The sequence below is a fragment of the Pyrgilauda ruficollis genome, unplaced genomic scaffold (genome assembly GCF_017590135.1).
Source record: "Pyrgilauda ruficollis isolate IOZ18807 unplaced genomic scaffold, ASM1759013v1 scaffold105, whole genome shotgun sequence".
In the NCBI taxonomy this organism is placed as follows: domain Eukaryota; kingdom Metazoa; phylum Chordata; class Aves; order Passeriformes; family Passeridae; genus Pyrgilauda; species Pyrgilauda ruficollis.
In genome coordinates this window covers 1491225-1560140 of record NW_024508656.1, presented here as the reverse complement: position 1 = coordinate 1560140, position 68916 = coordinate 1491225, and the positions used below count along the sequence as shown (strand labels likewise).

Genomic DNA, 68916 nt, shown 5'->3' with positions numbered 1-68916 from the left:
GTTTGGGTCAGGATGGAGGGGTTGGCAGCGAGGAGAACTGTGAGCAAAGCTCAGGGCCAGCAGGACCCAGTTTTAGAGGGGTTTAGGCTCTGCCAAACTCCTCAAACCCACCCTGAGAGCTGCAGGTCACCAGCTCAGGGAGACTGCAGTGCCAGGAAGATGCTGCCAGAGGTTGTTGTTTGCTCCCAGTGGGTCTTTTCCTCCTTCAGGGCATTTTTTGCACCTCCCCATATCCAGACACCTATTTGGCCTCAAATTGAAGTGAGTCCCCGGAAGTGTTCAAAGCCAGGCTGCATGGGGCTTGGAGCAACGAAGTCTAAGAGAGGATGTCAGCCAAGAGGGTTGGAATAAGGTGGTGTTTAATTCACAGAATTCACAGAATCACTGACTTGGAAGAGACCTTAAAGATCATCGAGTCCAACCCAGCCCCAACACCTCAACTAAACCCTGCACCCAGTGCCACATCCAGGCTTTGTTAAACACACCCAGGGATGGTGACTCCACCACCTCCCTGCACAGGCCATTCCTTTTTAAGATCCCTTCCAACCCAAATAATTCTGTTATTAGAATTTTGAGAACCCATGGTTCTAAAAAATGTGCAGATGTGGCGCCTGGGGACATGATTTCATGGTGAACACGGTGGTGCTGGGTTAACTGTTGGACTTGATGACCTTGGAGGTTTTTCCAACCTAAACAATTCTCTGATTCTGGGATCTAAATCCTGCAGAGCTCCCTCACATCGGTGACATCAGCCAGGAGCTAAAATCACCTCATTGCTTCAGAAAACCTGACTGAAAGAGAAGGAAATGAAGCCCAGCCCTGCAGTGCCCAAGGCCCTGGCACTCCGCTGAGGCACCAGGGTGTCCCTGCAGAGCTGGGGCTGCTGCCTCCCACTGCTGCTGCTCTGGGATTTATTTTTGTCCTGCTAACAATAGGATTGCAAACCAAAACTCAATTATGGGATCCTCTGTATCGCTTCCTCCCCTCCCACTTTCCTAAAGAGGTGGAGTGGCACAGAAAGGTCCACAGGGTTTTAAATACCTGACTCAGGCTGGAAAAAAACACCCAGAATAAAAAAAAAAAAAAATAAAAAAAAAGGAAAAAGAGAAAGACAAAGACAGAAGGAGCCAGGTGAGAAAGACATTTCTGTAATAATTTTGGTGACAAAGCTCCCTGAAAAGCACCTTTGGGATCATCCTGATGCTCGGGGTGCCCCTCTTTGTGTGCCTGTGGAGCTCCCCGTTGTTTGGAGCGGGGGCCGGGCAGGCAGCGGGCACAGGGGAGCGTGTCTGCCCCAGGCTGTTCTCGGCAGAAAGGAGGGCAAGCGCCTCCCTCCAGGGCTTCCTCTGCCTGCCTGGTGCCCCGGGGCGTTCGTGCACCTTCCTCCGGAGCTTTGGCACCTCCGGGACTGCGGGCTGGGAGTCCCCACTGCAGCTCCCTCAGCACCAGCCCAGGGGCCTGGGAAGGGAAATCAGGAGGGACCCCCACCCTGGCTCTTCACTGTTGGAAAAGTAGGACAGGTCTCCCAGGCTCTGCCGTGCTCCTTCCATCAGTCCCAGCATGTCTCCAGTTGATTCCTGCTAACCCTGCCCTCTCCTGCTCCACCAATGTGATCCTCAAATCCAAGGGAGCCGCGATTTCACCACCCTCGCTTTGAGCTGGGCCTGTCTGGTGCCTCCCAGGGCAGCTGTGGGGTCACACAGAGCCAAAGTAGGGCAGGGAAGAGGGACAGGATATTCCCAGCTTGGGGACAGCTCCTTCACCCACCTGAAAAACCACTCAGGAGCCTCTTGGTGCTCGGTGAGGCACCTGCACCCCCTGGCACCCCCAGGAGGGACCAGGAGGTGATGGATGCCCAGCATCACCATGGATGTGGTGCTGGTGTCCCTGACAGGGGTGGTGGCACAGCAGTGGAGGTGGCACAGCAGCAGTGGGGGCACAACTGCAGTGTCCTCCCTGTCCCTCCTTGGCTTTCCACAGCTGCCCCATCCCACATCTCTGTGAGGTGATGCCATGGGTGTCGTACATGGGCCAAGAGCTGTCACCCAGAGCAGCCCAGCGTCGGCTGTGGGGCAGCCCCTGTATGGGGCAGGGAAGAAGGAGGGGGGCCCAGATCTCCTTCTGCCCCAGATTTCTGCAGTCTGGTGCTGGCTGTGCCCCCACCTCCTGTCACGGATCTCGCTGGTGATACTAGCACTGCTCCTTCACGTTCCTTACACTCCAGAGGGGCTGAACAGCTCCCTACCCACTCCACAGCACCCTTGGATGTGCCCTCAGCCCTCTCCAGTGTGAGTGGTGCTGCTGCAATCAGGCCAAGAGGTTTCATTTTGCGAGCAAAATTGTGACTAGATTCACTCCAAATGTCTCACTGTGAGCCAGGCCAACACTCTCCAGGGATTTTCCTTCCTCTGCTCCTCTGCCCCTGCCTTGGTGTGCCTGGCACAGCCTTCCCTAACCCTGGTGGCACGTCCCACCTTGGCTCCACGTCGGCCACAGTTCAGTGGGATTTGCTGGATGGGGACACCATGGGCTCAGTTTCCTGCAGCTCCTCCCAAAGGATGCAGCTCCCTGTGACCCCCCTGTGCCATCTCCACACTCAATCCTGAATTCCTGAGGGCTTCTGGGTCAGCTCATGGTGGTTTTGCCTGGGACCTCAAGCTGAGGTGGCTCAGGAATCTTGTTATCCCATGACAATGAGATGTCATCATCCAAATCTCCCCTCCAAATTGTCTCATTTGTTCTACTCCTTGCTGTGGTGAAGACCCAGACACCAAAAAGGCTTCTGCTTCTTGGCCTCCACATCCTGCAGCTCAGTCTCTTTTGTGTTTGAGGCCTTGATGACTGAGCCAGGATGGGGCTGGAGGGTCAGGGCCAGACTCTGGCTGCAGGAGGAGTGACAGGAAGAACATCCCCCCCCATGGTGAGACTGTTCCCTTCATTCCAGACTGTCCCCGTCATTCCCAGACTGTCCCAAGAGCCTGCTCCATACCCTCTCCAGCCCCTGCATGGCTCTCAGACCCAGAATTCCCTGCTCCCAATCCATCCCTCTGGTGCTTCGTCATTTCACTGCTCCACATCCAGCCACATTCCACCTGTTTCCAGCCAAGCCCTTGGGCAGCAGAGCCCAGAGCTGGGAGCAGCTCCCGGGCCACCAACCCATTGTCCCTGCAAGAGGCCGTGCCAGCAATGCTGGAGGGAGGCACCTCCCTGTCCCGAGTGCCTGGAGGTGCCCAGCCCATCCCCAGGTCTCAGAGGCTTCTCTCCAGGTCACCCCACGCCATCTCGAGCCTGGCAGAGGGCAGGGCCCAGTCGTGTGGCAGCAGGGCCAGCTTCTGTCCTGTGCCAGGCCACCAGGGATGCTGCTGGTGGCCATGGGCTCGTTTGCCTGCTCAGCTCTCCGCCCTGGCTGCCAGGCTCCCAGGCATGTGGGCTGCAGTCCCTCCTGGGGGCCCTTGCACCGTGCCAAGGGAGCTTTTCTTATCTTCACAGGAATGAAAACCTTTCTGAAATCAAAGTGCTTGGGTGGCTTTGAAGAGTTTCCTCTGGAGATGAAACAAGGCTGTTTGTGAGCGCCAGCAATCGCTGCTGAGCTGCAGCTCCTGGGGACACCGGGCTGCTGGACAGCACTGGCCAGTGGTCTGGGGGTGCCCTGGCCTGGCCACTTTGGCCACAGGAGCCGCCCTCCAGGCTGGAAGGTACCCCTCGTGCTGAGCCCACCAACAATGAGCTGTTCTGGCTCATTCCCACGCTGGGAATTGTGTGCCATGAAAGGCAACCAACAAAGGGATGGGAGAGAGGATTATGTGGAGATGCTGGAGATGTTCAAAGCACACTCTGCACTGTGACGGGCTGCTCAAATCCTCCAGGCCCCAGGGCCCACAGGGCCCCTTTGCAAGGAAAAAAGGAATTCAAGGGCCAGTGCAGCAAATGAGCCTGGAGAAAAACTGCCCCTCTGGAGGAACCCACCCAGGCTGGCCTGATTGGAGCTGCTGGACAAGGGGTGGATGTGGAGGGGCCAGCCCTGCAGTGGGCCTGGGGACAGGCAGATGTGGGCACATGATGTGGCACTCAGCAGCACAGGCTGTAGCTGCCAGCCTGCCCTGAGGAGCAGAGAACGCCTGGCAGGCCGGTGTGCATGGAGATTATTTGTTGTTTGATATTTTCCCTTCAATGCTTCTGTCCTAAAATAAATACACAAAAGTTCAGGGCCCTGCAGGTTGTGTCTGTTAGGGACAGTGGAGTCAGGGATTGTTTTGGAGAGATCCATGCTGTTTGTTTACCAGGATGGGCAAAGTCTGCTCTCCCTGCTTGCTCCCAGTTCCTCAGGATCCTTCCCCAAAGCTGCCTCACCCCATCCCTGCTCAGCCCTGCCACCCTTCCCTGCTTCCTCGGCCTTCCTGCTCTGGGCAGGGCACGCTGGCCTGAGTGGCACCCAGCAATGCTGCTGTCTCTGGGGACAGATGGACTTTGTCCCCCTGCAGGACTGAAGGTCCCCACTGGGTGCCAGCCTGGGGTGGTGATGCTCAGGCACAGGGGGAAGCAGGATGTGCTGTGAGCTCTGTGCCATCACCCTGGCACCTGGAGACAACCGGGAGTGATGTCCCATCCCCAATATTCCACCACTACATCCCAGGGTCAGCACTGCCATTGTGCCCCAACCCCAAGAGAAGATCCCCCACTCCAGCCATCTCTCTGAGGCTCCTTCTCTCCCTCAGGAGGGCTGGATCTGATCTTGGCTGGCCTTTCCTGCGGATCCCAGCTTGTCTGCCACTTGTTTAGCCCTGCATTCCCCTTCGATCCTCACCCCAGGGCCTCTGGATTTTGACCTGAGAAGTGTTGGCTGCAGGATATTGCAGAGCAAACAAAGAGTGGAGATAAAGGGGCAGCATCACCCCCTCGGAGCAAACACAGCCCCAGCCCTGCAGAGGTCACTCAGGTCCATCCTGCTGCCACATTCCCCACCCCAGCCCCTGGCTGGCCCCGTGCTCCTGCCACGTGCCAACTCCAGAGGGACAATGACCTGCCCCCAGAGCCTACCCTCAGCACATTCCCATTCCCCATTCCCCATTCCCAGCCCGTGCTGCCCTGCTCTCCCCCATCCCAGTGCCAGGGCTGCCTGTTCCTGCCCTCCATGCCCACAGGGATCTGTTCCTGCCCTGCTGGTGCTCGTGGCACCTTGACTCCCTGTCCCCCTTGTCTCCTCTGCTGTACCCATGCCCTAACCCTGCCCTCAGTCTGTCCCTGCCATCTGCTGCCAAATCCACACCCACCCTGAGCTCCTGAGCTCTCCCTCTCTGATGCCCTCACCACAGTCCCTGAGCTGCTGTTGTCACCCAGCACCCCCCATGGTCCCATCTGTCCCCAAACCCTACAGAACTCTGCTGGCCATGGGTCCCTCCTTGCCAGGGATGGGGGATGAGCCTCTCCCTTTCTCCATGCCCAGAGCTGCTCCTCTCCTGCCCAGCCCAGACTCCACGGGCAAGTCTCAGCCTGAGCAGAGGTTTCTGTGTGTCCCATCCCCGTGCCAGTCACGGGCAGGGCAGGTCTCCTCTCCTCTCCTCTCCTCTCCTCTCCTCTCCTCTCCCTCAGTCTCCTCCTGCTCCCTTGGGCCGCAGGATCCTGTGGAGGGAGGTCAGGGCTCCCCGACAGCTCCTGTTGAGAGGATGTGGAAACCTCCCTTCCCCGGTGCCTGCTTGCTTGTCTCCAGGGCTGGACCACCTCCCAGCAGCAGCTGGAGGTGGTGTTTCAGGCAGGAGACCGTTGGACCCTAACAAAAGCAGGAAATGGGTGTAATTCTCCTTCGGAGGAGGAATGAATAGAAGATCCCCCGAGGAGGCGAGGCCAGCTCAGGGAGCAGCAGGACGTGAGAAACTCGGCTCATTCCTCCTAAGGCTGCACTTCCTGAGAGCTTCCCCTTCCTGCTGCTCTCCAGCCTCTCCCCAGCTGTGCCAGAGCCTCAGCAGCCCCAGCAGCAGGACAGAAACCACCAGAGTCCTGGCCAGGGTGCCTTTGCAGTTCCCAAACCTGCTCCTGCCAGGCTACGGGGAGCCTGGGACGGGGACAGCCTAAGGGGCCAGGGGACCTGAACAATGTGATTTAGTGGGTGACATCCCCATTTTGGATTGAGATGAGCTTTAAGGCCACTTCCGACCCAAACCATGCTGTGATTCCATGACTCTGTGACCCCACACCTTGTGTACAGCTCTACTCACTCCTTCCTTATATCCAGGAGCAGGGATTTGAGTATTTTGGGACTGAGAGTGCCAGGGGATAGGAGGGAGGCCACCACAGCCCAGACCACTGGCATGGGCACAGTGCTGGGAACAGCAGGAGCCGCCCCTTGGGGGTGGCTCCCGACCTGGGGAAGCTGTTGGAGCATCCCATGGGTTTCCAACAGCCTGGGAGTGCCAGGGAAGCTCCTCTCCAGTCTGAATCCCAGGATCAGCTCAAACACTGAGCACCAAAGCTCCATCAGCCCCCAGAGTTTCATTTTGGGGCTCTGCTGCTTCTTCTTAAGGAGATCTCTGATGCTGCAGAGGATGGGTGGGGACTGGAGAAACCTTCCTGAGCCCTGGAGCAGGGGATTGATTAATCAGTGCTTGAATAATTGCAGGGCACTGCAGACATTCTGCTCCCTGTGGAGGGAAGGGATGAGGTGGAGGATCAGGCCAGGCAGGTCACTCACCCCAGCCTCTCCTCGCCTCAGCCTCAGAGCTGCTCCCAGGATTAAATGGTTTCTTTTTAAAAGTGAGATCTAATCTGGTGACAAAAGCTGCAGCAGTGCTGTGAGCCCATCATCTCCCCAAGAAAAGCTCCTCCAGCCTTCAAATGCTCTCACCACTTGGATGCTGGATTTCAATCCAAGGCTGAATTTGCCTCTCTTCAGCTCCAGCTCTGCTCTTGTTACTCCTTGCTGTGGGATTTAAGGTTCCCTGTTCAGTTTTCCACGTGGGAGGACACAGGCCAGGTGCTCAGATCACCTGATGACAGAGTTTTAACAGCATCACACCCCTAGGCCTGGCTTTTCCAGCCTGTGGTCGGGTCTGTGGTGCTCCTTCCAGCTCTCTGGTGTTCCCCTGACGTTCCCGAGTGTGGGTGCCAGACAAAGAGCTCCAGCAGGGCGCTGTTCACTGATTTGCAGCCCCCACACACCAGTACACAATGATCCCTAATTACTCTTTCACAGACAAATTTGCATCGCTGGACCAGGCAGATATTCCTGGGAGGACTTAAAGCTGGCTTGGTTGCTGGTTAAAAGCCAGGGTTCATCTCCCCAGCCTGTATGGGCATGTCCAGAGTCACTGCTTTCCAAGATCCAGCCTGAGGGCTTCAAATGCAAGCTTCAGTCCCAGATATATTCCGGATATCTGCAGTCAAACACCCCCTGACCATTTAACTAGCTGAAAACATCCTCTTCCCTTTCTGTCTCATCACTCTGGGTGTCATTTTCTAGCTTTCCCAGCAAAGATTTCATCTCTTCATCTCCATCATTGATAAAAATGTTTCATAGCAGAGGACGAAGCACGGGGCCCCGGGGGAGGGAGGTGGGAATAATGCTCCTTTCTGCTCTCTCCCCATTAGCAGCCCCCTCGGAGATCTGCCAGGGAAGCAGTTTGAATCCATCTCATCTGTGCCCTGTTAATTCCTTCTAATGCAAGTTTTAATCAAAATGTCAGGTGGAAGGAAGTCAAATGCCTCGGAGAGATCCGAGTGTGCTCTATCAACACAAGTGCCTCTCTCCCCCAGCCCGGTGATCCTGTCACACGCAGACAACAGGTCTGGGTGACAGCCCTGCTGGCCCTGCCACCAACGCTGCCTGCAGCTCCCGAGTCTGGGGACATCACATCACCAGGTGGGACGTGTCCCAGGGATCCACGTGTGGATGGAAACCCATGGGACACCAGCATCCCCCCCTAAGCAATGCCCTCACCATCTTCTCCAAGCCTAGACCCACATTTTCCCCTCATTATGGAGGGAATGCTGCTCCCTGGGGAAGGGGAGGAGCTTTCTGTGATGCTCAGCCCCAATGTCCATCCCAGGAGGAGCTTCCAGCATGACAATGGTGGAAACCATGTGGCCCTGAGGGACAGGGGACAGTGATCCCTGAGGAAAGGTCCCTGAGGAAGGGGATGAGCTTTCAAGCCTGGATGAGGAGATTGGAGATGCTCAGCCCCCAGTGTCCATCCCAGAAGGAGCTCCGAGTGTGGCAATGGTGGAGCTCATGTGGCCTTGAGGGACAAGGGACAGTGGCCTTGAGGATGGAGAAGAGCTTTCAAGGCCGGATGAGTAGGTTGGAGATGCTCAGCCCCAATGTCCATCCCAGGAGAAGCTCCCAAATCCTGTGCCCTGGGATGTGGGGTGGGCCAAGCACTGTGGGAGACTGGGGCTCAGGGGCTTCCCCAGCTTGCAGGATCTTTCATCCTCCGTCACCACAAAGCCAGGCCAGATCTGCATTTGCAGCGGCCCACAGAAGCTGCCTCTGTTGTCTTATTTTTGTTATTTTTGAGAGGATATTTTAGCGCTGAGCACATTCCCTCCTGTTGCCATGGCAGCCGTGACAGGGGTTATATACCGTGAGAAAAATACCAAAATTAATGAGTGAGTGAAAGAGCAGCCAAGAGAAAAACAAGGTTAAAAAAAGAGTTAAAACAGTAATAAAAACAATCTCCCAATAATTTGGCAGCGAGCATCCCACAGGCAAGACAGGCAGTTAACATGGGAGCCCTGTGGCTCCTCGGTGGATCCCAGCTGGGGCTGGCTGCCCACAGCCCGTGGCCAGAGCATCACCACAGTCCAAGGGACGTGCTGGATCCCAGCCCCTGGTGGGAGCATCACAACAGTCCCAGGGACACTCTGGATCCCAGCCCCTGGCCGGAGCATCGCCGCGGTCCCAGGGACACTCTGGATCCCAGCCCCTGGCCGGAGCATCGCCGCGGTCCCAGGGACACTCTGGATCCCAGCCCCTGGCCGGAGCATCGCAATGGTCCCAGGGACACTCTGGATCCCAGCCCCTGGCCGGAGCATCGCCGCGGTCCCAGGGACACTCTGGATCCCAGCCCCTGGCCGGAGCATCGCCGCGGTCCCAGGGACGCGCTGCTCCCACACCATCCCACTGACGCTCCGGATGGGGCTGCGCCCACCCAGCTCCTTCCCCCACAAACCTGCAGCCCTCGGTGACGCAGGAGGCGAGCGGAGGAGAAGTTCTTTAATGTGCTCATTTCCTCGCATTTGGGTTTTGAGGATCTTTTTGTTTTTAATTGTAGAAACAAGCGGATTGTCAGAACATCTGTGTTATTAGCATTTGCTGCCCAAATCCGAGCTGCTGCTTCTCCTGCGGAGCCCAGAGCTGATGAGAGAGAGAACAGAGGAGCCTTTGAACTCCTTGCAGCAGACGGCAGCCAGGTTGCTGCGTGTGTGTGTTGGGGAGGGGGTATTTATTCTCTTGTAAGGTTCATTTGCTCTCCGTGTTTCCCTTTCTTCTCGCTTTCCCAGAGATTTAGCTGGATGCTCTTCCCTCTCAGGCTTTGTTCTTCTGACAAGGCCCCACTGGCACCACGAAGCAGCTGCCTCTGTGTGATGCCAGGGCAGCCCAGCATGGGGAACCGGGAGCAGCCCCGCACGGGGGACCTGGAGCTCGGGGCAAGTCAGAGCCTCCAGCAGCAGCTTGGGGGACGGTGGTACTGCCAGCCCTGCAGGGGCTCATGGAATAACTCTGCAGACAGAGCTGCAGCCTGAGGGCTTCTTGTTGCTCAGACTGGCTCTGCTTTCTGGGAACGGTGAAGAAAAGGTGAGGATGGGTGACTCATCTGGAGCTGGTACGTATACAGGATGGAATTCTTCCCTCTTAGTGTGGTGAGACACAGGTTGCTCAGAGAAGCTGTGGATGCTCCATCCCTGGAAGTGTTTACGGCAAGGTTGGATGGGGCTTGGAGCACCCTGGGATAGTGCAAGGTGTCCCTGCCAGACATGGGTGGAATAAGATGGTCTTTGAGGTCCTTTCCAACCCAAACCATTCTGGGATTCTACAATAATGCCCAGGAGAAGGAAGTACAGGGAAAGGCAAGCTTCCTGTGTTGTCAGAGGGCAAGGAGCACTCTGGGAGGGGCTTTCAAAGGCAGTGGCGTGGAGGAGGAAGGCAGAGATGGATAAGGCAGCCCTGGGATGCCAGGCCAACAGGGACTTGGACATTGTGTCTCCCCAGCTCACCAGGCCACGGGCGCTGCTGGCACTGCGGAGGGCTCTGCCAGGCTGCTCCCCTGGGCTGCACAGAGGTGGTTCCTGATGCCAGGACACTTTTCCCCTGCATTCCTAGAGTCTGGACCTGTCCCTCAGAAACATGTGTGAGCAGAGGCTGAGGTGACAGTCACGGGTGCCCCACAAATCAGTGGCATCCAGTGATCCATGTACATGCCCAGCTCCTCGGCACTCCCTGTGCCACTGTCGATCGACTCGCTGACTGCCCCGTGACTCTTGTGAAATGCAAACCTTTGGTCCCCAGCAATCTCTAAAGTTTGCTGTCCCTGCTCCACAGGCAGCCTCAGATCCACGAGGTCACTCCCTCTGTTTCTCCCTTCGCTCCAGCTCTCCGTCCCTCCAAGGAGGGCTGCCAGTTACTGATCCATCAAATCTGCCCTTGTCTCTGGAGAATTTTGTTCCCTCTCCCTGCCCAGCTCATGCTGGATCAGCAGGGCACAGCCTGACAAACCCCACAGCTCCTCTCCCTGCCCCAAAGGTGGGCTGTGACCTTCCCTGGCTTCTCAATTCACATCTTCTGCTAAATTGGCTTCATGTGAATTGACACTCGGAAAAAAAGCCTCGCACACAGACGCGGAGGAGCCGACATCTCTGGAGGAGCAGAAAGTCTGGGAGGAGAGCTGTGCTTCTCCTGAGGGATGACTCGCCAGCCCCCTTTTCCTGCCTAGCGGGATGCAGCCCTGCCACGGCCTGCACTCGCTTGTTGCCGGGGAAAAGTGAGGAGATTTGGGAGAAAAGCACGGCAATTTTGGGGGGAAAACGGGGCGATTTGAGGGGTGAAATAGAGCCGGGCTGCTCCGAGCAGGCAGGCGCAGCCTCTAGATGGTGCAGTCATGCAGCCGAGCTGAGCATGTGTGCAGCGAAGGGCGCTGCGCAACAGGTTGGCGTAGCTCAGCGGGGAGACGCGCTCCCATCCTCGCTGCGGCGGAGCGGAAAGGACTTTCCAGCATCCTGGCGAGAAATCCGCGCCGCAACCGGCCCGGAAGGCGGGTGAGGGGCAGCGCGACCCTCGGAGGGTGCTGAGGGTTTTGGCAGGGTCGGGCTGCAGCTCCAGCCCCTGGCACGGAGCGCGGCCGCTCCTTGCAGGAGCACGGAGGCGGCGGTGGCAGCAAGGGAAGGGGCAGCCCTAGAACACGCTGTCCCCAGGCCCCCGGGGACTTCGCTTGGCCAGCCGAGGTGCCGGGGTGAGAAGCCAGCTGAGGGAGAACAGCTTGTGAAAGCTTCACAAGGGCGCTGGGAGCTCGCGGGTGCTTTTGGGAGTCGCAGGTGCTCCGTGCCTGCTGCGCCCCGACACCCCGCAATAAATAAAGCCGTGATTCACCGAGGTGTGACGGCAGGGCACGGCGGCTACTCCAGCCCCACCGCTGCAGCCAGCAGGGCAGCTCTGCAGCCTGCCCGCAGCCCTGCTGGGCTGGGGGGCCGGGGAGGGGCGGGCACAGCCCCCGCTCAGCTCGGTCGCACGGAGGGACCCTCCCGGCTGCGCTGGCCCGGGTCCCTGGCCCTGTGCAGCGGGGTTGTGGGGCTGTGAAGCGCCGGCTGGAAGAATAAATGAGCGAATTAATTACTAAGAGCACCGAGAGGGGAGTGAGAAGGGAGACCCCAGCCGCACGTGTGCGGGCGCGGAGCGGAGGGGTCCCCGGGGTGAGGGGCTCCGGGGGGCCGCGGGGAGCCCCGTTCTCCACGGGCACGGCGCTGGGCGCGGTGCCGGCAGCCCGGAGCCGGGCGGCTCTGCCCGGCAGCCGCTGCCCGCTCGTCCCGGCAGCCCGGCCGCGCTCGGGATCTGATAAGGAGCCGGAGCTCCACCTCCCCATGGTGGTGTCGGCGAGAGGCGGAGGCAGCGGCGGGCGGGGGGGGGAAGGGGCCGTGCCTGCGCTGCGCTTCCCCTGCACATCCTCACACACACCGAGGGACGGAGGCGGGCACGGACCGAGCTGCCCACCGGGGCTGCCTCCAGCCTGAGCCGCCGCTTCGCCGGAGGAGCCGCAGCCCCGGCACGGGGAGGGGGGCGGTTCCCACGGGACATTTATATTTTTTTTGCCCCCCCTCCCCTTTTTTTTTCTTTTTTCTTTTTTTTTTTTTTTTTTTTTTTTTTTTTTTTTTTTTTCCCCCATATTTTTTTTCCATTTGTTTTTCATCCGTGGATAACGCTCGAGAGGAGGCGGGGGGGTGGGGGGAGCGCGGTCCCGGCGGGAAGGAGGCGATGGAGCCGCCGCGGGACCAGCGCGCAGGGACTCGGCACGGAGCGCAGCGCCGACACCATCCAAGTAAGAGCTGCGGCGGGGCCGGGACCCCCGCCCGCTGCCAGGCAGAGCCGCGGGGGGGTGCGGGATGCCCCGCGCCGGAGCTCGGCGCTGTGCGGGAGCGCGGGGCCGGGCGGCGGCGGGAGCGGCGCTGGCGAGCATTCCGCTCAGAGCATCCCGCATCCCTCCGCTCCGGTCCGCGCCGGGCTGCGCGGGGCTCCGCGGCCGGCGGGGCGGCTCCCGCTTGTCCCCGGTCCCGCCCGGCGCTGCCACTTGTTGTGCGGCGCGGAACGGAGCGGAGCGCGGCCAGCCCCGCACAGCGCGGCGCAGCGCAGGGCGGGCGGTGGTTGCGGGAGGGAGGCTGTGGCGGGGGGTGCGCGTGTTTCGGGGTGTTTATTTTTCCGCGTGGGGGTGGCTCTGGGTGTGTGTCCCTCGTCCAGCACTGGGTGTGTGCGCCCACGGGTTGCGCGGCTGCGTGGGAACCGCAGAAGTTGCGGGTGAACCGGGAGCCGGCTGGGAGCGGGGCTGTGGGTGAGCGGCGGGGAGCGAGGGACTGGCAGGGGCGCACGCCGGGGCCGTGGAAGGGTGTCCGCGTGGGGTGCGAGTGACACCGGGGTGCGGGGACGCGAGTGGGCTTCGCGTGTCGGTGTGCGGAGCTGTGTGTGTGACGGGTGTGCGTGCGGTGAGTGTGTCAGCGGGCTCTGAGTGTGTCAGCCAGCTCCGAGTGTGTCAGCGGGCTCCGAGTGTGTCAGCGGGCTCTGAGTGTGTCAGCCAGCTCCGAGTGTGTCAGCGGGCTCCGAGTGTGTCAGCGGGCTCTGAGTGTGTCAGCCAGCTCCGAGTGTGTCAGCGGGCTCCGAGTGTGTCAGCGGGCTCTGAGTGTGTCAGCCAGCTCCGAGTGTGTCAGCGGGCTCCGAGTGTGTCAGCGGGCTCTGAGTGGGTCAGCGGGCTGTGCGTGCCCCGCCGCGGAGGATCCCTGTTTCCCGGTACGCGAGGCTGAGCGCGAAGCCGGTGCCGGCAAAGCGGCTCCCGTGGTTTTGTCACGGGTGTCTGAGTGCGTGTGTCCGTGTGTCCGTGTGTCTCTGTGCGTGTCTCTGTGCGTGTGCGCGGGGCTGGCGGAGGCGCCTGGAGCTCCGCTCCCCTCCGTGCCCACAGCCGGAGCCGGCGGCTGCCGGAGCCTCAGCCCGGGCAGCGCCGCGGGGACCGGGGAGCCTCGGCCGCGGCGGCCGGCAGCGGAGCCCGGCCTCCATCCTCCCTCCCAGCCGCCGCAGCCGGCAGCAGCGGCTCCCGCGGCGCGCTGCGAGGCCGGGGGGGACCCTTTCCCCCTTCCCCAAGGTCCCCAAATCCTCCCGGCTGCATCCCCGGAGCAGAGCCGCTCCCGCTGTGCCCGGCTCCCAGCGGCCCTGCCGGGGTGTTTCAGGCCCGCGACATTTTTGTCTTCTCCCAGGGCCCCTCTCCAGCCGGGGTGGAGGGTGGGATGGTTGCGGCAGGGGACAGGAGCCCGGAGTGGCTGTGGGGCACCCACGGCTGGAAGGATGGGGGTGCCACTCCAGGGAGGCTCTGACAGGTCTCTGCCTCGCTGGCTGCCGGACTTGGAAGGGATGTGGAGAAGGCAGCAAGAGGAGGGAGGGCCCTGGGCTTTGCCGGCTTTTCATCACTGCCCAGCTCCTCAGGGATGATTTTGGGGTGATCATCTTGCCAGGCCAGTGGGGTTCCTCCTCGCGGGGTGCTCTGGCTCCCTGCTCTCGGGCCCAGCCTGCAGAAACGCCGAGCAGCCGCAGTGGCAGCCGGAGCTGGAGCAAATCCTGGGACGTGCAACGGAATACCCAGGATTCAGCCCATCCGTGCCTTCGGCGCAGGACTGACCATCAGCGGCCGTTTTCCCGGCTAGCACGATCCCTGATCTCCGCGTGGAGCTGGGATGAGCCGTTTGCTGCTTACTGGGATGTCGCTCCAGCTCCGGGTGTCGGAGCAGGGCTGGGGGAGCGTGGAGAGGGGATTAGCACTTGTGTGCTCAGTGCAGGGTTTGGACAGACTTGTGAGCCGTGGCTCCGAGCCACGCAATCAGCCGCTGGAAGTGAGGAGAGGCCGGACTTTGGTGCCCATTCCCGAAGCGGTGCTGCCTCCCGTGGAACAGGGCCAGCGGACTGTGGGAATCACAGGGAGCACAGGCTTGTTCAAGCAGTTGCTTAAATTCGCGGTGCTTTATAACCTCTCTCTCATTAAGGCTTGTTTTTTTTTTTTTGGTGGGGATGGCTGAATTCTGTCGGATTTTGCATGCCACTGTCCTCTGAGAGCTTCCCAGTCATGCATTAAGCAGCGTGACTAACGCCTCTCTCATGTGGTTCAGTCTTTCTCACACACTCCCCGTAGGGAGAATTGTGTGTGCGGAGGAATAGTTGTTTTGGGAGGGGCTTTTATTTTTAAGTGCTCTGTGCTTTGCCAGCAGGTTGGAAAAAGGTGCCTGGCACTAGAGAAGAAAGTGTGGGATGGTCCTTAGATCCCATGGGAAAATAGCCTGGTGCCTTGGACTGGCCCCTGGGAAGCCTGTGTCTCCTGCACAGACGTGCTTGTGAAGGCTTCCTCCTCCTCCTCCTCCTCCTCCTCCTCCTCCTCACGCCCAGCTCTGGGCTCTCGTGTCTTCACCGTGTCATTCACAGCCCTGGGTGCCGAGCAGGATTCCTGACCCTACTGATTCCTTATCCTGCCAAGCCCAGGGCCCCTCGTGCCTTCCAGCACTGTCCCTCAGGTTCTCAGGCCCTCTCCTCCTTGCACCTCCCTGCTCTGCAGGGTGCCTTCCTTCACCTGCAGGAATGGGGCTTGGGCTCAGATTCCAGCCCTGGTTTTGGGGCAATCCTGGGTAATCCTGGGTGCTGGGCACCTTTGGGTAACACCCTTCCTCCTCCTGGCTGGCACAGAGCTCCTGGTGTTTCCAGCTTCTGGGCCCTCCCTCCCAGATCCCTCAGCCATGTGAGGCATCAGCACTGCCTTGAGACTTTCCCTGCGATCTTTCACCTCGCACCAGGACTTAGTCAGGACGTGGCTACGTCACCAGCAGGCAGGCCCAGCCCCGTGCAAACAGCCCAGCGGCGGGCATGGTGCCTCTCCCAGCCCGGGCATCCTCCAGGAGCCCTTTCCCAACAGCTGGAGCTGCCCATCTTCCCTGTCCTCACTCATGGCCATCCCCAACGGGAGCGCAGGGCTGGCAGACCTCGGGGCAGGCTCACCCTGTGGAGGCAGCTGGGTGAGGCGGGTCTGGTGTGAGCGCACCGGGGGGGTGGCAGACACGAGCATGACCCAGGTGCCGGTGCCCCCGCATGGGTGACATCACACACATCCACAGGCAGCGGTGCCAGGGGCATGCGCACACGCGGGCACACGCGTTGTGTGCGGCGCACACACGTGCAGGAGCGCGAGCTCACACCTGGGGCACGGGCCCAGAGCGGGCAGGGATGTGCTCCTTGCCCCGAGTGACACAGCTGCACACCCTGCCAGGGCACAGGTGTGATTGTTTGCCTTTATCTATGCACACACAGCTGTGCTCCAGGCAGGTGGACACCTCTGGAATGCTCACAGTGCACACCCAGCACAGACACACACACGTGTTTGCACACACTGCCTGTGCTGATGCAAAAATCTGTGTTTCTACTTGGCTCCTGACCTCCTCCATCCTCAGCCCAGTCCAGGGATGGAAGATGTCCTGCTCTCTCTCCTCATTCCTTCCTCCTGGAGTCACACATCGTAGTGCTGGTGGGGGCAGCTCTGCACGGCCTCAGCCAGCTGGGGATAGCTCTGCTCTGTACAAAGGAAGGGGCAGGACAAGGGAGCAGAGGCAAGCTTGGCTTCAGGGCCACCATCTCCTCTCCAGGCATGGAGGTGTATTTTCACTGCAGAGGCAGGGCTCATCTCGTCCATGTCCCCATGTCCATGGGGAAGCAGAGGGGTGGAGGGGTGGAGGAGCTGTTGGCTTGTGGGAAGTACCAAGGAGGACAGTGCAGGATGTTCCACTTGCTAACAATCCGTGCCATGACAGGCTAACCAGGAACTGGGCACTTGCAGCGTGGCACCACAGAGCGGGATGGTGATGGAGCGCTTGCCCATTGAGCGTTTGTTTGTCCTTGGTCGCAGAGTGTGGAGAGAGGGAGTGATGGGAGCAGTGAGAGCAGGGTAATGTTGTGGGGCTTTGGCAGATGTTTGTGGCTGTTAATTTTAGGGCACCAGGTCCCTGTGTTTTTGGATGCCAGTGAGCTGCATTGAACCACTTTATGCTCACAGCTCAGTAGAAGCTCCTGGACCCTGGAGGAGGAAAATGTGTTCCCAGAATGGAACAGGAAAGCTGGTGGTCAAGCACAGCACCAGACAGGGGGGGCTTGGTGGCAGGGCATGTGGCTTGTCACAGGAGGGGACAGTCTGTGGGGCTGGCATGGCCTAGGCAGTGTGTGAGCACAGGGACGAGCTGGCAGTGGCGGGGGCAGCGGTGCAGGGGTGCAACAGTGCAGGGGTGTCTCTGCAATGCAGGGGAGCAGTGCTCCCGGCACTGCCACTGCAGCAGAGGAGTGGGCACCGGCACGGAGTGGGCACCCAGTGCGTGCCATGTCCCAGACTGGAGTGGGAGGGAATGGGAAGGAACAGTGTGTCTGCAGCGAGGAAGGGAACAGGAGCTGCTGGCGCAGGGTGTGGGGTTGCCTAGTGACTGTGCAGCGAGGGGGATGCTGTGCTGCCATTGCAGTGCGCTGGGGCTGGGCACTGCTGGGGCTGCCTGGGGTTTCCTGCACTGCAGCACAGCCTGGGCAGGGACCCGGTGTCCTCTGACTGCGGGGGCGCCGGGGGTGGCAGTGCTCCACAGGCAGGGCAGGAGGGATGATGCTCAGGGCCCCTGCATCCCTGCAGTGCCGGGTGGGTGGTGCCTCTGTACCTGGCAGTGCAAGGCTGGCAGTGCCATTGTGCTGGCAGTGCAGCAAGGGCAGTGCTGCTCTGTTCCTGCCACAGCAGTGCCCTGTGTCCCTGAAGTGCTGGAGGGGTGGCAGCCCTGCGTCTCCAAAGCGCCCCATGGCCCTGCAGTGCCTTGCAGCCCTGCAGTGCTGGACAGGCGGCATCCCTGAAGCACCTCGTGTTCCTGCAGTGCTGGATGGGTGGCAGTCCTGCATTCCTGCAGTGTCTGGTGTCCCCAAAGTGATGGCTGCTGCTGTTCCTGCAGTACAGGCAGTGATGGATGGGAGGGAGCTGTATGCTGGCAGTGCACCGTGTCCCTGCAGTGCTGGGTGCATGGCAGCCCTGCATCCCTGCAGCGATCCATGGCCCTCCATCTCTGCATGGGTGGCAGCCCTGCATCCCTGCAGTGCCCTGTGTCCCTGGGTGGGTGTCAGTCCTCTATCCTTTCAATGTCCCATGTCCCTGCAGTGACGGATGGGCATCAGCCCCACATCCCCGCAGTGCTGGAGGGGTGTCAGCCCCACATCCTTGCAGGACCGGATGGGTGTCCGTCCCATATTCCCGCAAAGCAGGCAGAACTCCCCATTTGGTGCTCCCATTTCTGCAGTGCTGGCAGCTGCATGCAGTGCCCGTGTGTCCCTGCCGTGCGTGGCAGGCAGTGCCCCTGCACTGGTGGCACACAATGCTCCTGTGTTTGGGTGGTGAGAAGCTGTCTCAGAGTCTGGCCGGCTCCCATCGGGTTGTTGGCAGCAGGCTGCCTGCAGTCCACCCTGTTAGTGTGCCTCGTTGGGTCTAATTACAGTTGGTGTGGTGACGAAGAGGGTGGACAGTGGCAGGAGTGGCTTCCTGCAAGTGGCAGGGCTGAGGTTTCAATGACAGGGTTACTCACTTCAGCAGGGCGTTGCAGGAACTTTGCAAGCTGGGACGGGTCTTTCAGGGCACTGGAGGCTGCCAGGAGCTGGCCCCAGCAGCCCCTTCCCTTTGGGAGCCGTGCCAGGACCATGTGCAGTCCCACATGGCGCAGTGGGGTAAGCCAGGGAAGTGGGCTGGTGGCTAACCTCCGGTGTCTGTGTCTCCTCCAGCTCCCCTGCAGCGCAGGATGAACCCGCTGGCGTCCTGCCTGGGCTTGTGGCTCCTCTGCCAGCTCCCCGCCCTGGCCTTGGGGACACGTGCGGTCTACAAAGTGCAGGAGGAACAACCCCCCAACAGCCTCATAGGGAGCCTGGCCTCCGACTACGGCTTACCGGACATGGGGCACCTCTACAAGCTGGAAGTGGGGGCCCCATACCTCCGTGTGGATGGCAAGACTGGGGACATCTACACCACAGAGACCTCCATTGACCGGGAGAGCCTGCGGGAGTGCCAGCACCTCCTGCCTGGAGAGCCCTGCTTCCTGGAGTTTGAGGTGTCCATCACTAACCTGAACGCCAACAGCAGCCCTCGCCTGCTCGAGGGGCAGATTGAGGTGCTCGATATCAATGACAACACCCCCAACTTCGCCTCGCCCGTCCTCACCCTCTCCATCCCTGAAAACACCAATGTTGGGACGCTCTTCCCCATTCCCCTGGCCATGGACCGGGACTCGGGCCCCAATGGCGTTGCCTCCTACGAGCTGATGGCTGGTCCGGAGGCGCAGGAGCTCTTTGGGCTGCAGGTGGCCGAGGACCAGGATGAGAAGCAGCCTCAGCTGATTGTCATGGGGAACCTGGACCGGGAGCAGTGGGACTCCTACGATCTGACCATCAAGGTTCAGGATGGGGGGAACCCACCTCGGGCAAGCAGTGCCCTGCTCCGCATCACCATCCTGGACATGAACGACAACGCACCCAAGTTCGAGAAGGCCCTGTATGAGGCAGAGCTCTCTGAAAACAGCCCTGTGGGGCACTCCGTCCTCCAGGTGAGTGCACATTTCCTCTCCTGCCTGGCTGCAGGGACAGCCACAGGAGCATCAACATGGCCATGGTTCCTCCAAGGAGGAGGGAGGGTTGGATGGAGGAGCTCGGAGTGTCACCCAGGGCCAGCAGGCAGGCAGGTCCCTGGGATAGCACACCTGCTCAAGCGAGGTTGGAGAGGATGTGCAGGAAGGCACAGCTGGAGTGGGGCTGCAGGACTGGGCTGAGGGGCAGCAGCAGAGCTCCAGGGAGCAGGATTCCGGGTTACTGGGAGGGTTGGGACCTGAGGGCCACTGGGAGCCTGGCCTGGGGCCAGCGCGGTCTCAGTGCTGCCCGCAGACAAGACATAGACCCTTTCATAAGTTGCATTCCCTTGGCGCCTCCATGGAAACTCAGGAGGTGGGGACAGGGAGCATCCCTGCTGCCTGTGCACAGGGCTGGCCACAGCTCTGGAGGTGCCCTGCTGTCTGCAGGGAGCGGGGGCTCTGCCTCATCTCAGGCAGCACTGCAAACTGGCCCGGAGAGCCCAGGGGGCTGGATCTTGGTGGATTTGGCTTGGAGGGGGCATTGAGATGATAGTAGTCGACATCTGTTTATCTGCAGCTGCCATCTTAATAAGCGGAGCGCGGCCAGCTCTCATCTGCCTGCTAATTCTGATGTGAATTTTTTAAGAATTCATTTTTCACTGTTAAGAGAATGGGAGTTGGAAGCAGATAAGGGAGCTGCATGGCCGGGAGGAGAATGGGCTGAGATGCCGCTGCTGCCATTGCTCAGCTTTTATCTTTCAGGGGGAAAATGACTTCCGCCTGTTTTGTGAGTGGAGGTAAAAGGTGGAATTTACATTTAACAACTTTCGTTCTCCATCCAAATCTGCTGAGCAAGATAACGGTGGAGCAGCAAATGGTGCAGAGAAGAGGCTGCTCAGAGAGCCGATTAGGGAGGCAAATGTTAGACAAACCTCATCTTCTTTAGAAAGCAAATAATAGGCGTAGAGGCAGGTTTATGGGGATGCAGGGCTCCTGGCGGGCGGACAGGGATGGACGGTGCTGTGCAGGGCTCAGGCAGCCCCAATCCCTGTGTGGCTGCATCCCCAGATGCTGCGATGGAGCTGCTGCAGCTCCACACATGGTTGCCTCCCTCCTTGCCCTCACCTGAGCCAGGCAGCTGCTCCAGCCCCTCCTTGGAGGCACAGCTGGAGCTGTCCCTCCCTGCTGCTGGCTGGGTCTCAGCGGCACGGTTCCATGGTTCCAGAGGATTCCCTGCGTGCCGGAGCCGGCTGGGAGGGGAGTGCAGCCAACCGGCCCAGCCGGTTTCTCCGGAAGAGCGAGGCAAAGCCTCCGTGCCTGAGGGTGGCTCCCAGCTGCTCTGCCGGTCCCAGGCTCTTTGCCCCACAGTCCTTGGCCCCAGAAGAGGAAATCCTGGTTTTTCCCCCTGGCTGTCCTCAGGGAAGGCCACGGCGGTTTGCGGAGAGGCTCACTCTGCCGTGCCCTTGTCCTGCTCACTGCTTGTCCCTGTGTCCCCTAGGTGAAAGCCAACGATTCGGACCAGGGCGCCAATGCTGAGATCGACTACTCCTTCCACCAGGCCTCGGACATGGTGCGGCGGTTGCTGCGCCTGGACCGCGCCACGGGGCTCATCACCGTGCAGGGCCCCATCGACCGCGAGGACATCGGCACCCTCAAGTTCTCCGTCATGGCCAAGGACAAGGGCGCCAACCCCAAGAGCGCCCGCACGCAGGTGGTGGTCACCATCAAGGACATGAATGATAACGCACCCTCCATAGAGATCCGGGGCATAGGCTTGGTCACCCACCAGGATGGCATGGCCAACATCTCGGAGGACGTGCCAGTAGAGACAGCAGTGGCTCTGGTGCAGGTGTCTGACCGAGATGAGGGTGAAAACGCTGTGGTGACCTGTGTGGTGGCCGGTGACGTCCCATTCCAGCTGCGCCAGGCCAGTGAGACAGGGAGTGACAGCAAGAAGAAATACTTCCTGCAGACCACCACGCCATTGGACTATGAGTCAGTGAAGGAGTACACGATTGAGATTGTGGCTGTGGACTCGGGGAACCCGCCCCTCTCCAGCACCAACTCCTTGAAGGTGCAGGTGATGGACGTCAATGACAACGCCCCTGTCTTCAGCCAGAGCTTCACTGAGGTGGCCTTCCCTGAGAACAATGAGCCCGATGAGCTGGTCATGGAGGTGAGTGCCACTGACGCTGACAGCGGCTCCAACGCCAAGCTGGTTTATTCCCTGGTGACAGACCCCTCCTCCAAGGGCTCTTTCACCATTGACCCTGACTCCGGGGAGATCCGGGTGAAGGCGGTGCTGGACCGAGAGCAGAGGGAACGCTACGAGTTCTTGGTGGTGGCGGAAGATAAGGGCAGCCCCAGCAAGCAGGGTACAGCATCTGTGGCCATCAACGTCATGGACAGGAATGACAACGACCCCAAGTTCATGCTGAGTGGCTACAACTTCTCAGTGATGGAGAACATGCCACCCCTCAGCCCTGTGGGCATGGTGACGGTCATTGATGCTGACAAAGGAGAAAATGCCCGGATCCAGCTGTCGGTGGAGCAAGACAACGGGGATTTTGTCATACAAAATGGCACTGGCACCATCCTCTCCAGCATCTCTTTTGACCGGGAACAGCAGAGCACCTACACCTTCCGACTCAAGGCGGTGGATGGTGGGGATCCCCCCAGGTCTGCCTATGTGGGGGTGACTATCAATGTCTTGGATGAGAATGACAATGCCCCCTTCATCACTTCCCCCTCCAACGCCACCTACAAGCACATCCTGCCCCACACCAGTCCCGGCCAGCAGGTGAGCAAGGTCAAGGCAGAGGACATCGACTCGGGCATCAATGCTGAGCTGATCTACAGCATCACAGGAGGAAACCCCTTCGAGCTCTTCCAGATCTCCCCGCAGAGCGGAGACATCACTCTGGAGAAGGAGATCCTGCGCAAGCACCACGGCCTGCACCGCCTGGTCGTGCGCGTCAATGACAAGGGCAAGCCCTCGCGGCATGGCACGGCTCTGGTGCACTTCTATGTCAACGAGACACTGGCCAACCGCACGCTGCTGGACACGCTGGTGGGGCACAGCCTGGACACCCCGCTGGACATTGACATCGCCGGCGACCCTGAGTACGAGCGCAGCAAGCAGCGGAGCAACATCCTCTTCGGGGTCATCGCCGGCATCGTGGCTGTCACCCTGGTCATCGTGCTGGTGGTCCTGGTGCGTTACTGCCGGCAGCGCGAGGCCAAGAGCGGCTACCAGGCAGGCAAGAAGGAGACCAAGGACCTGTATGCACCCAAGCAAGCCAGCAAGAGCGGGAAGAGCAAGAACAAGGTGAAGAAGAGCAAGTCTCCCAAGCCACCCAAGCCCACAGAGGATGAGGAGGAGACGGGGCTGCAGAAATCACTCAAGTTCAACCTCATGAATGACTCTGTCAGTGACAGCCCCCGGATCCACCTGCCCCTGAACTACCCTCCGGGCAGCCCGGACCTGGGCCGCCACTACCGCTCCAACTCGCCGCTGCCCTCCATCCAGCTGCAGCCTCAGTCACCCTCTGCCTCCAAGAAGCACCAAGTGGTGCAGGACCTGCCGGCCACCAACACCTTTGTTGGCACTGGGGACAACAACTCGACGGGCTCCGAGCAGTACTCGGACTACAGCTACCGCACCAACCCCCAGAAATACACCAACAAGCAGGTAGGAGAGCTCATCCTGAGGCCGGCAGCGGCGCCCCCGCTGCACCGGGGAGCCATCTGGACAGAGGTGTGGGAGTGAGCATGGACTGGCCCCCAGCCCTGCATGTGTGGCCCAGGGTCTGGTGTTGGACTACCCTGGAGCCGAGCCTCAGAGCCTGGGCGTGGTGCAGGGAGGGGATGGGGATGGTGTGGGGAAGGCCAAAAACTGTCCGAGTCCTTATCAGAGCACCCGGGGCTGGGTCCTGGTGGCGCTGCCTGGGTGATGGTGATGCGAAGGGCACTGCATGCGTGTGGCTCTGCATGTGGGGCTCCGGGCAGGGAATGTCACCCACCTGCGTCCCCTTTGGGGACCACTCTAAGAGCACCAAGGAGGGCGATGCCCACCCTCCCACCACTCCCTCTGCTTGGGCTGGCTCATGGGGAGGAGGGACTGGTCCTGCTCCTGCCACAGCTGGGTTCCAGCCCTGCCCTGCTCCAGAGAGCAGTTGGAAGGCTCTGGCTTCACTGTTGCCAGCCTGGCTCTGCTGGTGCAGCAGAGCATGCCGCCATCCCTGCGCCAGGGTGCCTCAAAGGGAGCTCTGCACCCACTGCGGCTGCCCGGGCAGGTGGGGCTGGGTGGAGGAGCAAAGCTCTGCCTTTTTCTCAGGCTCAGGCTCCCGCTTCCCCCAGGCTCGGGCCCTCTGCCACAGCCAGCGCAGTGAAATCTGGGCTTCCCATAGCATGAGCACTGGGCCTGGAGCTGTGGCTCTGCAGGAGATGGTCCGCAGATCCTGGTGGCACAGGAATGGCCTGTCCATGTGGCAGGGCTGGTGCTGTGCTGGGGGCTGGGGGAGAGGGGCACTGAGGTCTCTGCTGCGGTCGGGTCACTGCTCTTGGTGTTGCCGGGAGGTTTTCTGCGTGTGGGGCAGGGTGGAGGCAGGTCTTGGCTGCTCGCTGGTGTGCACTGGAGCTTAGAGCTGAGCCACGAGGTCATGGGCCGAGTGTGGAGCTTGCAGGACCCTCTTTCTTGGGCTGTCTGGCCACTTAGGAGCTTGCACCACATTTCTGCTTTGGCACATCTGTCCTTAACCAGCCAGGGAGGGAGAGGGGGTGCGAGTGCCTGTGGCTTTGTCTTCTTCCTGGGGCCCCATGGGTGAGGACCACCCACTCCCCCCGTGCTGTACCCCCTGTGCCCCATGAGACCCCTGCCCCCTTCTTTGTACCCCAGTGAGCGGCAGGCTGGGCTCCTGCCGTGGGGCTGAGCTCAGCTTCCCTGTTGGATTTGACTTCAATAAAGTTTTCTATTTTTGACCGGTTGTGCCTTATTGTCCCTGCTGCCCCTGAGAAGGCTCTCCCAGCAATTTCCCAGGCATATTTTCCATGTCCTTGGCTACTGGAGCACTCAGACCCTGTGGAGGCCAGAAGTGATGCTCACATGAGCTGGCCATCTCCACAAACCCTCCACCACATCCCAGTGTGGTCAGCCCAGAGGCCTCCTGGTGCTGACCCTTCATCCCCAGGTTGACATATCCCATGTCTAGTCACTACCTGGCCCTCTGAAGATGTCCCTCCAGGACAGGGTTCCCAACAGCTGCACACACACACAGACACACACACACACACACACAGACACACACACACACACCTTTGTGGATGCGGTCGCAGTCTGAGCCACAGCCCAGCCCACCCAGCTTTCATTTCATTTCACACCAACGTCCTCCCTCAGAGCTTCTTCTGGTTGATCCCCACATCCTCTTGAGCCACACCCACGTCCCACAGCCAGAGCGTGGCGGAGCAGATCCCTGTGCCTGGCTAGCCTGACCCAAATCCCGCTGGCGCGGGCTGGCAGCAGCCAGCTCCCGCCCGCCGCAGTGCTGCAATGAGGGCGCACGCGGTTGCAGATGGAGCCTTGGCGTGTCAGCAGAGCCCAGATCCCAACACTCCCCCACCCTGGGAGGTGATGGGAAGGAGAGATCCTCTCAGGAAGGCTTGCTGGAGCCAGGTGGTCCTGCTTCCCACGCAGATGGATCCGCCCTGTATGGGAGCTCCTGGTGGGATGGATGGGGATGATGCCAATGCCATGGGGCTCACTCAGGGTCTTGTCTCCAGCTGTTTGGAGAAAAGATGGACCCTGGTAGGCAGGAACAGTCCCAACACCCCTCTCCCACCATCCCACTATCCCATCTCAGGGCCCCCCTCCCTGGCCACCTGTTCCTGTTTCTCCTGGTTTTTCTTCCAAACTGGGGCACCCATCCCTGCTCCTGTCACACCAGTTCACCTCTTCCTCAGGGCCTCCAGTGGCCTCACCAGGCTGCTGGGGCTGAGGAGCTCTGGCGCTGGGAGAGATTAGATCAGCCGGGGAAACCAGTGGTTCTGGCTTCGGTGGTTTGAACCCTGTGCCAGCCTTGGCTCTCACAGCCTCCTCGTTTGTTTTGCTAACAGCATAAGGTTTTATCTTGAACCATCCAGGAAGTGTCTGGGCCTCCTGGGCAAGCAGGGCTGGGACCCGCAGGGAGATGCGATGGCTGCAGAGGAGGAAAGGAGACACCAGCAACCACCTCAATAACTGCTCCCCGCAGGGCTGGGCCGGGCAGTCTGGGGGCTTGGCTCAGCCCTGCTATCTGCTTCCCTTTGGGAACTTTCTGAGAGAAGTTTCCCTTCCTTCCTCGTCCTCAGTAGCTCTTTGATGAACCTGGGGTGAGAACTCAGGCGCTGGCATGGGGAGCGGCTCTTTCTTCTGCCTGGCTCCCAGGCTCCATCCCTTTTTTACTGGGAGGGGATATTCTACATCCTTTCCCAAAAGCTGCCCCGGGTCCTTACAGCCCCCCACCACCCGGGAAGGCAGCTGGAGTGGTGTGAACTTGGGTGAGCTCAGCAGAGGTTCCTGCACCTGCCCGCGGGCTCGCAGCACGGTGCAGCATTAATTACTCTCTGCGGGAGGGGAGAGGAATATTGTAGCTGTAATGGACAGAAATGAAATTGTCTTGTTTGAGAATTTAGCTCAGAGTCTCCCATAAATTGCAGGTTTAGGTGCTGGCAGATGTCTGGGAAAGTCTCCCACTGTCCTGTGTCAGTGGGTTTTCTCAAGGTCGTTCACGTGGAATGAGCTGATAAATGGATCCAGCAAGGAGCTGCAGATGGAGCTGAGGGTTCATGGGGGACCTGCCCTGCTTTCCCCCAGTTTCAGAGAGAAGCTGTGCTGGGACCAGTTCCTCCACACTGTGAATCAGCTCCTGCTGCTGGGATCAGCTGGGCTTTGGTCAGATTTGGCTCTGCTGGGCTGAGATCGAATGGGGGAAGTGTCGTGTAAGGGCTGCAGATCCCTGGATCTGCTGGGAAGAGTGGCTGTGTCAAAGCACAGCAGCTTGTGAGCATCACGGGGGAGCTTGGGGAGCACAGGACAGGGTGGGGAGTGGGCAGTGCACTGTGCTGGAGCATTGGTGAGGATGCTGAGGCCACCACGGGTGAGGCAGGAAGGTGCGGTGACTCCTGGTGCATCTGTGCTGGGGTCTTGGGTTGATGAGCGACAGCACAGAGGGGTATTTGGGACCTCAGAATGAGGAGCTTCAGCCATGGGAAAAGAGCAACCCCTGGTACAGGCTGGATGTTCAGCCAGCCGCAGCGTGGGTGTGCGCAGGCAGTGCTGCGGGGGTAGGTGACAGCGGGGTGTACAGAGCCCATGCCCCTGCACGTGGGAGGTGACAGCGGGGTGCTCACTGCCAGCACCCTGTGGAGGTGGCACAGAGGGGAGTGTGGTATCGATGACGAGGGGGGCAGGGACACACGCACAGGCTGGATAGGGGATGCAGGGCATGCAGCCGGAGTCTCCCCTGGGGGGAAGGTGGCACAGGGCAGTGTGCAAGCCCTGTCCCCAAGGAGGTGGCAGTGGGGATTGTGCAGCCTGGACTGCCGTAGGAGGTGGCACAGGGGGTGCACAGGCTGTGCTGTGTGGAGGGCGGCAGTGGGATGGACACAGTGACAGCAGGTGACAGCAGGGTGGGCAGCCTTGGCCAGGTGACAACTCTGACAGGTAGGCAGTGTCTGCAAGGAGACAGTGGCACTTGCTGTCCCTAACAGATTAGGGAGGTCATCAGGTTTCTCCTGCATGGCAGTCCCTGGCCCTACCAGCGCTGGGGACCTCATCCTTTCTCCCTTTAAGACTCACCCAGCCTGTGCTCCTTGCCTGGGGCTCCTCACATGGGGCTGGATGACAGCACTGCCCTGTTCCCGTCTTGCCATTCCTCCCTGCTTCTCATTCCTCCCTGCCCTCCTCTTCCTCTCCCTTCTCACAGTCTCAGCCTCTCCCCTGCCTGATGCCCTTGGAGCCAGCATTGGCCTTTCCTAGCTTGGATCTGGGGAACTCCTCCTTTTTCCCCCCGAAATCTTCCCGCTTCTTTCACAACTGTGTCTTCTCCTCTCCACCCTCTCTCCTGATCTCTCCCTTCTCCCTGGCTTTCCCCAGTCTCTCCTGACCATGCTGGCCCCAGTACAGAGGGATGCTGAGCCCTCCCAGTGCAGGGCTGAGCCCCTGGCTGGCTCTGCCGGCCGAGCTGTGGATCCTGGGGGATGAAAGCCCTGGCTGTGTGTGCAGCCGCCCGCTCCAAGCCTCCCTGATTGATATTCCCAGCACTGCTCTGCCCGCTCGGCTGGGCTCTCAGCTGCAGTGCTGTTCCCTGGAGCAGGGCCCAGCCCTGCAGGCTGCTTCACCCGACACCCAAATCCTGGGGCAGAACCCAGGGCTGTGACAGGGTGTGTCCCTGTGGTCCCTGTGTGTCCCTGTGATCCCTATGTGTCCCCAGGCACTCAGTGGTCCCTCAGCCCACAGAGCACCCAGAGGTGTGGATGGGATGAAGCACAGAGAGTGGGATGCAGCAGGAGGAGATGGAGGGTGGGGTGTTCCCAGGTGAGGACAGAGCTGGGATGTTCTGGGATGTTCTGGGATGGGATGGAAGGAGGTTGGAGTAATGAGAGGGTGCAGGATGTAGGACAGGCTAGGGAGGTTGTTGTGGAGGGAACAAGGGTTAAGGAATGCCTGGAGCAAAGGGCAGAGTGGCTGGAATTGTGTCAGGGCTAGGGAGGGAAGCCCTGGGAGCCGTGGGACAACAGCAAAGGGGTGGCTGCTGTGCTCTGGTGGCCAGCTGGGACCCCCAGAGTGAATTCCCGTGTGTGGGGCTGTGGCAGGGCAGGTCCCAAAGAGCCCCTTCGTGGTTTGTGGGGTTGTTGGACACTTAGCACCCGTGGTGCCCTGGCAAACCTCCCGCTGGTTGGTACATCCTTTGGAATGCTGAGCGCTGTGCCAGGCCCAAATCACCTTCCTGCCCCTCCGCCCTCATCCCCACACACCCCTCTGAGAGCACCTGCCAGGAGCCCTGGGCACGGCCCATCCCCAGGGCACGGCTGTGCTGCCATTGCACAACCCAGCTCTGCTCCTGGCAGAAACCAAGATGGTCAGTGGAGATTATTCCAAAAGAGGCTCTTCCTGCAGTGCCCTGATCCTTCAGCACCCCAGGAAGCACAGACAGCTCAGCTGGGGCACAGGAAAGTTGAACAGGGGTGAGGAGGTCACCCCTGGCATCTTGGTGCCCCTTTTCTTGTCACCTCTGACTGTGGCTGCAGCATCCATCAGTCCAGCCTGGGTGAAGCTCAGCCCTGGCTTTCCCTCTGGAGTCAGACCTGCAATTCAGCCTCACTCAGCTTCCTCCCAACAGGTCCTTCACTGACCTTGTCTTTTGTCCTGACCCTTTGTGTACTTGAAGGAAAGCTACAAAAAAGACGGAGAGAGATTTTACACAGGCAGAGAGTGATAGGACAAGGGTAACTCTCTGAAACTAAAAGAGGAGATTTAAATGGCATATTGTGAAGGGATTCTTCCCTGTGAGGGTGGGCAGACCCTGGAACAGATTTCCCAGAGAAATTGTGGCTGCCCCTGGATCCCTGGCAGTGTCCCAGACCAGGCTGGACAGGGTTTGGAGCAGCCTGGGATGGTGGAAGGTGTGCCTGCCATGGCAGGGGGTGGAATGAGATGGACTTTAAGGTTCCTTCCAACTCAAACCATTCCATGGTTCTATTCTCTGACTTTCTGAACTTTTATGGAGGTCTCTGCACCCTTGAGTACCTGGTTTCCACATCCTATCTGTAGTAAAGGCTTCTTTTCCGAGTGTGATTCCCAACCCAACCCTCTGGAGAGGAAGAGGAGGTCAGGCAGAGGACCAGAAAGAAAACAACTCCCCCAGATCCCTTAAAAAACATTCCTGCTTGTTTTGCATCAATGCCTTGTGTGGTGGAAGCTGTTTACTGCCTCAGCCCTTCAGCTGCTTGCAGGGAAGCGTGGGTGGGTTTGTGGTGGGAGCGTGGGTTGTGACCTGCCAGGAGAGCAGGAGAAAGCTCCACCACCTCATTATTTCCATCCTTCTGGCACTCACAGCCAGGCTTCGTGGGTCCTGCCCAGAGATCCCTGAAGATGCCCCTTTCCTGGGATGTAAACATCCTTCTGAGCACCTCCTGGCTTGCAAAACACCCCTCTGATCTCCTATCTGCACATGGCACAGGGATCCTGGCAGGTTCCATCAAAGCTGGGAGCCGTCCTTTGGGGAGGGCAGCGATCCCACCTCTCTCCATGGGAGCTGATCCCTCACCAGAGCTGTCGGAGCAGCCTGCCCTGATTCAGCTCCTCGGAGACATCTTGAAAGGCCCGAGCAACCTGAAAGCCTGCAGCTATTTTGCTCCCACGTGGCCTGGTTTTCACATCCTCCCAGCTCCCTGGCGCTCAGGAGCAGCTGCTGGGGGAGCACCTCATGGCTGAGCTCTGGACTGGGATCCTGCTGGAAGTGTCCTGCTGGAGCGATGTGTGATGTTCCTCTCACACTCATCCATTCATCTTCCTGCTTGTTCATCAAAAGCGCTTGAGCCCTGTGGAAAGCAAAACCTGTGTTTCAGATGTTTGAAGAGCCCTTCCTTCTCATTCAGGCTGGGCAAGACCTTCTGAGGTGTTGTGATTCCAGGCTCTGTAAGTGCCTGGAGGGGCTTGGGTGGGGTTTTTTTCCAAGGATTTCAAGTAGATCACAGTTTATTAGGGACTATTGGGGTGTCTCTTGCCCAGAGAGCTCAGAAACCTTTGCTAATGTGCTGGAAATTTGTCTGGAGCCAGGATCTGGTTTGGCCAAGGATGTGACAGCAATCCTGGGATTTAAAGAGCTCATCCATCCCAGGGGTCCTGTGCCAGTGGGAATGGGAATTGGAGCAGTGCAGGCAAGATAAGTGGCCCTAAGAAGCCTTCCTATAACTTGTCCTACCTGTTTGATGTCTCCAAAGGAAGCTTTGTCTCACCCGGTATCTCCACTCATCGGGAGGTGCAGACCACTAAAGTGAGGGCTCTGCCCCTCTCTGCAGCGTGTGGGTGCCCAGACCTCTGGAACAGGCACAATTCCTTGGGCAAACAGGAAAAGCTGCTGCCCTTTGCCTGTGGAAATAGAGCTGCAAAACAGGTTTGCCCTCAGAGGAAAATTTTCAATTTGAAAGCAAATCAGGAAGAACTGAGACTTTTCCCCCCTGTTTCCCAGGTCAGTCAGAATATATATTATATATAAATATTTTTTTTCCTAGTAATGTCTAAAGGCATGATTCTGCCTGACCTTTTTGAGTTGAGCTCCATAATTAATACTTGTCTGGAGTCCTGAAGTGAAAGGTACCTTTGCAAGAGCATCATTTTTTCATTTTCATGTGTCAGCAAAGATCTCCCCCCACACCCCAGCCCTGAAACAGGGAGCTCGCTTGAATAATGATCTGATTTCAGCAAATTGACAGGTTTTCTGTGGAAAGGCTTCCATGGAGGCATTCCTGGCTATCTCCATTGTTTTTGAGAGAGTCCTGAGTCTACAGCTTCAGACCCCCTGCTCTCCCCAGAGCCTTCAACGCTCCCTGTCAGCTCCACTGGGTTCAACTGGGAGCCAGATTAGCTCATTATTTTCCCAGCATCATTTTCCCACTCTGCAGCTGTTGGATTCCTCGAGGGTTTTATTCAAATGTTGCTCCCAGTCCCGGAAAGCTTTTTCTCCCTGGGATCTTAAGATAGTTTTAACGTGATTATGAGGCTTCCTGCTGCGTCCAGGGCAATTTCCACTCCACACCAACCATCTCCAGAATAGCTCCATTATCAGCTGGATGGTGACAGACATTCCAGGGCAGCACGGCCAGGCCAATTTAGACATCATTCCGTAAAGATTATGACCCCTTTCCATTTTACCGTTCGCCCTTCTGCTGATTTATTTCCGTATTTTCCTTGCCCATCTTCATTCCACCCAAAGAAAAGCCAAATGGCACCTCCTGGATGGGCTCAGAGCTGGGATAGGCTGAGGGTTAGGCAGGCTCTGTCCCTAGGCTGCCTAAATGGGTCTCTAATTGCGTTAGATCTTGCTCTGAGTTAGATAAATTCGATCTGACCAGGCAGGTTGGCACCGGGCTTTGGCGGCTTCTTTGAGCATCATGCAAATTTCAGGAGGCTTCAGGGCACCTTTGTGGAGTCAGCCCGCATTTTCCCTGGATTTATTCATTAAATAGTGCCTCGGGAGCTGATGTCCATTTGAGGCTGGCTGCTCTGCTATCATTATTTCGGCAGGACTTGGAGACTGCCTCTGCTGACTGCAAGGTCAGCACTCGCTAATTGTCAGCTGAGCAGCCACTCAGGAGGGGAGCAGGTGCTTTTTGGGATAATACCTGGGTTTGAGAGCTGGGATTCCATGGATTCCTGTGCTTTTCAACTCTGGTTGTGGATTCCTTCTCTAGTTTGTCAACAGTGAAGGAGCTGAAGGGGTGTTGGGAGCTGGGGATGGACACAGGGATTTGTGGGCAGACACAGCCACCACACGAGACCCCATGAGCATCACAGACCAGGGCGGTCACCCCATGGCTGCTGTGCCCTGTGGGACCCCAGTGGCTGTGGTGGAGGTGACCCCAGTAAAGTCAGACTGGTAGATCACAGATTTGGGCCTCTAACTGTGCTCCAGGATTGTCAGGGTTCTTTGGGAGACACCATCTTCAGGGACAAAATCTTGGGAGGGCCTGAAGGAGTGTTTTGAATTAAAGGATGGGTCTCACAGATGTGCACATATCTTGGCTTAGAGATGGGTCCATCCATATCCCTCCCTTGTCCAAAGCGGCCCCTGGGACCTGATCCCAGCCCTTCCCTCAATTCCTTTGTGTTGGGCAAACAGGGAGCAATCCTGGGAATGCAGCTGGGTCTTGTCAACCAACTGAACCCCTGGAGATTCTGTGGCAGGGCAGGAAGGGACCCTTGGGGCAGACAGGACTCCCAGGCCACCAAGGACGGGAGCAGAGGGGAGCTGTAGATGCCAGGAGGTGACACCAAGCCAGGGCAGTGCTTGCTTTGTCCCTTGTCCCTGTCCCTCAGGGTGCTGCTGTGCCAGGAAATGCCCTGAGCTCTTCCCATCTTCCTGCAGGGTGAGTGCAGAACAAGCAGGGAGGGCTCTTGGGGGGCTTCTCCTCCAAAAATGAGTGCACTGGCTGCACAGTGTGCTGCTGGAGGGTCATGGAACAGGATGGGAAGAGCTGTCTCAGCTCCAGCCTCACCCCAGCACGGCAGCAGAAGCTCTCGTGGCTCAGAGCTGTAAAATGGTCGGCTCAGGGATGAGCTGTGTCCTTTTTCCTGGAGCTTGAGCATTGCCCTGGATGGTTTTGGCAATTCAGCTCCAGCTTTCCTCGAGGCCTGCCCTGGTTTCCATGGACATAATATTCCCCTCAGCCTCCTGCTCCCAAGGCTGTGCTGCACTGCACTGGAGCCCTGCTCCTCGTCAGGCAAAGCAAACAATTCCCAAGCCTCCACCCATGGAAAGCTGGCTCTGGGTCACTCAAAGCACGGTCCCTGGGCTTATACTTCTCTCTTCCTCTCCATATCCAGGGGTGTTGCATGGCTCCAGGTTGGTTTGTGAAGGAGAGGGGTTGATGAATCCCTGTGAAGTTGAGTAACTCCCGTGCCACAATGGCTCCCTTGTGGGTTATTTTGATATTCCGGGCGCTGGCTCTGACATTGCCTTTCACTCCCGGCCCTGTGAGTTGCTGCATTGTGGCGGCTGTTGGGGAAGCAGCTCCCTTGGCAGCTGCCTGAAAGGAGGCTTCTGGCGTGTGGGGAGGCACAGGAGGCCAGGGGAGCCGCGGATCCCGCTTTGGGATCAGCAGCGAGCCAGTTAACAAGGGCTGGATTTTCCCCACTGCCCTCAGGGAGGGGGAGCAGGGTGGCTCCCTCCATTCCTGCCAGCAGGAAAAGGGTGCCCGGGGCGGATTTTGTGGTTTCCTTTGTGAACAATGGAATTTCTCCTGCTGCTTGGTCCCTGCCCTCTGCACAGGCGGTGATGCAGTGGGTTTAAGGGGACATGGTGACATCCCAAATTCCTATTGCCTCCTGGCACTGCTGTCGCTTGGGCTGAGTTTGTTTTCCCTGGGTTTGGCAAGGAGAATCAGCCTGGTGCAGGTCGTGCTGGGAGCTGGAGATGTTTGAATGAGGAAAGGAAGAGGCAGGAGGGAGCAGAGGGGCTGAGGAGTGTGGGGTCCCCTCCATCCAGCTCCATCCAGCATCCATGAGTGGGAATCCTCATGGAATCATTAAGGTTGGGAAAAAAACCCTCCAAGATCATCAAGATTTGATGTCACCCAGCCCAGAGCACCGTGTCACCTCTAACTGTTCCTTGAATGCCTCCAGGGATGGTGGCTCCACCACCCTCCTTCTGATCCCTGACCACCCTTTCCATGAAGAAATGTCTCCCAGTATAATTTTTCCTAATGTGCCCTCATGGCAGAAGGAACCAGCACAGTCAGGAATTGGTGTTGGGGGGTTTGGGATGTACAGCCAGGACCAGGCAGGTTGGGGACAGCCCACAAAAATTACTCACCAAAACAAAGCTCCTGCTACTGCCAGATGAGCGCCAAAACTGGAGCTGGGGGTTTGGGCCTGGCTTCCCTGTGGCTGGAAAACTGAGGAAGAGCTGGAAGGGGCACGGGGAAGGGCAGCAGGGCTGGAAGGGGCACAGGGAAGGGCAGCAGGGCTGGAAGGGGCACGGGGAAGGGCAGCAGGGCTGGAAGGGGCACAGGGAAGGGCAGCAGGGCTGGAAGGGGCACGGGGGATGGCAGCAGGGCTGGAAGGGGCACAGGGAAGGGCAGCAGGGCTGGAAGGGGCACAGGGAAGGGCAGCAGGGCTGGAAGGGGCACAGGGAAGGGCAGCAGGGCTGGCCAGACCTGCCTGGTATCTGCAGCAGGACCTGGCAGAGAAGGATGCAGCCTGGATATGTGGAATTGGAAGGGGGCAGAGCGAGGAGTAATTACTGCCGTTCCTCACAACCCTGCAGGTAGGAGAAGTTCAAGGCAAAACAAGCAGGCAGCAGAGGCAGGAGCAAAGGGAAGAGCTTATCCAGTGAGCACATGGGCCGGGAGTTCACTGCTGCTGGAATCTGCAGAGGCCGGAGCAGGCATGGACTCAAAAAGGCAGGAGAGCACTTCACAGAGGATGGGGGTCATCAGAGGGAGAGCTGCCAAGGATTCCTCCTCAGGAAAAATCCCTGAGCTGCAGCAGCACGGAACCTGCAGGATTTTCCCAGGGATGAACACCCTCATCAGAGCATCCCTGCAGGAAGAAGAGGGGGACAGGGGCTCAGTTTGTCCCTCAGATGTGGCACTGGCACGGGTGTCCCCATCAGGAATGTTACAGTGACACTGGGGAGCCCTGAAAATGCAGTTTTTTTATCCAAAGCCACAATTTCTCAGCTGAGAAAATAGACAGCTCTGCCCCAAATTCCCTTCCAGCACAGTGGCAGCAGTTGGAAGTAGGAAACCAATAAATACTGGGGGTAAAAGGAGGGAGTTACAGCAATTAGGAGAAATGAGTCGTTCTGGAGTGTAGAAAATTAACAAGCAAAGCCAAAGACATTGGGGGAAAATCAATTATTACAAAGTCAACACAATAAGTACTTTAAAAAATGTGCTGGGAAGAGGTGGAATTCAGGAACTGTCAATTCCAAGTGGAGATTGCAAAATTGTTAATTATGGAGAAAAATGCAAAAGTATTGACTAAATAGTTGGAGTAATTTGGGCTGAGACATAACAACGTAGGATGTGGGACCTGCCCATGTGTTGGGAACCAGCACAGACTTTCAAAACAGAGATATTTGACATAATTGAATGGAATAATTTGTAGCAAAGAGTGGGATCTCTCTGCTCCAGAGGTGTCCATGGAGCTGGGAGCCTGGGGTGGGCAGGACTGGTAAGGCAGTGATGGCACGAGCAGCTGGAAGAGCTGGCTGGGGCTGTGCAGTGCTCACTGCCCTCGGCAGCCCCAGGGAACAACTGGATTAATGGCTAAAGCAGGGAATGGCTGATGGAAATAGCACTGACGTCAGTCACCGTGGCTGATGGCAGGGGACACTGGGCTCTGGCATTACGTGACTGGTCTGGCTTTTAAACCTTTCCTTAGGCATGGTCCTGGCCTCTGTGAGGAACAAGGGCTGCTGCAGGCATTCCTGCAGGGCTGGAGAGGCAGAGCTGGTTTGTGTTGGGTACAGAGCAGCTGGAGACTGATGGATGCTCCTAGCTGATAATGGGGATTTCATCATTATCGTTATTATTTTTTTTTATTGTTTTGCCTGAACACTGCTCTGAGGTTGGACATCAGCAGGAATTTCTCCATGGAAAGGGTGGTCAGGCATTGGGAGAAGCTGCCCAGGGAGGTTTGGAGTGCCCATCCCTGGAGGTGTCTGAGGAACACCTGGACATGGCACTCAGAGCTCTGGGCTAGGGATCGGGCACAGCTTGGACTCAATGACCTTGGAGGGCTTTTCCAGCCTTGGATTCTGGGATTCTCAGCACAGCATTGTGAGGCAGATCTGGTTTATCCAGAGCTTCAGCAAGGGAAGCTTGGCTGGGATTCCTCGTGGAGCGAGGTTCTCCTGGAGCTGCTCCTCGGCAGCGGCGCCGTGCCCACTGCCATTCACCACTGTAATCAATGGTCTGGAAGGAAATCTGAAATCACAGCTGATAAACCCGCGTCTGCCACGGAGATTGGTGGAGTGGGAGATGGTGCTGAGGACGGAGCAGCCATGCAGAGCAATCCCGATTGCTTGGTAAACTGGGCCCATTTAAACAAAGTGCATTTCAGCGCGGCCCAGCGCAGAGCTGCGCGTGGAGAAACGGAACGCTGCTGATGTCCTGGGAAGTGCTGACTTTAAAATGGATTCAAGGGTCACGCTGCATGAGTAGCTCAGGGTTAAGAGGCTGGCACAGACCTCAGGTGGAAAAACCTGCGAGGTTGGAAGGGCAGGAATGCACTGGAAGAAGCCCTGGTGAGATGGCACCTGCAAAGGTCACCTCTGATGAGGAGCAGGATAAAACTGGGGCAAGCAAAGATGAGGGCCCCAAAACAGATTTGCTGTTTTCCGATTGTGACTTGGACCTGCTGTGTTTGACTCCTCAAACAGGAGGCTCTGGCATGCCTCGACTGCAGTGCACAAGCAGCTCCTTGTGCAGAGGCCACTGCCTGCTCAAAGGCTCTTTAACCTCCCCCAGAAAGGTCACACCAAACCCAATTTCTGTGAGTCGAGGCTAGACAAATCGGTTCCATGCCTTTCCATGATTCCAGAGCCAGGCTGTGCGGGTGGAGAGCTTCCCAGGGCATCTGCTGGTGGGGCTGGGCACAGAGGGAGGGGGGCACTCCGCGTGCCAGTGCCACGCTGCCCTGTGGGGCTGCAGGGACAGGGCTTGGGAGCCCTGCAGTGAGAGGAGCCCTTTCGAGGGCTGCCTGGCAGGAGGTGACATTTAAAGGAGGTGTTTTTCAGGTAAAAGCGCTGCTGTTGGGATGGAGCCCCTCGGGGTGGGGGGATGGTGGCTGTCACAAGCTGGCTTTGGGAGGTTGTTTATTTGTGTTATTTCAGCACCTGGAGGAGCCTGGCTCGTCTGGCGGGGCTGCTGTAAGCACGGAGGGAAAGAAGGAGCTCGGGATGGGCCAGGCAAGGCAGGAAACTGGTTTCAGCTGGGTGGGGAGGGTGCAGACAGAGGGCAGTGCCAGGCTTTACACAATCCCTGTGGGCTGGGAGGCGACTCCAGAGGGTCACTGGCACCTGGGCAGCACTGCCTTGTCCTCAGCTCCTCCAGAGCCCTCCCGGGAGGGGCTGGCCTGTGCCTTAAGGACAGGGGTTGCACCCTCTGCTCTGGCAGCCCACTGGTACAGGGTGCTGTGCCCCATCCTGGAAGTGTCCGAGGCCGGGCTGGACGGGGCTTGGAGCCACGTGGGCTAGTGAAAAGTGTCTGCCCACGACAGGGGTGGGATGAAATGAGCTTTAAGGCCCTTCCAGCTCAAACCCTGCCATGATTCTGTGATTGCACTTGGCCGAAGCTACCACTGTGGGTTTTTTGCCACAGTGATTAACCCGGTCTTCCCTGCTGCAGGTAGAGGTCACTCCTTCTCATCTGCCAGTGGTCCCAAGCAGAGGCTTTTCTTTCCAGCCTTTCCCACCCTTAACCTTCTCTTCCCTGAACCAATTTCTCTCTTTTTTTGAAATATTTTGTCACGGTTTCTAATGAGTGCTTGCTGCTGAAGTGGGGCACTCTCCTCAAAACTGGTGCCCAGCTGAGCCTCCTGGCACCCGGCAGAGCTGGCACATCCCAGCCTGTTCACACATCTCAATATTGATGCATTTTTGGGTGGGAGGTTGGCAGCAGGGGTGGATCCCCAGCTGATGATGTGCAGTGATCCTCAGCCAGCTGTGATTGCTCCTCATGAGGGTGCAGATGTGACAGATCCATCCCACATCTGTCATGCCAGCAGCTAATGAAAACACAGCCCAGCAACGGATTCCGGACACAACCCGGAGCTTTAATTTGATCCATGATCCCAGCTAAAAAAGGCTGTCTGCAGTAATTCCTTCGGGAATAGCACTTTCCAAATGATTTGCACCCACATTACCCAGGCAGGGATGTACTGTGCTGCACCTCTGCTGTTTGCTTGCATTACTTATGAGAAAATCAGCTAAAACAGTGTCAAAAAAAAACTTCCTCAAGTGGAGCTAGAACATTTACTGCTCCTCCTCCCTCCACGAGGCCTGCTGTCTTTTCAAAGGAACGAGTTCAATGGCTTGACATGTTTGTTTGTGACAAACCTACAGTGGCTGTTACTCATTTCCTTGTTATCTTGTAGGTACTTACAAAGAGTTCTTTTATCTGCTTCAGTATTTTTCCAGGAACTGAAATTAAGCTAACTGTTTTATAATTCTCCAGCTCTTCTTTTTTTCTCATCATTAAAGACAGGCGCTATTTTAGCTCACTTCCAGTCTTCTGGAAGCTCCCTGATTCTCTACAAATTCTTCAGGAAAAAAAAAAAGTCTTGGGGAAAAAAAAAAAAAACCAGCCCTAACAGCTCTGAAGTTACTTAAATCAGGTCTCTAAGCATCTGTGGTGAATTTAATCAGGTCCAACCAACCTTAAAGCAGCTCATCTAAATGCTCCCTCTGTGTTACTTCCCTCTGTTCGTCTCAATTCCTTCCCCTTCCTGGCCGGTGCTCGCTGTGTGTGGGACGCCTGATTGCCACTGATTTGTAGGAAAGACACCAGCACAAAAAAAGGTATTCAGCCTAAACGGCGTGTTGGCTCCTCTCTCGCCTCATCACCTTCAGATCCCCATCAAATAATTCCTGTCTTGGGCTTTTCCCCACATTTCTAGTGGAGAAACATTGTGGTGGCTTTTTCTTGCTCTCGGTGGTTGTGTTTCATTCCCCTCTCTTGCCCCTTGAACTCTCTACTCCACTCCTCGGTAATCACACCAAAGAAGGATTTGGTGGAAGGATTTGGAGCGGGATAATGATGTGGCTTAATGGCTGCTGGCAGGGAGCTGCTCCCGAGCATGAGGCAGAGCTGGGGAGGGAGAGTGTGAAGTGGGGTCTTGGAAACGCTTAACAAGCACATAAAAGAGGCGCTGGTGGTGACCCTGGGAGGCGAATCCTGAGGATGGGAGCTGGGGTCAGGCCAGGGGTGGGCAGGGGAGGGAGGATGTCGCCGTGGCTCTGTGCTGGGCAGTGATGCCATCAGAGAGGCTTTGGGGTGGCCTTGGCCACGCAAGGCTCTGGATTTGTGTCGGGAGCCTGCCAAGTGGGGACCCCTGGTTAAGGGTGGGGACAGTGATTCAGGAGGCTGTGCTGATGGGGGGACCCTTTCCAGAGCCATCCTGCCATGGGAGGGGACACCTGGGTGACAGAAGAGGCTGGGACAGAGCCGTGGAGGGAGTGATGGGTTGGGGGAGCACAGGGACCATGCAAGGTGTGCTTCCTACATGTGATGGGAAGCACTTGGCTGGGATGGAGCCTGGTGCTGAGTCTGCCAGGATGGCTCTGGGGGCTGAGGATGGGGTCAGGTTGGATGACCCCACCCTTTGCCTTCACCTGCAGGGTGGGTGATGCAACATCTTCTCTCTTGTCTGCAGTTACCTCATCGCCGAGTGACGTTCTCTGCAGCCAGCCAGGCTCAGGACCTGCAGGACCCCTCCCAGCACAGCTACTACGACAGCGGGCTGGAGGAATCCGAGACCCCCAGCAGCAAATCTTCGTCGGGGCCCCGCATCGGGCCCCTGGCCCTGCCCGAGGACCACTACGAGCGCACCACGCCCGATGGCAGCATCGGGGAGATGGAGCACCCTGAGAACGGTACGTGCCTGCCCCTCGCGCCTGTCCCCTCCCCTGGGACCTGTCCCCGAGGCTTCTGGTCCTCCATGATCCATGTCCCTGGTGTGGGTGACATGGAGCTCGGCTGGGACGTGCTCAGCTTGGTGGGGATAGGAGGGTGGAGAAGAGGTGAGGCTCAGAGCAAGAGAACAGCAAGGAGTGATGGGGAGGGGACAGATAGGTGAGGGAGGGGAGGTCTGGGTGAGCTGTGGGATGGGAAGAGTCAAGGAGACAGGTGGGTGGGGCAGAGGACAGGTGGGTGTGGCAGGGGACAGGTGGATTTGGAACTACACTGTGGTCTGAGATGGTAGCACAGGGACGAGCAGAGGGGCTGTATCCCAGCCCGTGGGGAGCTCGTGTGCTGCACTCAGGGGTTCCATGGTTGCTCGTCCCCACCTTAGGGGGATTGGGGTGTGCTGGAGCTCCCCATTTGTGTTTGGGGTCGGAGCTGTGGGAGGTTCCAGGGGGCAGAGCAGGTTTAGTGGCACAGGCTGGGCTGAGGAGATCCGTGGAGCGAAGGCTCATCGAGCGTGGTGGTGGTGGTGGCAAACCCCAGAGCGACGTGTCCCTTCACCTTGCCCCTTAGGTCACTTCCCAGTGGGGTCCAGCTTCCCCTGAGAACCCCTGGAGGTGTCTGTGGTGTCACCACCAGAGAGCTGCTTCCCCTGCCCTGACGCAGCTTCACCCGCGGTCATGCTGCTCGTGCTGCCTCTGTGCTGCCCCCCTGGCTGCAGCCCACCCCTCCAGCTGTCTCCTCCGGCCAGCTCCCATTGCTTCCTTGGATTTGGCTCTGGCTGTGCACATAACATCTCTCCTGCACCTGCTGCCTTCTGTGCTTGTGTCCCATGGGGAGGTGGCTGTGGAGGTGGCAGGGTCAAAGAAACTTCTAGGAGGGAAGAGGAGCAGGTGGCAGAGGGTTCTTCTGAAGTCTCCTCCTGTTTCTGGGAGCATCCTTGGCTTTGGGACAGGTGTGTGCGTGGTGGGAAGATGGCTGAGTGTGGGTTCAGATGGTTTTTAGGGAGCTACAAACCTGCTGGGTCCCTCTGTTGTGGAAATAGACAGGTGTAGTGGAACATCTCTTCCCAATTCCCAGGTTATTCCTGGAGTAACACTGGAGTTCTCTGTGTTACAACACAGACCATTGGAGCGAGACATGGTGGGGTTCCCAAATCCATCTGTTGCACCCTCCTGTCCATGAGTGTTGTGCAGATGACTTTTTCCCCAAAAGTGCCAGTCAGTCACCTGAGAAGAGCACTTTGGAGCAATTCCTGGAGCCCTGGCACTCGGTAACAGTACTGGGCTTCCCTGAGTCCTTGGAAGAGAGACTGGAAGGGTGGTGAGCAAGGAGATACCTCATGGATGAGCTGATGGATATGGCGAGGTAGTGGGGGTGATGGATCTGGAAGAGGAAAGCTTAAGCCCTGGAATATGACAGGAAACTTGGGAATAATGAGGAAGGAGCAGGGCTAAAAGTGGAAAGAGGAGAGAGAGAAGAGCACCTGGAAGGTGGAGGGTAGAGAGGGTTGTCTTGGGATATCCCTTGGAATGTTTGTCATGTGCCCGGCTGGATGGGCAGAGCTGAGGAAGGCCAAGGGACACTGCCTGGAGCCACCAGGGATGTTTCCTTGCCCACAGCATCACGAACCTGCCCTACAAACCAGCTCCCTGTCTTGGCACAAGATGCCCTGTGTGTGTGTTCACCTCCCAGGAGAGCAGGAATCACCCCACGCCCATCCACCATCGGATCCCTGTGTGGTACAGATCCTGAGGAGGCTTCCAGGAATAACCACAACCCTGCTTCGCTCTTCATCCCCCAGAACGTCCTGTCTTGGCTCCCTTCCCATGGCAGTGGTTGGGAATCAGGCTCCAGTGGCTCCAGCGTCTGTCCTGATGCTGGAGGATGTTCTGTGTTGGGTGCAGAGGCCATGGCAGGTCAAGGCTCTTGGGAATCCACCAGCATTATCCTGAGCTGGTCCTGGTGCTCTGCAGATAATCTGGCATGGCAGTTCAGGGGGGACCTGAGGAGCTGGGCTCAGGGTCATGATCCTCTAAGCAGACTGTGAGGGCATCCTGGCACTGGGACAGGCGATTTGGGGATTAGGAGGCACTGAGGTGTTAGACCAGCTCACCAGAGTTGTGTTTGCTCCATTCCCTGCCCGAGGTGTGGCACATCCACGTCTGTGCTTCCAGCCAGCCCTTGTCAGTCCCGAGAAGGACCATGACTTGTTTCCTGCAAAGGCTGTCCAGTGATGTGGGACCATCATGACCTTTTGGGGACCATCCCACCATATCCTTGCCTTGGTTTCATCAGCAGCCCCAGCCCCCTCAGGGAGGTCATATCTTGGTTTTTTGGGAGGCTGGGCAGACTAAGCTGTTCTTGACCTTCTGTTGAACGGTGGAGATGCGCTGGATCCCGCTCCCCCATCCCGCGGCACGAGCGCCAGGCTGACACGACTGTGCATTTTCTCAGCTTTCATCTGGTTATAAATATCCAACATAACAGGGCTTCCATTGCTTTCTCCAGGAGATTATCCCTGCAGCCGAACCAATCTGATAAGCAAGTATGCAAGGCTATTTATAGCGTTTCAACTGGAAGACAGATCCATGCCTTTTCTTTGTAGATGGTTCTTCACTTGATTAACACACATCTCAGTGTCCTCCTTTTTTGGACCCTTTCTGCTGTGCAGACTGCAGTAAAATGCTGTATTGCAGGGGCTGAGCCAGGCCCCTTGCAGGAGGAATTACGCTGGTTCTGGTGAAGACTTCTCCAGGAGCTTGGCACTGACGTGGCAGCTCCTCATTCATCCCAGCATTTGTCATCCCTGCTATTTTCCCTCTCTGCCCACTGTTTCCTCCCCAACATTTCCCTGTGCTGTTCCCCACCTAGGTGGGGCATGCTGAGCTGGGAACGAAGCTCAGGCTCCCACTTGGCCACCCGGTGCTTTTCCCAAAGACATCTGTTCCCCTGGATCCCAGATTTGCTTTGGTTGGAAGGGCCTGGGAATGCTGATACTCCATGGAGGCTCTGCCCTGCCATAATGCACAGAGGGCTTGGGTGGGGACAGTGCCAGTCACTCTCCATCGAGGGAATTTAACAGGACTTCAGGACCAAATATGAGCAATTTGGGAATTGTTACACAGAGCTTGTTTTCCCTCTGTCCCTGTGTGGTGCAAACGTATCTGAGATTGTGTTTTATTGGATGAGGCATTCCTGATTCATGTTTTTCCACCCCCAAAATCTGTTTTACGGCTGTTATTTAAAGTGGGGACCCCATGCCATTTTTTATGCATGCAGTTACAACCGTGCTCCGAGTATGGAATTAACAACCACCTCATGAGCTTTCCCAACAGTCTCCATGCCGTAGGATCTGCACTTCCCAGATGTTCATGAGTTTATCCTCACAGTTCCAGGAAAGAAACTCCGCCATAGGTGGGGAATGAAATAGAAAATTGCAGTTTGCATTTTTCAGTGGCTGCTTGCTCCAGGTCACCCTGGATGAGCTGCAGCTCCTCCCTCTGCGTGTTGGGATCCTGGTGTTCCAGAGGCATGAGGCAGGAATCCAGCTGCTCCCAGATGCCAGCGCCCAGGCTGCTGCTGACATCCGAGGTGGGAGCTGAGCTTGGCTTTGGGACTTTGTGGCAGGGCTGGTTTCAAGCTCTCCTGCCTGGTTCAGGCTTTGCTAAGCCCAGCATTTTCCCAGTGCTGTCGGGGCCCCTCCCAACACCTCAGCACAGCTGGAGCGGATGGATGGAGATGCCACTTCCTGGGTTTGGCTGCTGGGCTCAGTAAAACCCCCCCAGCCAAGATTTTCCTTTGTTTCAGGGAAGATTTAGAGGGATGCATTGCAAAGGAAGAAGGAGTAGCTTGTCTTACCCGTGTGTGGCATGGCCATGAAATCCCTGCCTGTGATTCTACTGAGAGCATCCCTTTAGGAATATCCCACTTGGTTAGCACAGTGTGTGAGACCCCAGGTGAGCCTTCCCAGTGGAAGGTCCCCTCTGCCCCCAGTTTCACCAGTCTACACTTAAACACTGCTTCAGCTCCTCCCATTTCTTCCCACTGAGTCCCACAACACCAGAATTCCCTCTCCTGGTGCGTATTCGGAGATCCCATTCAGGCAACTCAGCATTTAAGGTCTCTTTGAAAGAAAACTAAGTCAAGTCCCTCCCTGTGAGCAGAGCCAAGGCAAGGGATTTTGGCAGCTGGGTGTCTCTTCCTCTCCTCCCACCCTTCCTCGCGCTCCTCCCAGCCATTGCCCTCTGCTCCTGCCACCACCACAGACCTGCAGCCTCACTCTTGGGCAGCAGCAACATCTGGCACACATCTTGGATGTGTGTGGTGCTTTTTGGCAACCCTTGCAGAGGCACCCTGGGGAGAAGCTTCCCTCCTCCTCTTTGCTAATTTCTGATTATGGTTCAAGCCTTCCGTTCCTTCAGCTTATTTTCCTTTCTGCATGGTCTCCAATTTGCCCACAAGCTTTTGGTGGGCTGGATGTGTCCAGGTGATGTCCCACAGGCCCCCCAGCAGCACTTGGTGACATCCACAGCAGCTCCAGGTGCAGGGATGATGTGTCTGGGAGTGTTTGTGTTCACAGTGTGACCATGGCATGGAAACATGGCTGCACCTGGCTGTGTGTGCATCCTGCAGTGCCAGGGATTGTGGAATGGTTTGGCTTGGAAAGGACCTTAAAGCCCATCCAGTCCATGGGCAAAGACACCTTTCCCCATCCCAGATTGCTCCAGCCTGGCCGTGAGCACTGCCAGGGATCCAGGGGCAGACACAGCTGCTCTGGGCACCCTGTCCAGGGCCTGCCCATCTTCCCGGGGAGCAATTCCTTCCCAATATCCCATCCATCCCTGCCCTCTGGCAGTGGGAGCCATTCCCTGTGTCCTGTCCCTCCATCCCTTGTCCCAGGTCCCTCTCCAGCTCTCCTGGAAGGCCCTGGCAGGGGCTCTGAGCTCTCCCTGGAGTTTCCTCAATGCTGAGCATCCCCAGCTCTGAGCTCCTTGAGGAAGTGGATGGCTCAGAGTATTCCTGAGCCAGCCATCCTCTTTTCCTGCTCACCACAAGGATAGATTTGCAGCCCTGGGCAGTCACTGCCTCCTGCCTCTGCTTTAGTGCCAGTCATGAGCTGCTTTTTAAGGTTCTCACTGTGATTGTTGTTCAATTCCTCACAGCCAACAGATGGGACAAAAAAATTACATTCTGTCTCCTTCCCTGGCACAGAGACTCCTCTAGATCTTAAAACCTATTCTCTGTTTCCTATATTATCTCCAAATGTCCCTTTTGTCTTGCAGAAAGAGTTCCAGGCACATTTGCAGTCTGTGGAGTTGGGTTTTTTTTCAAATGTACCATGCAGCACTTCTGCTTTGTTGCAGAGGCTGAGGAATGCTTTGGAGTGGGCTTTGTCTGGGGTGTGGGATTCCCACTAGATCCATGCCATTCCTGGCCTTTGCTGACTGGGATCCCGCAGGTCACACATCTGTCCAGCTGGGCTCGGGTCTGGCTGCTGCTTGGACTCCTCTCTAGCTGAGACGTTGTGGGTTTGGGGTTTTTGTAACTGATCTTCAGCCCTTTTTAACACTTCAGGGCTGGAATTCCTTTTGTCCTGACCAGCAGCTCCCACCGCTGCCCGGGTTTAGGGTGTCCACATTCTTTGTGACCACGTTCTGCTCATCATCTGCCTCTGGAATTTCTTTCTGGGTCCCTCAGTGATCCTCAGCACCTGCATTTCTGCAGAAGAAGTTGGGAGCTTCTCTCCTTTCCACACTTAATGTTGGTTCATCCCGAAAACTGGCTCCTGGTTTGCTTAATCACTGCTGGGAAAAGATTTTTATCAGGACAGACAACATCCAGCAGATTGCAAATGGCCCTGGATTACCCCATCCCAGTTTCAACATTTCTGCCTGAGCTGTAATTCCAGCCCTATTTCCTTATTTTCCATGTTTTCCAGTGGCTGTGTCTGGGCAGACTCTGACGCCAGAGCTGCTCGGGGCAGGGCAGTTGTCCTGCCACACCAGCCAGGTGACCTTCCTTAATTGTCCCCAGGAGCCCGGGGTAAACAGGGGACGGCTGTTCCCCTGCCCCAGGAACAAGCACATTGCTCCCAGCTCCAGAGAGTGCGTTTAATCCTCTCAAGACCTTCTAAGAAGGCTGCTCCTCGCTTCAGACATTGTCCAAAATAGCTGCAATAATTTATCTGCCTCTCTTGCCTCACAGGATTATGTGGTAGCACACACATAAGACTGTCCTCGAGTTCTCCAAAGATCCTTGGCGGATTCTGGACATCTTTAGAGGTGTTATTTGTAGAACCCAAATTTCCCTGTTGGATTCTGGTTGCTTCCCCCCCCGCCCCCATTTCTGTCCCTGAGCCCATGTGGTGTGATTGTGAAAGGTCCAGGCAGTGCAGTCACTCGGAGTCAACGCCCAAGAGACAAAAACTCCGTATTTCAGTGGGAAGGTGCCTTCTCTTGGAGCATATCCAGGTCCCCATGGCCCTATGTGTGCCTGCTGCATTCAGGAGTGGATTTTGGAAGTTTCTTGCTGGTCCTTGTGACCCTGGGCTGGGCTGGGATCTCTTCCATTCCCTTTTGCTGTCTGTGGCAAGCCGGTGGAAATCTACGAATGCCCTTTCGCTCGTGTTATGTCCATCACATTCCTCCTGCTCTGAATTTACTGGGTGGAGAAAATTCTATCATTTCTCCTGATCTTTATTCCTCTTTCCCTCTGGAAGCCCTCCCCAGGATGCTGCTGTCCCTGTGCATGGGGAGTGCACAGCTCGGGGAGATGACCCTGCCCTCACTGTGTGGATTTTCTGGGCAATCCTGCAGAGACCCCAGGCCTGGGGAACAGCTGGGAGCTGCTGATCCCAAGCTCACCCCACTCCTTGGAACCACTCTTGGGCTTGGTCAGCTCCATGGCAAACTGTGAGACTTTCCTTAAGGGAATCAGCTACAAACAGATGGGAATATGGAAGTTTTAGCTAAGAATTATAAATTAGCTCATTGAGGGAAGGCGCCTTCTACTGTCCCAGGGAAGGGAGGATTTCCCATCTTCCCAACAAGGGAGGCTAAACTGTGTCATGGAACTCCTCCAGTCCAAGGCAGGAATGTTTTCCATCACATTCCACCTCAGCAGGCCTGGGAGAAGGTTCTCACCTGGCAGAATGTGACCCCAGTGACATTAAAACAGGAACCCAACCCACAGAGGACTTGGCATTTTCCTTTTCCCTGGCAATGGTTGCAAATTCCGATGCAAATGCCCATGCAAATGGTCACGCACAGCTATTCTTATCTCTGGGCCAAATCTCAACATCCCTTCTTTGGTAGAAAGTCAATTTTCCAAAAATAGTTTACGTCAGCCTCCAACTATTCATATCTTCAGCTCCAGTTCTTTAAACCCGGTTCCAGGAAGAGTTTTCCGAATTAGATCTGCAATGGGAATGAGAGGGTGGGGCCCTTCTTTGCTTGTCCCACGTTCCTCTTCAGGGAGGACATTTCCTCGGAGTGAGGGGTTGGGTGAAGCTGCTTCAGGCTCTTCTTTTGTGTTTCCCAGCCCATTTTAAAATGCACGTTCGAGCTTGGGCTTCTTTGGACAGGTGGGGGACAGCCAGGACTGGGAATGATGATTTCTCATGAGCCATAATGCTGTGTGTGTTTTAGGAGCACAATAGGCAGGTCCCTCCTGTCCCTCTTGGCTGGCTCACCCCTGTCCCTGGGCCGTCCTGCTGTCCCAGCTCAGCTCCATGGTCAGCTGGACAGGGGAGTGACCAGGCTGAGGTTTTGCTGGGTCACATTTCTTGGGCCAGTTTTGCTCTCCAGACAGCAAGTTTTCCCACCCTGCCTGCTCTGTGGCTCCACAAAGAGCTGAACTTGCAGGAAGCCGGGATTCTGCGGGAGGCAGGGATTCTGAGCTTGGCATTCAGCTTTAGAACACGTCTAAACCAGAAAAAGCCACCGAGTGTAAAAGCAACAGACAGGCAGGATCCCTCAGCAGCCCCAGACTATTTGTTGTTTTCAAAGACCTGCTTCCTTAGAAAGCTTCTTTTGAAGTAATTTGACGTGCCATTTCCAGCTCCCGTGTGATCTACCGCAGTTATTCCCCTTTATCTGCCTCCCAATGCTCCGGAATGTCTCCATAAACCTGCCTGGCAGTGCCTCTGCCCGTGCAAGGGACCTGCATTAGCGTGGGATTTAAACTTAATGCCAGAGAAGCTTACAAACTCTCCCATTTGAGCTTCTCGTGGACTCCACACCGCAGTTTCTTTCTCATAAAAATAGCAGGTGGCTGAATTTGAAGGATCGGTCAGGTGTGGATCCCTCACATGGAAAATCCCTCTCGCCGGCAGGAGATAGAGAATAAGGGATTCATCCCTGTCCCTGGTGAAATCAATGGGAGCTTTGCTGTTGAGACAGGTCAGGTGTCAGTCTCAGTTGCTGGCTCTTCCCCGGGATTTGATCCTCTGTGCTGTCACCATTAAAGAATCTCTCTTCCTGTCTCCTTCCCACGGGCTCTCATCCATCCTGATTTGAAGTCCCCTCCGTTAAGTGGCTGGAACGCTGGCACTCCGCTCCCCCGGTGGAGAGGACACTCCATAAATCTCCCATTAGTCATGGATGTGGCGAGCCATCCCAGGAACAGGCTGCTGTGCCTCAGAGGTTATCAAACCGTGGCAGCCCCTGCGTTTGCCTCTCCTTCCTGAGAGCTCAGTTCCCCGCCAGCATCCAGGGCTCATTTCCCGGGAGCTGAGGCGGCCACGCTTTGCTCAGGGACACAACAGCAGCCACGTGGGGCTCAGTCCTTGTTCCCTGGCCAGTGTGGCTGGAGCTGGGCTCCCTTTCCAGCACCTCTGAGCAGGACAAGAAGCTTCCAACAAGCAGGAATGAGGGAATTTATGTGCTGGTGGCTGGAAGGCTGTTTTCCCATCAGAGACATGCAGGGACATTGTCTGTGTGTGTTGTCCCCAGCGGGGTGGAGAGGGGGTCGTGCCTCTGAACGGGGTACAAGGCTCCCAAATGATCCCTGTGAGGCATTTCAGCCTCAGTCTTCGTGGAAAAGGAGGGCTGAACCTCACTGGTGGGAGCCTCCCAGGGTGTCACGGACACAGTCCTACCTGGATGCTCCTTCCAGGGCTGTATCCCTAAAAACAAACATCCAGACCTCATTCCTAGGCTTGGGGGACAAGAACAGGGAAGGATCCTTCCAAAGTGCTCTGTTCCAGGGCTCTTGTCTGGCAGGGAGCTCACATCAGTATGAGCTGGATGATGAGGACTCTGCTCGTGGTAGGTCTTGGACATGCTTGGATTTACATTTGGCACCTTTACTCTGGCATGAGACTGGTGTTAGGCTAAAATAACATCATTTTTCCAATAATTTGGGGGAGTCTGGCAGGGACGCTGTGAATCAGGAATAAATCAGCTCAGGTGGCCCATGGGTGAAACCTGTGACTCTCCTGTAGTCTGTGTTCTGTATTACCCAGGTATAAAATGTTCTTCCAGGGATGAACTCTCTGGACAAGGAGCATGGGAGAGGCTGGGGAAGGGATCCAGCAGGGAAGAGCAGGATGCTGGAATGAACAGGTTCCTGGGAACAGCAGTTCTCTGTCAGCTGTGTGTGTCTGGGTTAGTGCAACCTGCCTGGACATGAGGAAACAAGGAGGCAGCAGGAAAAGGAGGAGGGGATCAGGATGTGATCCCTGCTCAGGGATGTCGGAATGGCTGTCGTGTTGTTTTATTGCTGCCGAGGAAAGAGAAAATGGAGCAGGGAATGCAAAATGACAGAGAGTGAGGAGATGTGATATTTGCCTGATGTATTTTGCTGGTAATTAGTGTAATGCCAATTAGACAGAAGTAATCTTTTTTTTTCCCCTTCTTCAGCTGTATAAATTATTGCTGGAATATATGCCAGCTCAAACCGAGATATTAAACTCGGAGTGATGTGGAGATCTCTCCTCCTTGAGGATCTCTAGATGAAATTACCCAGACAACAGGGATCTTGACAAAAGTAAGGCTGACTCTATCCAGAAAGAAAAGGAATCAAAGCCAAAGGAATTTTTGTATTCCACGTCTGGTGTCTTGCTGCTTATTAGCCACACAGGAAGGGGCCCCCACAGAGATGCAGCAACATCAGTGAGAAAAGGCAAATATCTCGCCTTTCCTGCAAACAATGCCACTTGCAGGCTATTGTTCCCCTATCAGCTTCCCTGAGGAGCAGATCCCGAGCCCTTCCCGTGCTCGGGCTGCAGGTAAACCCTGCCGTCCCCGCGCATTCCATTTGTCATTCCCTGAGCCCTGTTTTCTCCTACACCGGGACAGCAGCGCCGGGGTTGTTTCACCTCTGGATCCCCCGGGACGTGCAGCTCTTTAATGATGATGTACGGCTTCCTTCAAAGGGTCAATTGCTGGCCTGGACCTCTCCAGTCGCGGATCCCTCGGAGCTCTCTACCTGGGCACAGACGCTGCTTTGCTCCGTGCCGCACACGGATTTTCCCTCGCACAAGGAGCAGACCTGCTCTTGCCGTCTCCTCCCTTTGGAAAAATAACTGCAAAAAATGACGCCCGTGGACTGATTCTGGAAATTTTCATCCATCTCTGTTGGATTGTGAAATCCAAATCTTCCTGTGATCATCCTGCTGCTCCCTGGTGCTGTGCTCTGAGCACATCCTCTTTGCCAACCTGCCTCTGACGTGGGGGGGATGATGTATCCCACTTGTCCCGCCTGGGTTTTAGGATTTTGTAATCCTCGCTGGCTCTTTAAAGCGTGTTTTATTCATGGCAGCCTTTAGGACTGCCTCTGGCAGGCCTCCCTCGAGTGGTGCAAACTTTATTGCATCTCTCCTCCAGCAGCCTGTAAACTGCAGCACCCAGGGGTAGCTGGAGGTTGATATTCCCTATCGGAAGCGATTTTCTGTCTTTTCCCTGCTTTCCCGCAAGGGCTTATTGCTGCCATCCTAAAAACAAACACAGGGCACAGCAAAATTCATCAGGATCAGGGTTTTTTCTCAAATGAGCCATCACCAGCCCTCCCTGTTCCTAAACTTCCCCATATCCCGTGTTTGCTCCTTCAGCCGGATGCTTTGGCACTGATCCCGCCCGCTTTTCCAGGAGAAGGGGATTTCTCCCCAGTCCTGGCCATTAGAGAAGGGTATTTCTCCCCAGTCCTGGCCATTAGGGCGGCAGATTCTTTCAGTGCTCGGTGGGGAATCACAGCAGGAGGGCAAATGCTCCAATTCAAGCAGAGGGGTTGATTCCTTGGGGTGAATTTTGCCTGCACCACAGGAGGATGTGACCAGCGCTGCTCCTGCCACGTGCCAGGCACAAAACCTCTCCCCGTGGTGCTCCCACTGCAGATTTTCAGCCTCACGGTCTGTGGGCGTTGGAGGCGTCAATAAGGAGCGTTTTCAGCTGCTTTGTGGCACGGCTGCACTGCAGAGAAAGGGGCTGGGCAGCCCAGGGGTTCGGGCTCTGGATCTCGGAGCAATCAGCAGAGAAACGGCCCCATTTGATGTGGGATCATTCCCACAAAGATCCCTGGCTGTATCCCCTGTTCCAACGCTCCCAGGACTGCTGTATGTTGGATTTCAGGTGGGTTTGGTTCCCTAGGGCTGGATTTGGGATCCAGGGCTGTGTGTGCCTCCAGCAGGGACAGACGTTTCCCCCTCAGCACGGCCCAAGAGCCTCACCCTGCATTTAGTGCCTGTCCCCTGATCCTTCTCACAGCCACCAAAAATTCCAGCAGGGCTCTTCCCCCTCAGTGTCTGCAGGACAGGGTCAGGACAGGCTGTAAAAGAGCTGCAATGATCTGAGGGTGCTCCCTTTCCTCGGAAGCAGCCCAGGAAAGATCCGTGGCAAGGAAACAAAGCATCCACATGCAAATCCATACTGTCATTTCCTCTCCCGGTTTCCTTGGGGTTTGGCTTGACTCTCTTCCAAGGGCTCTTCCTTCTCCCTGCTCTGCTTCCCTCTGAGTGGTCTCAGTTCCCTTTGTTTGCAGATCTCCTCCTCGAGAGGAGCCCTTTTCATAAACTTGTGATTTCTTTCGTCACTTAAACACCTCCCTGACTTCAAAGGCCGGGAACAGCACTTGGCTCTGTGGCTCCCGGCCCCCCTGCACCCACGATTTCCCCCCGTCCATTGTCCTGCCAGGGAAGGATTATTAAATTGTTGATGGAGCTGAACAATGGTTTTGTTCAAAGGCAGACATGCGAACGCCACTTCTTTTCTCCTTGACACAAGAGCTTTAATACCCAGGAACAATGAGAGGCAGCCACCAAGGAGCAAACACTGCAGAGGACTCACAAAGCCAGGCTGGTATTCCCAAATCGCTGTGTGCATGGACTGGTGCTCCTTGGAGTGCTCTCTGTGGCTGTAGGTGAGGTGAGAGGAGTGGCCATGCTGAAAATTAATTAAAAATAATCCAATTATTGCCTGTTAATACTGGCTTGTGTGATTAGAACATGAGCAGGGTGGGGAGAGGACCACCCTTCATACAGAATCATGGAATTAAGTTGGAAAAAAGCTCTGAGATCATCAAGTGCAACCATTCCCCCAGCAGTGCCAAGGCCACCACTAACCCCTGTCCCCAAGTGCCACATCCACATGGCTTTGAAATCCCTCCAAGGTGACTGCACCACTGCCCTGGACAGCTCTGACCATCCTTCTGGGAAGAAATTTTCCCTGATGTCCAACTTGAACCTCTCCTGCTGCAACTTGAGGCCATTCATCCTATCCTTTTCCCCTGGGAGCAGCTCCTTCCTGCTTTCCTCTCCTGTCAGAGAGTTGTGCAGAGCCACAAAGTGTCCCCTGAACCTCCTTTTCTCTAGCTGAGCCCTTTTCCCAGCCCCTCCCCGGGCTGGTGCTCCCGTTCCCCGTGCAGCGCTGGCTCCGGGTGCTCCCGCGGCTCTGGGCTGCTCCGCGGCTCTGCTCCTGGCACACACGGCTCCGGCCAGGCCGTGCCTCCGGAGCAGCTCCGGGAGCCGGCAGTGAGGATCCACACGGCTCCGGCCAGGCCGTGCCTCCGGAGCAGCTCCGGGAGCCGGCAGTGAGGATCCTGCCCTGCACTGCGCAACCTCAGGCTCTGACATTTTGTACTGCACGGGCTCCTTTCCGATCACTTATCGCCTCAGCTGCTTTCCAACGCCACAGCTTCAATTTTCCATGCTGGGTTTCCCTCAGGTTGATTTCTTTTTCTGTTTTTCATGAGTTCTAGCAGAGCTGTTCCAGCTAGTTTTGGAGAACAAGCTGTGCTGCCTCAGCCCTGCTAACAAAGTGATTATGAAAATTTCCTTTCAAGATCCATTAGCTTAACCACGCTTTGGGAGGGAGGTGTGGGATTTGGCATGGGAGCTGCCAGCAGCGGCTGGGGGCTGCTTGTCCCAAAACGTGCACTGAATGTACCTCAGAACACATCCCTGGGGAGCTGTGCCCACACTGCCGTGTGGCCTCAGACAACAGCATTCCCAGGGTTTATCCATCGGGGCAATGGATTCCAGCTGACAGAGGAGGTTTAGATTGGATATTAGGGAAAAAATCTTTCCCTGTGAAGGTGGTGAGGCCTTGAGGTTGCCCAGCGCAGCTGTGGCTGCCCCTGGATCCCTGGCAGTGCCCAAGGCCAGGTTGGATGGGGCTTGGAGCAGCCTGGGCTAGCAGAAGGTGTCCCTGCCCCTGGCAGGGAACAAGATGAGCTTTGAGGTTCCTTCCAACCCAAACTATTCTGTGATTCCATGGTCCTGTGATCCATGCTCTCTTTTGGAGAGCGGCAAGCGTTCGCTGCCATTGCTTTGTGGACATCTGTGCTGTTCCCTGATTCACATCCATCAGTTGCTCAGTGGCCTCCCTCCCTCCTGCACATTTCCCAGTGCTCTGTGGTCCCCAGTTTTCTTTGGGAAGCTGGGTTCAGCATGGCAGGGATTGTTCTTTTCCTCTGGGAGGGTTGAGCATGGCTGGCTCTGCTCTGGGACTCTGGGGTCAGGGTGCACCTGAGGGAGCCTTCCTGGGAGCCCAGGGGTGCCCAGGGGGGCACAGAGGCCATGGGCACCTGGCCTGGATCAAAACCAGTGTGGGAGAGCTGCTCTGGGGGTTCTGGGAGATGGAGCCAGTCTGAAGTGCCTCCCACCAAGGCCTTTCCTTGGCTCCTTCCCATGCTGTGACACCGCCCAGGTCCCCCTGGAGCAGAGCTGTCCCCATGTCCCCCCAGGGGGACTCTGGGGTCCCTCACTGCCTTCCCAGTCCCCAGCCAGCACAGAGGGACTCTTCCTTTATCTTCTCCCTTTGATTGTCCTTCCCAGGGACTGTTCCTTCTCCTGCTCTTCCTGGCGAGCTGGCAGAGGCTGCCTCAAGCTCCAGTGCCCTCGGTGATGAGCTGCTGCCAGCCAGGGAAGCAGGCTGCAGCTTTAATTAAATGATAAGGGCAGAGCCCCGGAAGTGGGGAGATAAGTGCAGTGGTGTCTGCCACCACACTTGCCCAGGCTCTTTCTAATTAGCTTTGAGAAGCTCTGGAGAGTCAGATTAACCCTTGCAGGTGCTGGGTGAGCACTGGGATGCAGCAGGAGGAGGGTGCCCAGGCCAGCCCCAGGGATGCCAGGGTGCAATGCCATGGTTTGGGAGGGATGGGGCTGGAGGGGACCCTCTATGCTCCCCCCAGCCCAGGGCAGAGGGGACAGGTCAGGAAGGATCAGACCTGGCCTTTCACAGGCTCAGGCACTTTCAAAGCTCAAGGATTATGTGCTCAGGTTCTCCTGGAAGAAGTATTTGCTGCTGTGACATGTCCCTGCTGGGTGGGGGGACTGTCCCCAGCCCCACAGGGCACAATCCTGCCATGGCTCAGGTCTCCAGCCCCTCTGGAACCATGACCAGTGATTCTCTGAGAGCTGGGGACTTGGGGACACAGGACAAGAGGAGCACTGTGTGTCACCAATCTGTGATAAAATGGACTGGCAGCTCCCCAGGACCTGGTGCCACCAGGGGCACCCCTGTCCCTCACCCAGGTCCAGCTGAGACTGAAGAACACCAGAGGGCTGGGAAGGGCACCTGGGCTGTGGGCACTGTGTCACCAGGTCAGTGGGTGCTCAGAGTGGCACTGGTGACACTGCTCCTGCTGGCCTGGCCCCTTGTGGTCACACTGGCTGGCAGCCAGTACCACAGTGTGCCAGGGAACTCTGGGGTGGGCACTCCTGTGTCCCCAGGGAGCTCTGGGGTGGCCATTCCTGTGTCCCCAAGGAACTTTGGGAGAGCCATTCCCGTGTCCCCAGGGAGCCCCTGCCTGCAGGGGGGACAGGCCATTCCCAGCCCCCCGGGGGTGGAATCCCGTGCATCCATCAGCAGAGCCAGGTGGGAATGAGGAATACAGGCTGGAGCAATCAGGAGGAATTTGGGCAGCAGGAATGCGCATCCAAGGCATGCATGAGCTGGCAGCCCCGGGGATGGCAGGTGGTGCTGCTCCCCTGGGATTTACATAACCATCATTAGCCCTGAGCTCCCACCTGTCCCAGCTCCTGGGGCAGGGAGGGAAGGAGGGCAGCTCCACTGCCCAAATTCCATGGTTTTAGGGCTTTGTGTGCCCCTAAAGGAACCTCAGGTGCTGTTGCTCACCTGGGTGCTGCAGGAGCCAGTGCTGGAAGAGGGTTTGGTTATTCCATGGATTGGTTTGGACTCCCCAGCCTTTCTGGTGGGTATTTGTGGAATGCCTCTGGTCTGTAGGACAGCCAGAGGATAATGTTGGGATATGAATGGATCCAGAGTTTCACTCTGGAGCTGGATTGGGTTGTTTTATGCAGCGTGAGTGAGGGGATTGCCCAGCAATGCTCATTCTGTGCCTTTGCTTTTGGCTGCTATGAGTTCTAGCTGCAGGGACCTGATTTTTCATAGATGGCATGTGCCAGGTACCAAATGTTCTGAGAAGTGCCACTGAAATGTGCCCAGATATTTTATTTCCAGAAGGAGGAGATAAAATTGCTGGCTTTTCTCATTAGGAGAGCAACACCCCCCATCCTTCAGCCCTTTTTTAGAGGAGGAGTTTTCTGTGAACTCTTGACCCTTTCCTTGTACCTTCCCCAGTTTCTGCAGCCTCTGGGGATGAGTCTCACTGGCAAATCAGTTTCTTCCCTGTTAAACTTCCCAAGGGGTTCTGTCCTCTCCCTGGAAGCCACAAAGGGACCCCAGGGGAAATATTTCCCATCAGAGTGAGACTCTGCTCTGCATCACCAAGCACTTGCAGGAGGAGAAATAAGGCTGCCTGGACAATCCTAATTTTGGCATATCCTAACCTTTGAACCCTGTAATCATATTTAGGCGCTTCTTAACATAATTATTCAGCAGTTTAATGTAATAATTCTGCTTTTTATAGTCCAGTGAAGGTTGAAGCCCCTCTGTGCCAGGGTAGGAGATCATGGAGTTGGCACTATGACCACAAAATCTACTGTAGGAGGGTTGAATTTGTTTTGCTGGGTATCACAGGGAAGCTGTGGGGTGATGGGGATTTTGGGAGGCCTCAGTGTGTTCTGAGCCGTGCAGGGACATTCTCAGTGTCCAGGAACATCCACCTGGGTGCTCTGCCTGCCGTTGCTCTGGCGATGTGGCCGGGGTGACTGCAGCAGGGAGGTGACTCCTCCGGCACACATAGGAAAACCCATCCCCTGGGAATGGGGGAAAGGAAAACACATCCCCTGGGAGCAGGGAAAAGGGAAAACACATCCCCTGGGAGCCAGGTGAGGGAAGAACAGACCCCCTGGGAGTGAGGAAAAGGAAGGACACATCCCCTGGGAGCCAGGCAAAGCGCCCCAGCCCCAGCTGTGCTGTCGATGCTCAGCCTGGTGGGTTCATCTGTCCACATCCATTGCGGAGTCGTGCTGGGCTCCCCCCGGCAGGGGCTGGGAAGCCGTTTGCAGCTCTGGAGCGCTGGGATGTCCTGCAGGGCTGGGGGCTGATCCGTGTGTGCAGCTGGGGGCTGGCAGCCCGTTCCCTGCGCTGCTCAGCACAGGGGCAGAGCCAGCGGGGCTGGAGGGGCCGGGGGGATGCTGCGGGTGTGTTCCATCCCTGACTGCGGAGCCCAGGAGAAACCCGTCTGTGCGCCGGCAGCACCCGGGCAGCTCTGGGGATGTGGGGAAGAGCGGGTGTTGCTCGTTCTTGCCCCGGGAGCTGGAGGTGTGGCTTGGAGCCGCAGTCACCCCTCGGTGGGCAGTGCCGGGTCGGGTTCCGACACCGGGAGCCATCTGGAGCGAGGGTGGGAAGTTTGGGAAGCCATCTGGCTGCGCGGGGAGGCTGCGGGAGCTGCGGGGGGGTCCGGGGCTGCGGGAGCTGCGGGAGCTGCGGGCGCTCCTGCCCCTGCTCCGGCTCCGAGCGCTCCGTGCCCATCCATCCCCGCCGGGGGCACAGGCAGCGCTCCAGCAGCTCTGCAGGGGACATTGATAAGCTCTGGGCTTGTCCACACGGGAATATGGGCCAGAAATTGGTGAGGAGCTGCGGGAGGGATCCTGCATCCAAAGGGTGTTCTGGGGGATCAGCCAGGGAGGGATTGTCCCGCTCTGCTCAGGGGCAGCCTCACCTCCAGTGCTGGGGCAGTTCGGGTGCCACAACATCAGAGACCCAAAGCTGTTCCAGAGTGCCCGAAGGAGGGGCCGGGGCTGGGAAGGCTCTGGAGGAGCCACCCGAGGTAGAATATTCCATTATTCCCTGCTGGGATAATGCACTGGCTGTGCCCCCCTCATTTGGGAACTGTGAAGAAAGACCTTGTCTGTGAGCCTTGTGAAGGAGATCCTGGCTCCAGAGCCACCTGCAGCACAGCTCCCCTCTCCCAACAGCCCTGGCAAGGGGAAAATGTGTTGGGAATGAGGCACGGAGCTCCTGTTCCCTGTAGGAAGCTCCTGATGGGATGGGATGGGGTTGGGATAGGATAGGATAGGATAGGATAGGATAGGATAGCAATGGGATGGAATTGAATAAGATAGCAATGGTGCTAGCCAGTGTAAGAACACGGGATGTTGGGCTGCACAACCCCAGCTGTTCCTAAGGGTGTCTGAGGAGGGAGGGAAGCAGCAGCACTGGTGCCTGGAGGAAGCAGCTCCGCAGGGAAGTGGTATCTGGAGGGAGCAGCGCTGTAAAACATGGAACCTGGAGGAGATGGCTCCACTGCAGCAGTGCTGCCTGCAGGGAAGGCAGCAGCGGGGGGAGGCAGCACCTGGAGGCAGCAGCAGCACAGAACATGGCACCTGCAGGACGTGGCACCCTGGGGGACCTGTACCTGGAGGCAGCAGCGCTGCGGGGGACGGCTCTTCCCAGGAATGGCGCTGCAGGGAATGGCACCTGGAGGGAGCAGCGCCGTGGGAGAGCTGTGCCTTGGGGAGTGCGCCGTGGGGACACACCTGCGGGGACACACCTGCAGGGACACACCTGGGGGGGACACAGTTGTGGGGAGTGGCGCTGCAGGAGAGTGGCACCTGTGGAGAACATTGGCACGGCAGGATGGGGCCTGCCAACAGCTCTGCCATGGGCAGCAGGGAGCCCGTGGGAATGGTTCCTGTAGGAGCCACAGTGCAGGAGAACAGCACCAGGAATGGTGAAATAGGGAATGGTGCCGACTGCCAAGAACTGTGGGGCGGGAAGGGAGTCCTTGTTGCACTAGGAGGAGGGACAGTGCTGCTGGGAGGTGATGTCATGGGGGGCCACCACCCTCAGGGACATCCCAGAGGAGACTGCAGAGCACTGAGGGTTTGGAATGGGAGAGGAGGCATTTCCAGGTGTCCACAGCATGGTGGCCAAGCTGCCTCTCCTGGGAGCCCTGTCCCTTTCGCTGGCTCAGGACAGACCTTTGGAACCCCTGACACCCCGGGGTGCAGCGTGGGCCCTGCTCCATCCCTCTGTCCCCAGGGCCAGCACAGGTCAGGGCTCTGGGGCTCTACTTTTGGTGCAGCTGGCTGGAATGAGTTCTCCCCAGGGAGGGAAGAAGGCTCTTTCTGATCCCTTTTCTCTTTTCTGATGCTTTGGGAAAGCATCTGGTTCTCCTCCCAGCAGCTCTCCCCACACTCCCCTTCCGCACTTCCCCACACCATTGAGCCTCTCCAGTCCCTCCTGGCATGCTGTGCTTCCCTCCTCCCCTTTCCTGGCCTTCTCTGCATCCTCTGCCATGCTCTGCTCTGTCACAACCCCATTGCTTCCCCTCCCAGAGCTGCTCCAGCACTTCCCCTCCCTTCCAAGACCTTTCCTGTGCTACATCATCCATCCCTGCTCTCCCTGCACTGACGCAAGTGGAAGACACGGGAGGACAAAACCAGGTTGGGGATAAAAACCAGCTGGCATAAAAAACATGCTCGGGGCTGGCTCAGCCTCTGCTTGGAGCTCCCAGGCTGGCAGAGGGTGAGGGAACCTCTGCCCATCTCCTGCAGGAGATGGAAGTGCTGCTGGCTGAGGCTGCTGCTTTTGTCTTGTTCCCAAAGTGCCCCAGAGCTGTGCTGGAATCCCCCAGTAAGGTTTTGGAGGAGCCCTGTGACCGGATGAGCTCGTGCCCTGGGTGAGGAGAGAGTGAGACAGGAACAATTAACAGCAACACCAATTTGTGCCTCTTCCCAGAGGAGCCAACCTGGCATCTCTGAGGGCATCCCGGTGTAAAACTCCAACCTTTCTCCCCAAGAAACCAAAGGGATCCGGATTTTCCTGCCCTGGGTTCATCCCTGAGGATGAGAGCACCCTGAGGCAGCCGACCAGGGGATGCCAGAGAGAGGCAAAGCTGCAGGAAGTGGGGAGCCAGGAGGATGTGAGGACTGTGAATGTCCAAACAACCACTTCCCTGCCTGGGAAGCACAGTCTGGTGGCTTGGAGTAACCAGGATGGGTCAAAGCTCAGGAAAACACGGCAGCTGCACAAAGCTTTATTTGGTGTGACCAGAACACCCTGATACCAGAGAGGGCATGGCCATCCTCTTCATCCCTGGGAATGTTGTCACATTCCAGGGCTTCAGAGGCACAAAAGTGTGTTTTGGGTGGAGGAGTATCGGAAATCCCGAGTACCCTTTGTGTACCCCGAGGTGTGGGCCTGCCTCCTCACCACCCCACAAAACTGGGGAAAATCCGTGGGCAAAATTCCCACCAAGGAGGGAATTGTGCTTGTCTGGTGGCACATCGGAGTCCCTGAGCCACTAGCATGTGCTGGGAATTAGGCCATGGGGTCGTGTTTTCCCTCAGTCCCAGCTATTCAGGAATTCCACCCTGCCCTGTTCCGGGCTCATGGCACAGAATCCGCTCCTCAGTGGCTCTGCAAGCAAGGGGACAACACTGGAAAAAGGCTTTAGTGCCAGGAGCAGACAATGGGTAGAGCAGAATAAAAGACCCTGAACACAGCGTTCCTGCTTGATCCTGCCATTCCCAAGCTGCTGCTGGCACGAGGAAATCTCCGTAGCTTTGTTCCCTGCAGAGGTGGATTTTATTTCAGTCCTGCCAGTCCCCTCTGTGGGCTCAGCAAAGCTCCTTCTGCCCCAGGAAGAGGGGATGGCTCCCATCCACTGCCCTGGGAGCACAGAGCACCAGGGCCTTTCTGCAAGAGGAAGGACATCCAGGAGGAAAGTTGGTGAGGAAAGGATGGTGATAATTTCTCATGGACACAAGGAAAAGACCACAGAACATGACATCAAAGTGTCCAAGCCATTGCGTGGCCACTGGAGCATCCTGTGGTCCTGAGAGGAAAACCTGATTAATCCTCTTGGATTCAGATTCCGTTCTCTGCTGCTGCTTGCCCAGAGTAGGGATGAAAACGGAGCCGTTGTGCCCCTGGTTCTGTTTCTCACGTGGGAGAGAGAATCAAGGCAACTCCCCAGGAAATAGGCCACTGGTGCATGGCCAAGGATGTGCCCTGCCAAGCTGTGCTCTCGTGCTGCCCATGCCACCGCCGTGTCCCCTGGGCTGCTTTGTGCTGCTGCTTTTTGTCCCCGCAGTGTGAGCATGGCTGTCCCCCGCGCCGCGAGCAGGGCGGAGCATCCTGCTGGGATGTATCCGAGTGTGGATCCATGTGTGTGTATCCACATGTGTATCCCTGTGTGTATCCATGGGTGTGTATCCATGGGTGTGGATCCATGTGTGTGTATCCACATGTGTATCCCTGTGTGCATCCATGGGTGTGTATCCGTGTTTGTATCCATGGGTGTGTATCCATGGGTGTGTGTCCATGTGTGTGCCCATGTGTGCGTATCCGTGTGTGTATCCATGGGTGTGTATCCATGGGTGTGTGTCCATGTGTGTATCCATGTGTGTGTATCCATGGGTGTGTATCCCTGTGTGTATACCTGTGTGTTTATCCATGTGTGTGTCCATGTGTGTGTATCCCTGTGTGTGTCCATGTGTGTGTATCCATGTGTGTATCCCTGTGTGTGTATCCATGTGTGTATCCATGTGTGTATCCCTGTGTGTGTATCCATGTGTGTTCCATGTGTGTGTATCCCTATGTGTGTATCCATGTGTGTGTATCCATGGGTGTGTATCTGTGTATGTATCCATGTGTATCCCTGTGTGTATCCCTGTGTGTATCCATGGGTATGTGTATCCATGGGTGTGTGTATCCCTGTGTGTGTGTCCATGTGTGTGTATCCATGTGTGTATCCCTGTGTGTGTATCCATGTGTGTTCCATGTGTGTGTATCCCTATGTGTGTCCATGTGTGTGTATCCATGTGTGTATCCATGTGTGTGTCCATGTGTGTGCCCATGTGTGTGTATCCCTGAGTGTGTATCTGTGTGTGTGTGTCCATGTGTATCTGTGTATGTATCCATGTGTATCCCTGTGTGTGTATCCCTCTGTGTGTATCTATGTGTGTGTATCCATGTGTGTGTATCCCTCTGTGTGTATCTATGTGTGTGTATCCCTCTGTGTGTATCTATGTGTGTGTATCCCTCTGTGTGTATCTATGTGTGTGTATCCCTCTGTGTGTATCTATGTGTGTGTATCCCTCTGTGTGTATCTATGTGTGTGTATCCCTCTGTGTGTATCTATGTGTGTGTATCCCTCTGTGTGTATCTATGTGTGTGTATCCCTCTGTGTGTATCTATGTGTGTGTATCCCTCTGTGTGTATCTATGTGTGTGTATCCCTCTGTGTGTATCTATGTGTGTGTATCCCTATGTGTGTCCATGTGTATCTGTGTATGTATCCATGTGTATCCCTGTGTGTGTGCACAGCCCCAACCCCTCCGTGTGTCACCACCCAGGTGGCTCCCAGCATCCCGTGGGAGTCCCGCCAGGGCCGCTGGGCTCCAGGGAGGATCAGGATAAAGCTGGAGCAAGGAGTGAGGGAGGAGCAGCAGTGGCCAAGCGGCCTCCAGGAGGCTGGAGCAGGGCCAGGAGAGGCCAAGGAGGCAGCGGGGACCAGGGGGACAGGGGTGGCAGAGGCTGAAGGGGGTGTGGAGCCAGGGCTGTGCACTGATGTGACGCTGTCGTCCTTTTTCTGCCCCTCATCAGAGTCCCCTGAGCGGAGCAGGCTGTGAAGGGGGGCTGCCATCAGGTATGTCTGTGTGGCTCCCGCCAGGATATCCCAGCTGCCAGGGGGAGCTCCCGTGGGTGCCAGGGATGGAATGTGGGCACAGGCCCCAGGGGGGAGCTGGGCTGCCTCAGCCGCCCGCTGAGGGTTTGGGGAGCGTCACTGGGGGCTGGTTTAGGGCTAGATGTGCTCACACAATGGTTGGTTGCTGACTTCACCCCTTCGTCCATGCCGGTGTCAAGCATTCCCAGCATTGTCTGGAGCCTTCTCCTGCATCCTGTGTGTGAAAGCTGTGCCAGGGTGACTCGGGTGTGTGGCAGTCCCAAACTGGTGGCAGGAGGAAGCATTGGCCAGGGCAGAAACCCCACCATGGTGCTCTGGTTTGCTTCTTTCCAGGGCTCAGGGAGTGCCTCTGGGTCTGCCCTGCTTTTGGTGTGAGGGAATTGTGTGGACCAGTGTGTGTCCTGTGGGAAGGGGGTGCCCCACAGGTCTCAGGTCCCCAGAGCTCCTTAGTGTCTCCCTCCATCAGTCTGTCAGTGGATGGGGTGGAGAGTCCACGGTGGTGGAGACATGGAGAGGATTTTTGGGAACCATCTGGAAGTCCGAGCAGCCTCAAGGTCATGAGCGGCCCCTGCTTCCACCCCAACATCAGCACCAGGCTGGATCTGCTTGTGGCAGCAGCAGTGACGTGTCCTGGGGCACTCTGTGGTGTCCCAAATTGAGGCAGAAATCAAGGAATGGCTCGTGGCTGGGATGACTCTGGGAGGGACACTCAGCTCTGCATGGAAGTGCCAAATTCTGGCCTCAGAAGCCTCGTGACAGGCGCTGCCTGTGCCAAGGACACCTGGCCAAGGCTCAGGGACACCTGGGGCAGGGAGTGGCTGGTGTGTGAGGACACCAGCATGTGAATTGGTCTAACTGGTGCTCAGTGTCCCGGCTGTGCCAGGAGCAGGGAGCTGTGGTGTCCTGGGGTGCTGGGCTCCCTCGGGGGTAGGGGTTTGGTGCACAGGGCACCCCACGGCATCTCTGGCCTCTCTCGGGGTGGGCTTTGCCTCCATGTGCTTGGGAATTTCAGCTCCACAGGGGACCAGGACTTCTGGCTGGGCTTGTGGCTCCTGCTGAGGGTGCCAGGGGGGGCTGGAATGTGGAATTTGGGCCTGGAATATGCAGTGGGAGCAGGGCAGGGATGCCCGAGAATGCTGCCCAGGACACACAGCTGTGCCTCGGGGCTGAGTCCAGGGCAGTTCTGTCTCTGCACAGTGATGCCATGGGATGCCACAGTGCCCAATGGGAATTCCTGGAGTTTAGCAGGTTCCAGGTGGTGCCTCATCTTCTGGGATCAAGCCTGGTGTGGCAGCGTGTGTCCTGTGGTGCAAATCCAAGCTGTGGAGCCTGCCTGTGCAATCCTGGTGTCCAGAGGGGCTGGGGGAGCTCTGTCCTGTGCTCTGCCTCCTGTTTCTCTGTGGCTTTGGGTTTCCCTCCCACCTCTGCTTTGCTCCCATTTTTTTGTCTGTCGGTCCAGCTCCTGTGGTGTCCGTAGGTCCAGCTCCTGGGGTGTCCATGGGTCCAGCTCCTGAAGTGTTCATGTAGGTCCGGCTCCCAGGGTGTCCGTGAGTCCGGCTGTCCCTCCCAGCATGGGTAGGATGGAGATGTCCAGTCCCTGCTGTTCATCCCCACATCCCGAGAAGGGGTTCCCGAGGCAGGGTTCCCGAGGCAGGGTTCCTGAGGAAGGGTTCCCAAGGTGGGGTTCCTGAGCTGGGGTTCCCGAGGCAGGGTTCCCAAGCTGGAGTTCCCGGGGGTAATGCCGCTGTCCCTTGTTCCTCGCAGATCTCCGGCCTCTGCCCGATGTAGCCATGACTGGGACCTGCACCCGGGAGTGCACAGAGTTCGGCCACTCCGACACCTGCTGGATGCCTGGCCAGTCCTCCCCCAGCCGCAGGCCCAAGAACGCCCTCAAACTCTCCACTTTTGTGCCTTACCAAGACAGAGGGAGTCAAGAGCAAGTCGGGAACGGCAGCCCCAGACTGTCAGAAGAGCGCAGCACCAAAATGGCCAACCTCCGCCTGCTCCCCACGTACAGTGCCTTCTCCAATAGTAGCCATGAGCCCTGCAAGGACTCTCCCATGGAGGAAATTCCTCTCACCCAGACCTCGGACTTCCAGCCAGCCACCACCCCCTCGGCCCAGACCACCAAGAGAGAGATCTACCTGTGAGGCTGGGCGTGAGGGGCAGGGAGCTGAGGCCAGAGGAACATTTTCCACTTTGATGCTTTATGGCTCCGGCCCTTCGCCAAGGCTGGGGGCTCTGCGGGGAGCAGGGCAGGGCGAGGCAGGGATGAGAGGAGCGCCTTTTTAACCCCGTGTTGCCCGGGGCTGGGGGTGGGTGGGGAGGGTGAAAAGCATCCCAACCCCGATTGCCGAGCATCCCGAACTGCTGCCGGGGAGGGCTGGGCAGGCTCCTGGTGCGGAGGGCACGGAGAAGGGAGAGAAGGGCTTACGTACCAAAGGTCCACGCAGAGCTGGTGGAGTTCCTGGGGCATAGGATGAGGAGTGTCCCCCAGCACGGGGAGCCAGCTGCCTGTCTCTTTGCTGTAGACTCCTGTAAATACGAATCTTATAGGAATGACATTCAAGTCCTGCCTGATCGCAACTTTTTATTGTCCTTGAAACAAACAAAAAAGAAAGACGTTTAAAGAGAAAACAAAACAAAACAAAATGAGGGGAAAAAAATGCAGACAAAAAAAAGAGGAAAAAACTAAACAAAAAAAAAAAAAAAGAGAAAAAAATAACAAACCACAGGGAGCAAGTTCCAGCTTTGAATGGTTTCCTGCGTGGAAGAGCCCCTGGGAGCGCAGCGTCCGGCCCGCACTCATGTTCTATATTGTAAATAGAGATGTGATCAGTCCCTGAAACAGCAGCTGGGGAGCTGGAGGAGAGGGGCAGCATCCTGGCCGGACTGTAGGGACTTTGCTGTTTTTCAGCCTGGATCTCTTTCTGAACGTTGTCACTGTGCCCACAAGCTGCAGGGTCCCTAGGGACTGCCCGGTGCCATAGGTGGGGGCTGCTTTGGGGGTGGGGGGAGTCCCCGGTGGTGGCCCTGGGCCTGGCGGGTGGAGGAGGGGTGGGGAAGCCCCCAGTCAAGGGACCGGCTGGGTCCGGGGAGGGGATGTCCCCAGGAAGGGACCGGCTGGGTCCGGAGAAGCCCTCAGTCCGCCTCTGCTGGCAGGGAGGTCGCCAGCGGCTCCGGCTCTCAGCCCATCGCCTTGGGCCTCCTCCGGGGCAGGGGATGCCCACGAGGCCAGGCTGTGCCGTGCCCTCGACCTCCGTCCCATCCGCCTGTAAAGCCACCATTGCCTTTGTGAGGAGGAGCTTTGTCTCAGGGTCACACTGGGGGCCGCCGAGCCCCTGCCCGCTGGACTCCGCTGCCCTTAGGCCACAGGGCCACTCTCACGGGGTCCAGCTTTCTCTTCCATTGTCAAAGGTCCACCGGTCTCCCTGGCAGGTCCCTGCTGCCCCGGCATCCTCAGCTCCCGTGCATGGTCCCCACCTGGGGCGGGGGGAGAGGAACCCCTGCCCCTACAGGGCTTCCTGAGGGGGACCCCTGGCTCTGTCGCTGCTCCCTCGGCAGCCGGGGCACAGTCCTGGTTTTGGGGTGCACCCCTGGCCGGAGGGGTCCGGGCGACTCTCGCCTCATTCCTGGGTAGCCCTTCCCCGTCTGGGCCGCGGGAGGGGCCGTGCTGCACCCTTGTGCTTCCCGTCTCCAGCTCTGGCACCTTCCTTAGGGAGCGAGGCCGGCAGGACGGGTCTCCTGTGGCGCCGCATCCTCGGAGCGCCCGGTCCGTGCCCGCGGGGCTGGCGCGGGGCTCCGCCGGGCTCCGGGGCACAGGGACCCCGCAGGGCCGGGGCAGGGCCTGCCCTGCCATAGCTGTAGTGCCTGTCGGGACCCCCTGCCCAGCCTCTCCCCCCAGCACCCCGCTCTGAGCAGCTCCTCTCCCCTCGATGGGGCGGTGGCAGACGCAGCTCCCCGAGGGGACCCGGTGCCAGCCGAGCCCGGGGGACAAAGGAAGGGCGGCAGAAGGCGCCTGCTCGCACCCGCTGCCTCATGCCCCTCGTGCCCCTCGTGCCCCAGCCCTGCCTTCCCCGGGTGGCACCGCTGCCACCCCGCATTCCCGCGGCCCCGGCAGCCGGCGGTGCCAGCCGGAGGGGGCAGGACCCTCCTCCCGGCCTCCCGCTGCTGCTCCCGTCCGGCCGGTGGCCCTGGAGCCGGGGGATGCTCCTGGTGGGGGTCCGGCCGCCTGCCCGGCCAGGATTCCTGCTCTGCCCTGCGGGGCCGCGTTCCCCCGGTGTGGCTGCCTGAGCAGGTGCCGCTCCTGACCTTGTTTTTATTGTAGCTCTGTAGTTTCAGGGCCAACCTGGGCAGAATGTGCAATTTGGCCGCGCTGGCCACGATCTTTGACTCCACTGCCAACTCGGCTGCTCACGCCTCCCCTGGGCCCAGGCAGTGGCAGTGTCCAGTGCCCCTCTTGGGGACCCCCAGAGAGCCACATCCCAGGGGGGCTTGTCCAAGACCACCTCATCCTGGCGGGGGGTTCCCTACCTTGTGCTGGGGTCTCCAGAGGGATCCCGAGGCTGGAATTCCTGTGGATGGAATTGCTGTGCTGTCTCCTGGAGCACCTGGCGAGGTCCTCAGTGCGAGCACGGTGTGGAGGGAGGGGGGAGTGCAGAGGGGTCCCCGAGGGATGGGGGTGGGGATGGGTTTGGGGGTGGCTGAGTCCTGTGGGCGTGCACAGAGGGCTGTGGGGGTTTGAAGGGGAGCACGGTGGGGCCAGGGTTGGGTGTCTGGGGGCACACAGGGGTTGGGGGTCTCGGGCACTGGTGGGTGTGTGGGGAAGGCCAGAGCAGGGCAATGGGACCGGGGCCTCAGTGGGGTACCAGGGGTGCAGGGGGATGGGTCCCTGGGGAGGAGAGGGTGCCAGCCATCAGTCCTGGGAGAGGGGTTTGAGGGGATTTGTCCCGGGGGGAAGCTGCCAGTGTCGCTGGGGATCAGTCCAGGGGGAGGGCAAGGAGGAGGTGCTGTGGGAAGAAGCTCATTTGCACAATTATAAGCCAGAAGGATAAAGCCTCTGTGCGCGTGGGGGGAGGACAGCTCCCCACGGGCTCCAGTCCAGACAAGCACAGGGAGGAGGAGGGTTCACTGTATCTCACACTGCACTAGGACAAGCCAGGGGGAAAACCAAAGGTGGGAGCCAGGGAGCCGGCAGGCTGCGTGGGAAGGATCTAAGCGACCCCTTTGTAGCTCTTCAGTGTTGGTTCTATTTATACGAGATTTCATTTCCTTGCTTGTGATGCCTTGTTTTTTGTACAGTTTTATGTACATGCAGGTGTAGCTTTTCTAAAAGGAGAAATCCTATGGCAGAGTAAAGTCCCCCCACTATTTTTCAGATGGTGCCCTATGTCTAAGGCGACGCCTCTTGCTAAGGTTGTACTGCTCAATGTGTGATGCATTTCCCTGTGCGGGGAAGCCTTTGGGCCTTGGGCTTGGTTTTCCCCGGGCGCTGTGAGCACAATTGATTCCCTTGTAACTCTTTCTGTTCGGAGCCGTGAGCATGACACCGTCGTGATGCCCCTTTCCGTTCTCCCCTGTTCCGTTCGTTTGCTGAGCTGTCAAGATGACCAACTCCATTGTAATTAGCCCTTCCTAAAGCTTTACAATAAAAGTGTGAAAACCCGGCTGCTTCTGGGCCTTCCTGTTCCTTCCCACGCCTCCCCCTGAGCACCCTCAGGGGAAGAAAGAGCTGGGGAGGCTTTGGGATCCACCTGCCTCCCTGCCCTGCTCTTGGCTCCCTGTTTGCCAGGCTCTTCCTGCACAAGGACAAGGAGGGTGAGCCCCCAGAGGACTCTCCCACAGACCAGACTCCTGCAAGGCCAGGTTGGACGGGGTTTGGATCATCCTGCTCCAGTGGAAGGTGTCCCTGCCCATGGCAGGGGGTTGGAGCTGGAGGAGCTTTCAGGCCCCTTCCAACCCAAGCCATTCCGTGATTCTATGATTGATTCTATAACTGAAACCCCAATATTTCAATGAAAAAAACACCTCCAGCCCCAAGGCTGCCTGCACTTGTCACCAGCCAAGGCAGGAATCTGGGAAAATCCCATCCATCTCTCTGGATCCCCTCCCATCTCCACCACCGCTCTTTGGAGATTTTCTCTGTTTCCCACCATTTCACCAGCTCCTTTCCCAGGCACTAATGGGGCTTTTGGGGTATTTCAGACCCTTTGGAAACATCTGGGCCGCTCCAAACCAGGCACATTTATGGCTGTTCCCACCCCAGCTGCAGGGAGCTCCTCCAGCCCTGGCTGTGGGGTTTCCCTGCCTGCCTGTGCACAGGATCCTGATGATCCTGGGTGGTTTCCTGGCTTGGGGTAGGGCTGCTCCCCTCTCTGGGGGGTTCCGTACAGGTGTAGCACATCTGGGCTTTGCTGAGCTCACACACAGCCTTGCACCTGTCCCTGCTCAGCTCTGGGCTCGCTGTGGTTGGACCACCAGACAAAGGCTCCTTCCCAGCTGGGAAGACTCCAGGAAGGAGGAGTTCCCACGTGGAGATGAAGTTTGGCCTCCCCTCCCCTTTGCAGAGACTCCTTTTGAGCCATCCCCTCTCCAGGGCTCTGCAGGGCTGTCAGAGGGGATCCAATGCCCCCATTCCTGAGGGGTTTCCCCTTGTGCTCAGGCCTGGGGGGCTCTCAGCTGCTCCTCA

The 68916-nt window shown here is 57.5% G+C and overlaps 1 protein-coding gene across 5 annotated transcripts; it reads left to right on the top strand.

The window, feature by feature from the left end:
• The first annotated feature begins 9698 nt into the window (after positions 1–9698).
• On the top strand, positions 9699–64547 carry PCDH1 (protocadherin 1). Of its 5 annotated transcripts, XM_041470216.1 has the most exons (6): positions 12378–12518; positions 18506–19320; positions 20840–23032; positions 39479–39698; positions 62147–62189; positions 63993–64124. In XM_041470216.1, exons 1-5 carry the CDS (start codon positions 12455–12457, stop codon positions 62170–62172), a joined length of 3318 nt encoding a protein of 1105 aa, XP_041326150.1. In that variant the 5' UTR covers positions 12378–12454; the 3' UTR covers positions 62173–62189; positions 63993–64124. The 5 variants fall into 5 exon arrangements, with proteins under 5 accessions (XP_041326125.1, XP_041326133.1, XP_041326141.1 ...); XM_041470191.1 differs by lacking the exons at positions 12378–12518; positions 62147–62189 and adding an exon at positions 9699–9815 and having other exon boundaries at positions 63993–64545; XM_041470199.1 differs by lacking the exons at positions 12378–12518; positions 62147–62189 and adding an exon at positions 10999–11244 and having other exon boundaries at positions 63993–64544.
• Positions 64548–68916: the final 4369 nt, after the last annotated feature.

Excerpts from the sequence above, each read along its gene's own strand:
- PCDH1 (XM_041470183.1), top strand. The coding sequence starts at position 12,455 with ATGGAGCCGCCGCGGGACCAGCGCGCAGGGACTCGGCACGGAGCGCAG. Across the intron at positions 12,519-18,505 it reads GCAGCGCCGACACCATCCAA|CTCCCCTGCAGCGCAGGATG; the intron begins GTAAGAGCTGCG and ends TGTCTCCTCCAG. Across the intron at positions 19,321-20,839 it reads TGGGGCACTCCGTCCTCCAG|GTGAAAGCCAACGATTCGGA; the intron begins GTGAGTGCACAT and ends TGTGTCCCCTAG.